General features: G+C 31.8%; 3 protein-coding genes across 4 annotated transcripts; all 3 read left to right on the top strand.

Moving 5' to 3' along the window:
- The first annotated feature begins 437 nt into the window (after nucleotides 1-437).
- On the top strand, nucleotides 438-33,022 carry slif (cationic amino acid transporter slimfast). Of its 2 annotated transcripts, none has more exons than XM_075304034.1 (6): nucleotides 438-589; nucleotides 28,441-28,846; nucleotides 28,974-29,234; nucleotides 29,311-29,585; nucleotides 29,656-29,893; nucleotides 31,640-33,022. In XM_075304034.1, the coding sequence occupies exons 2-6, from the start codon at nucleotides 28,492-28,494 to the stop codon at nucleotides 32,299-32,301; spliced, it is 1,791 nt and encodes a 596-aa protein (XP_075160149.1). In that variant the 5' UTR covers nucleotides 438-589; nucleotides 28,441-28,491; the 3' UTR covers nucleotides 32,302-33,022. The 2 variants fall into 2 exon arrangements, with proteins under 2 accessions (XP_075160149.1, XP_075160148.1); XM_075304033.1 differs by lacking the exon at nucleotides 438-589 and adding an exon at nucleotides 16,703-16,859.
- Nucleotides 33,023-46,485: 13,463 nt separating this feature from the next.
- LOC142235272 (uncharacterized) lies at nucleotides 46,486-54,454 on the top strand. The gene is made up of 6 exons (XM_075306524.1): nucleotides 46,486-46,495; nucleotides 46,776-46,892; nucleotides 47,167-47,913; nucleotides 47,994-48,013; nucleotides 53,313-53,321; nucleotides 53,382-54,454. The coding sequence occupies exons 1-6, from the start codon at nucleotides 46,486-46,488 to the stop codon at nucleotides 54,312-54,314; spliced, it is 1,836 nt and encodes a 611-aa protein (XP_075162639.1). The 3' UTR covers nucleotides 54,315-54,454.
- A 3,773-nt stretch (nucleotides 54,455-58,227) lies between these two features.
- LOC142233954 (G-protein coupled receptor Mth2-like) lies at nucleotides 58,228-69,161 on the top strand. The gene is made up of 7 exons (XM_075305016.1): nucleotides 58,228-58,728; nucleotides 64,695-64,854; nucleotides 64,919-65,104; nucleotides 65,872-66,102; nucleotides 66,194-66,486; nucleotides 68,809-68,851; nucleotides 68,924-69,161. The coding sequence occupies exons 1-7, from the start codon at nucleotides 58,237-58,239 to the stop codon at nucleotides 68,971-68,973; spliced, it is 1,455 nt and encodes a 484-aa protein (XP_075161131.1). The 5' UTR covers nucleotides 58,228-58,236; the 3' UTR covers nucleotides 68,974-69,161.
- The last annotated feature ends 2,928 nt before the right edge of the window (nucleotides 69,162-72,089 follow it).

Here is a 72,089-nt window from a genome sequence, read left to right on the forward strand (position 1 = left end):
TAGAATTTTTATCTGTAAACACAATTTTAAAAAATTGTCTTCAGATAAAATTTCATAGAAATTTTGTCGTTGAAGAAAATTTTATAGCCATTTTCTGGCCAGAGTTTCCTCGTTTTTCTCATCAGAGAAATTTTTATTTTAAATTTAAATCTTAAGATAACGTTTTATAAAATTTTGATATTTTTTATAAATTTTTAAACAATTTTTGTTTTTAGATGAAATTTCGATAGAGAAAATGTTGCCCAATAAGCCTGAATAAATATCAGAATTATATGTAGTGAAAATTTTGTCACATCAAACTCAAGATCAATGTGCTTGATAAACTCATATGTCCAAATGCAACTCTGAATAGATTCGGAGATAATTAACAGTTAGTTTTATTTTTTTCCTTATTTGTTTACTTTCCGAAATTCGTCGTCAATTACCTGTATTGTTATTATCTGGCAATTGTTAATATTTTATACAAAATATGTTTGTTTAATGTTTGTTATTGGACTATTCGTAGACATCGTCTGGGGTAAACACCAAGTTATGAGAATAAGAACTAAAATTAAAATTTATTAAACATTTTATGGTTGTATGTTAAAGTGTAAGTACCGATAGAATAATATACAGACACTAGTGGATAATACATAAAAATTATTTATATTGTTTATTGTATTGTAGTTCATTTTAATGCTGTAATTACATATGTGAGATTTTGAGTTTTAAATAATTAAAAAATATATATTTTGCAACAACGAGAACAACAAATTTACCCATATTTGACATTAGTTACCATGTAGACATTTCACTAGCTGCCCCCTTTCTGTTGAATAACTATTTGATAAGATTACAAACTTTGATCTAATCTTTAAATGACCAATACTGCTTCCACTATTATTACGTACGTGTGGTCAATTGTAAAAAAAATCATATATTCTCTATCAATCTTTTTTTATTGTCATCTAATATTAAATTATAATAGAAAAAGTTCGAATGTTTATAACATTATTGGTAGCGCTCCCAAAAAGTAATGGTGGTCCAAAAAAGAGACGTTTGAAAGGGTTCAGACAATGAAGGCTCGAATTCAAAGAAATCCCCTCCATAGTGGTAAACAAATGTCTCAAGATCTGAAAATATCCGATAAAGCATTCAACGAACTCTAGGTAAAGCCTTAGAAAAATCCAAAAAAGCGCACAAACTAATGGCGATTTCGATTGGAAAAAAAAGGTGCAACATTCTCGAAATTTATTGCCAAATATAAAGGACACTGTCATAGATTTTGGATCCTGTATCCCTCATAATATTATGAATTAACAATAACTTTGGAATGACACTATAATTAGAGCGAAAATACAATGAGGGAAAAAGTAGTGTAACACCAGGGCAACATATTTTTTGCGAAACGAAAACGCCCTAAGACTCGAGAGGGCAACACATTGGTGAACTTGTAGAAACCTAATGATTTTCCAATAACCGAGCAAACGTACGAGAATTTGAGCTACTCACAGTAAGTGAGAATGCCATATTGAAAAAAAAAAATAATTTTTACAATAATTCCTAAAAATAAATTTTTGACAAAAAAAATTTCTATAGAAATACAATTTTGACAAAATTTTCTATAGAAATAAATTTTGACAAAAAATTTTCTATAGAAATAAAATTTTGACAAACAATTTTCTATAGAAATAAAATTTTGACAAAATTTTCTATAAAAATAAAATTTTGACAGAATTTTCTATAAAAATAAAATTTGGACAAAATTTTCTATAGAAATAAAATATTGACAGAATTTTCTATAGAAATAAAATTTTGCCAACATTTTCTATAGAAATAAAATTGTGACAAAAAAATTCCTTTAGAAATAAATTTTTTGACAAAAACAAATTCTATAGAAATAAAATTTTGACAAAATTTTCTACAGAAATAAAATTTTGACAAAAAAAATTATATGGAAATAAAATTTTGACAAAATTTTCTATACAAATAAAATTTTGACAAAATTGTCTATAGAAATAAAATATTGACAAAATTTTCTATAGAAATAAAATTTTGACAAAATTTTCTATAGAAATAAAATTTTGACAATAATTCCTACAGAAATAAATTTTTGACAAAAAAAATTCTATAGATATAAAATTTTGACAAAATTTTCTATAGAAATAAAATTTTGACAAAAAATTTTCTATAGAAATAAAATTTTGACAAAAAATTTTCTATAGAAATAAAATTTTGACAAAATTTTCTATGGAACTAAAATTTTGACAAAAAAAACTTTATAGAAATAAAATTGTGACAAAAAATTTCTATGGAAATAAAATTTTGACAAGATTTTCTATAGAAATAAAATTTTGGAAAATTTTCTATAGAAATAAAATTTTGCCAACATTTTATATAGAAATAAAATTTTGACACAATAAGTAAAATTTTTAGAAAAATTTCTATAGAAATAAAATTTGGAGAAAATTTTCTATAGAATAAAATTTTGACAAACAATTTTCTATACAAATAACATTTTGACAAAATTTTCTATAAAAATAGCATTTTGAAATCATTTTCTATAGAAATAAAATTTTGACAAAATTTTCTATAGAACTAAAATTGTGACAAAAAAAAAAATTATAGAAATAAAATTGTGACAAAAAAATTTCTATGGAAATAAAATTTTGACAAAATTTTCTATAGAAATAAAATTTTGGCAAACATTTTCTATACAAATAACATTTTGACAATATTTTCTATAGAAATAAAATTTTGACAAAAATGTTCTATAGAAATAAAATTTTGAAAAAAAATTCTATAGAAATAAAATTTTGACAAAATCTTCTAAAGAAATAAAATTTTGACAAAATTTTCTATACAAATAAAATTTTGACAAAATTTTCTATAGAAATAAAATTTTGACAAAATTTGCTATAGAACTAAAATTTTGACAAAATTTTCTATAGAAATAAAATTTTGACAACATTTTCAGTAGAAATAAAATTTTGACAAATTTTTCTATAGAAATAAAATTTTGACAAAAATTTTCTATAGAAATAAAATTTTGATAAAAAAATTTTCTATAGAAATAAAATTTTGACAAAATTTTCTATAGAAATAAAATTTTGACATATTTTTCTATAGAAATAAAATTTTGACAAAATTTTCTATAGAAATAAAGTTTTGACAACATTTGCTATAGAAATAAAATTTTGAAAAAATAAAGTTAAATTGGCTTTAGTGAAATAGAGAGTTCACTTTTTTGGAGTGTAGTTTTCTGGTAATATTTTCTTAAAATTTTAGTAGATTATTTTTGGTAGATTAATTTACAATAACTATGTAATATTGAATTAATGGAATTGGTGTTAAATGTATAACAATAGTTCCAGTATTTAGAGTGTTTATGGGAAATATATTAAGAATATCTGACATTTAGTGATGTGGACAAATTTTATTAGCAATATTCTGTTAACAAATTAATTAGACCTTATTCACAAATGTTAATAACCAGAGATTATATGACAACTATCAATTGTAGCTACTAAATAGTGGCTACTTCGTTTTATTCGTAAGGGCGATTGACACCATTATTGTATTGTTTAATTACACTAGTTTACACTCAAAATGTACACTTGATGAAAATCAACTTTTCTTATGTATTTTGAGCTGCTAAATTCGAAAAAAAATGTTTAAAATTTTTTTATGGAACAGTTTTTGAGATATCCCGTTATTTTAGATTTTTCTTTTTCCCCTAAACACAATATATCTTGAGTTAGAAATGTTGTTGGTACTTAAATGAAAGGTAATAAGATGACGAATAATCGTGTGCAATTGGATCTGCGATAAGTTAAAAAAATGGCAAAGTTATAAGCAATTGAATGATGTGAAATCATTCAAATAACATATGAGCCACTCACCCACACAAAAATGCATGTCCGATTGAATTTTGTGTGGGTGATTGGATCATATTTGCATGATTTGCCATCGGATCTGTTCACTCAATTGCTTATAACTTTGCCATTTTTCGGTCGTTTTTGGACTGCCAAAAATTGTTTTTCGAATTCAGCAGCTCAAAATACATAAGAAAAGTTGATTTTCATCAAGTGTACATGATTTTTTTTGTAAACTAGTGTTATTATTGCTTTGCTTAACAGTACACTGAAGGATGCAACAATTTTGAGAAAAATTACCTAATATAAATATTCAGCCTATTTGAATAGGTACATTTTTTCTTACAGTGTAGGCATAGGTTGTCATATATTTGGTGCGTTCTGAATTTACTTGTTTATTTAATAAATATAACGAAACAACTTATTTATTGAAATTGTTTCGTTATTACTGTAGATTCGTTTATTTTGTTTGTTTTTCTTAAAACATTTTTATTGCATTTCTGACTAGACAGAATTAGACTCCGCTTACATATCAATTAGTTTTGGCCTTAGCTAAGATCAATGACTTGGCTTCTAAAACACAAAACCACAACAACAAAAAACACTAAAAACTTGATAAGGCTTATAATATTAAACTCTAACAGAAATCGAATTAATATTAATTAAAGCTGTGTTTGACCATCTAAAAATAGAAATTCACATCGGACTATTGCTGATCACGTGTACTATTGACCAAGTTAACAGGCAAGCTATGCAATGGTGAAAATGAATAATGAATTCATTAAACTATGCACACAGACACACATTAGTGATTGTTTATAAACAAAATATGTACATTAAAAACCACTATAAAACGTCATATATCTTTTTAATTACAAGGGTTACTTTAATTGATCGTCTCGTATTTATCAAATAAAATAAGGGGGTTTCCAAAACAATTATATCGCTTTTTCGCTTTTTAACATAAACGTTTACAAGATTTGTCCCATTAGCAGCCGCAAAAAAAATATTTTGTTTAATTTTATAAATATTTTATACAAAAAAAAAAAATAATCTTATAATTCTAAACGATATTAGTGTTGTCAAATAGCATTTATGGACTACAAAAAATATGAATGCGAATTTCCATAAAATACACTCAATAAATGCACTTAGTTCCAAAGACTCCCACCGAGTCCCACTTCTTTAAAATGAAGACATTTTTTAGGGAGCTATCTAGCTTTAAATCTAGGCTCTATAAAACTAAAATTAGGGTAATATATATATATATATATATATATATATATATATATATATATATATATATATATATATATATATATATATATATATATAAAGGGTGATTCTTTTGAGGTTAGGATTTTCATGCATTAGTATTTGACAGATCACGTGGGATTTCAGACATGGTGTCAAAGAGAAAGATGCTCAGTATGCTTTGACATTTCATCATGAATAGACTTACTAACGAGCAACGCTTGCAAATCATTGAATTTTATTACCAAAATCAGTGGCAGAAAATCCGCTTTTTTATCGACAAATTTTGTTCAGCGATGAGGCTCATTTCTGGTTGAATGGCTACGTAAATAAGCAAAATTGCCGCATTTGGAGTGAAGAGCAACCAGAAGCCGTTCAAGAACTGCCCATGCATCCCGAAAAATGCACTGTTTGGTGTGGTTTGTACGCTGGTGGAATCATTGGCCCGTATTTTTTCAAAGATGCTGTTGGACGCAACGTTACGGTGAATGGCGATCGCTATCGTTCGATGCTAACAAACTTTTTGTTGCCAAAAATGGAAGAACTGAACTTGGTTGACATGTGGTTTCAACAAGATGGCGCTACATGCCACACAGCTCGCGATTCTATGGCCATTTTGAGGGAAAACTTCGGAGAACAATTCATCTCAAGAAATGGACCGGTAAGTTGGCCACCAAGATCATGCGATTTGACGCCTTTAGACTATTTTTTGTGGGGCTACGTCAAGTCTAAAGTCTACAGAAATAAGCCAGCAACTATTCCAGCTTTGGAAGACAACATTTCCGAAGAAATTCGGGCTATTCCTGCCGAAATGCTCGAAAAAGTTGCCCAAAATTGGACTTTCCGAATGGACCACCTAAGACGCAGCCGCGGTCAACATTTAAATGAAATTATCTTCAAAAAGTAAATGTCATGGACCAATCTAACGTTTCAAATAAAGAACCGATGAGATTTTGCAAATTTTATGCGTTTTTTTTTTAAAAAGTTATCAAGCTCTTAACAAATCACCCTTTATATATATATATATATATATATATATATATATATATATATATATATATATATATATATATATATATATATATATATATATATATATATATATATATATATATATATATATATATATATATATATATATATATATATATATATATATATATATATATATATATATATATATATATATATATATATATATATATATATATATATATATATATATATATATATATATATATATATATATATATATATATATATATATATATATATATATATATATATATATATATATATATATATATATATATATATATATATATATATATATATATATACGTAATATATTAACGAAGATATTGCCACACAAATAAACAAAAATCTGTTTAAAAATGTTTTCTTAATTTCAATAAAATCGTTTAATCAAAGATGTAACAGGTATATACGGCCCTCTTATGTACTTATGTACCCTCCACCATGGATTGCGTAGAAACTTCTACGAAAGAGTGTCATCCACAAATTTCAACTCACTCGGATGAAATTTGCTCCTCCAAGAGGCTCCAAAACCAAATCTCGGGATCGGTTTATATGGGGGCTATAAATAATTATGGACTGATATGGACCACTTTTGGCATGGTTGTTAAATATCATATACAACCACCACGTACCACATTTCAACGAGATCGGATGAATTTTGCTTTTCCAAAAGGCACCGGAGGTCAAATCTGGGGATCGGTTTATATGGGAGCTATATATAATTATGGACTGATAGGAACCAATTCCTGCATGGTTGTTGAATACCATATACTAACATCAAGTACCAAATTTCAACCGAATGGGAAGAATTTTGCTCTTCCAAGGTGCTCCGTAGGTCAAATGGGGCCTATATATAATTATTGACCGATATCGACCAATTTTTGCATGGGTGTTTGAGGCCATATATTAACATCACGTACCAAATTTCAACTGAATCAGATGAATTTTGGTCTTCCAAGAGGCTCCGGAGGTCAAATCGGGTGATCGGTTAATATGGGGGCTATATATAATTATGGACCGATATGGACCAATTTTTGCATGGTCATTAGAGACCATATACTAACATCATGTACCAAATTTCAGCCGGATCGGATGAAATTTGTTTCTCTTAGAGGCTCTGCAAGCCAAATCGGGGGATCGGTTTATATAGGGGCTATATATAATTATGGACCGATGTAGACCAATTTTTGTATGGTTGTTAGACACCATGTACTTCTCTTAGAGGCTCCGCAAGCCAAATCGGGGGATCGGTTTATATGGGGGCTATATGTAATTATGGACCGATGTGAACCAATTTTTGCATGGTTGTTAGAGACCATATACTAACACCATGTACCAAATTTCAGCCTGATCGGATGAAATTTGCTTCTCTTAGAGGCTCCACAAGCCAAATTGGGGGATCGGTTTATATGGGGGCTATATGTAATTATGGACCGATGTGAACCAATTTTTGCATGGTTGTTAGAGAACATATACTAACACAATGTACCAAATTTCAGCCGGATCGGATGAAATTTGCTTCTTTTAGAAGACTCGCAAGCCAAATTTGGGGGTCCGTTTATATGGGGGCTATACGTAAAAGTGGACCGATATGGCCAATTTGCAATACCATCCGACCTACATCAATAACAACTACTTGTGCCAAGTTTCAAGTCGATAGCTTGTTTCCTTTGGAAGTTAGCGTGATTTCAACAGACGGACGGACGGACGGACATGCTCAGATCGACTCAGAATTTCAAAATATGTCTTGGCCTATAGTCGAATAATTTTTTTTCTTTAATCCAGAGAGTTACTGATCTCATTTAATTTAAAGTTTATTTCTTTAAATCAAATTTATTTTTTCTTTATTTTAAGGAAAATTTGTCTTACTTCAAAGACATACGATTTTAGCAGAAGGACGCAAATTTCAAAGATTCCTATCCTAGATTTAATAATTTAAGCAAATATGCGGCTTCGTTAAAATAAATAATTTTTTAGAGAGCTATTTTAGCTTTAAATCTAGGCTCTATAAAATTAAAATTAGGATAAATCAGTTTAAACTTTTTTTCTCTCTATAAAATTAAATTTAGGATAATGATCGCATTTATCGCTTTTTTTTCGTAATATGTTAGCGAAGTTATTCCCACACAAATAAACAAAAATGAGTTTAAAATTTTTTCTTAATTTGAATAAAATCTTTTAATCAAATATGCAAAATCCTCAAAAATTCAGTTTTATCTTTTATCCAGAGAGATATTGATCTCATTTAATTTAAAGATTTTTTCTTTAAATCAAATATGTTTTTCTTTATTTGAAGGAAAATTTGTCTTACTTCAACGACATACGATTTTAGCAGAAGGACGCAAATTTCAAAGATTCGCAACCTGGATTTAATAAAATAACTTTTTTAAGCAAAGATTATGACCTTTGTTTTTAATTAAAATTTCTTTTTTTAAGAAATTTGTTCTTAATTTTTCTAATCTTCATAATATTTCATATTAGGTCAATAGTTTTTTTTTAGTGAACAAAGTTCCCTTTTTAATTAAAGAATTTTGATATCACAAGATGAAAAAAGAGAAAAAACGAATAAATTCAATTACCTAATAATAGGGAAGCAATACTCAAATTTATTGTGAGAATTGTGTCTTAAATACACACTTTTATCTACTTCTTTGTCTAGGAATAAATACAATCATTTGTGTAAAAGCAAAATCTTTGGAACTGAACCAGCTTTTGTTTTCACTGAATGTAGGGTATACAAATCAATTCATAGACCATGATTACGGTTGAAATATATCTAATACAAGACTGAACGAAATTTTTTTTTTATTTGCAACCTATATGGGTGCAATATCTTATCTCTCATATTTCGCAAGAAGTCCGACATGACTTAGGCGGGATTTCCCTCCCCAACCTTGCTTAGTTAACCATAAAAGACAATTATCAGAAGAAAATCAAATGTTGATAATGCCTAATATCAGGATTCCAAAGTCAAAGTACCTACTTCACATGTCTATTATCAAATGTAGTTGTTAACCGATGGAAAGATGACAAGAAGAATTTCTATTGGTGTAAAATCCACTGAATCATTGTCGTCACTTCAATTTGTTTGGATTGTTATAGAAATATAGGAATTATTCTGGGACTAAATTGGAATTAGAACACGGTTGCCACATTTGGTAAAATTCTACCAAAAATGTTACATTTTTTACTGTTTGGTAGATTTTTACAAATTTTCTATAGAAATAAAATTTTGACAAATTTTTGTATAAAAAAATTGACAATATTTTCTATAGAAAAAAAAAATACAAAAACGTTTGAAAGACAATGCAATTGGAAATAAACAATAATAATAATAAAAAACACTTCACCTAGAATTTATTTCTTATTAGCTAGAAAAAGTGGCATTTATCGCCAAGTATAATTTCGAAATATACAATTCTTGAAGTATGTTAGCGATATGGCTTCTTCAATTCGATTATTTGTCAATAGGGGTGATAACCGAGATATCTGTATTCCAAAATGACATTATGTCGTATATTAGGTGATAATTTATTAAATAACTAATGTAGTAGATAGTACACTGAAAAAACAAACGCATGCCCCGTTCCAAAGATTTTGTCCTTACCCTAATGATTTTGGTATTGATTCCGAGCCAAAGAAGCGGAGAATTCAAGTAAGGATACTTTTAACCCTTTCACTGCCGAACTAAACCTAATGTTAAAAACTTTCATTTTTCCTCTGTTTCTACTTGTATATAATTTAATTCTTGAATTGTGACCAACTGGTTATACGAAACTAAACGCTATTTGGTCTGTAATATCTGTTGAAGTGTTGGAAAAAAATCAAAAAAAGAATCTGAAATAATATAGCCTATAGTTATACCCTTCACCACTACTGTGGTACAGGGTATAATAAGTTTGTGCATTTGTATGTAACGCCAAGAAGGAAAAGTCTGAGACCCATCGTTTAGTATACCGATCGTCTTAGAATTAAATTCTGAGTCGATTTAGCGATGTCCGTCTGTCTGTCTGTCTGTTGATGTACTTTTGTGTGCAAAGTACAGCTCGCAGTTTTAGTCCGATTGTCCTAAAATTTGGTATAGGGCCCTGTTTCGGCTCAAAGACGATCCCTATTGATTTTGGAAAAAATCGATTCAGATTTAGATATAGCTGCCATATATATTTTTCACCGATCTGGTCATAATTGGCGTGTATATCAACCGATCTTCCTCAAATTCCGTACATCTGAATATTTTATGAGTCTCGAAAAACTTGAAAAATATCAGCCAAATCGGTTCAGATTTAGATATAGCTCCCATATATAGCTTTCGCCCGATTTACACTCATTTGCCCACAGAGGCCAATTTTTTGCTCCGATTTAGTTGAAATTTTGCACAGGGAGTAGAATTAGCATTGTAGCTATGCGTGTCAAATTTGGTTGAAATCGGTTCAGATTTAGATATAGCTCCCATATATAGCTTTCGCCCGATTTACACTCAAATGACCACAGAGGCCAATTTTTTGCTCCGATTTAGTTGAAATTTTGCACAGGGAGTATAATTAGCATTGTAGCTATGCGTGCCAAATTTGGTTGAAATCGGTTCAGATTTAGATATAGCTCCCATATATAACTTTCGCCCGATTTACACTCATATGACCACAGAGGCCAATTTTTTGCTCCGATTTAGTTGAAATTTTGCACAGGGAGTAGAATTAGCATTGTAGCTATACGTGCCAAATTTGGCTGAAATCGGTTAAGATTTAGATATATCTCCCATATATAGCTTTCGCCCGATTTACACTCATACGACCACAGAGGCCACTTTTTAACTCCGATTTAGTTGAAATTTTGCACAGGGAGTAGAATTAGCATTGTAGCTATGCGTGCCAAATTTGGTTGAAATCGGTTCAGATTTAGATATATCTCCCATATATAGCTTTCGCCCGATTTACACTCATATGACCACAGAGGCCAAGTTTTAACTCCGATTTAGTTGAAATTTTGCACAGGGAGTAGAATTAGCATTGTAGCTATGTGTGCCAAATTTGGTTGACATCGGTTCAGATTTAGATTTAGCTCCCATATATATGTTTTTCTGATTTCGACAAAAATGGTCAAAATACCAACATTTTCCTTGTAAAATCGCCACTCCTTAGTCGAAAAGTTGTAGAAATGACTCTAATTTTCCTATACTTCTAACACATATATATCGAGCGATAAATCATAAATAAACTTTTTCGAAGTTTCCTTAAAATTGCTTCAGATTTAAACGTTTCCCATATTTTTCTACTAACATTGCGTTCCACCCTAGTGCATTAGCCAACTTAAATTTAGAGTCTATAGATTTTGTAGAAGTCTATCAAATTCTTCCAGATCGAGTGATATTTAAATATATGTATTTGGGACAAACCTTTATATATAGCCCCCAACACATTTGACGGATGTGATATGGTATCGAAAATTTAGATCCACAAAGTGGTGCAGGGTATAATATAGTCGGCCCAGCCCGACTTTAGACTTTCCTTACTTGTTTTTATATGAATATCAATTTACAAGAGACGTACAGTAGAAAAATTGTCTCAAAATTGTGAATTTTTCGTTTATTGACAAGAAATGTTAATAAAATACATTTTAGGGCCCAGCAATATGGAAAATATTTATAACTTATTTAGATAAGAGCCTCTTCTTTAAAATATCATCGAGAAATAAATCGAAACTAAGTGGGGAGTTAGAGTTTGGAGTCGTTTTCGAATGTCCTCTGTGGTGGACATCGGTAATGAGAGGGTTAAGACACAATTCTCTTTTAATTTTAGGTTTTACGTACTTGATTCTAGGAAGCAAATTTTAATTTTTCGTTTTTTCAAGTTGTGTTCTTCATATGCTATCAAATTTCGTTGCAAACATGTTAATGACAACATAAATTTTCAAATTCAGACTTGACTTCCAGTAGAAATGATGCTATGTTTCAAGTAAAAAACGCCTTTAAAAGAAAGTGTTGAAAAATATGTCCTATTTTTGAACACTTTTTTGCTTTGTAGTCGAGATACAAAAAGGCAACAAATTTAAAGACAATTTCATTAATTTTAAAGAATTTTTCTGATTTATTAAATCCAATGTTATGACACCCATTTTTAGGTCGAATCACTAATTATAAGGACAAAACGACTTTATTGAAAAGTTTATCGGCTTTTGGAGAAGGAAAAAACTTTATATCAGAGAAATGCGTCTTCTATGCTAAGCAAAATTCGCATTCGTAGTTTAAGGACATGAAACCTTTGGCCTCAGGACAATATTTTTTTTTTCAGTATATAGGTGATCTAATATTTACACTCTGCGCCAATATCTGGCCAGTATATAAAATTTTGGATTTGTTAGATATATGATTATGGGCTAACACATTTCGGTTATTATCGTAATAGAATATAAATGTATTTCATTAAAGTATTGGCTAGGTCGTTCAATAAGGGTTATTAATATAAATGGACCAACATGGCCTATTTCGTATAATATGAGTCGTCTTCTTAGAATAAAAATTAATTATGAGAAGAGTTAAAAATTGCAATAAATCTGAGTTGTTCTTTTCAGCTATAAAAGTTATATACCTAAGGTGGTTCGGGTCAAGGTCCTTAAAATTCGCCGGCCAAATAAAAATGTATTCTGGTTGCCAGTAAATAGGCTAGACTAGACTAGAGAAAAAACTATTTTTAATAATAAAAAAAAAAACAATTTATAGTGTAGGGTATCATATAGCCTACACGATCCAACTTTGTCTCTTACCGATTTGTTTTATCTTTATCACGATAAACAACCTTTACAACTTTTACTTTCTTTTGGGAAACAAGTATGTTTTCATGGCCAATTGAGATATAAATAATTCAACATTGAGGTTGGGCTGGTACAACATTTATTATCCTTTATCTCCATGATAAAATTATATGCGATACTTTATTCCCCATATGTATTTATTGTTCTTGTTGTTCACCTCGAAGTTGTAATAAGTGAAAACGTGCCGAGAGTAGAGCTAGAGCCCTACTAGATATATGTGAAAAAAGGGAATATCGGTCGGTGACTCTGATTCTGATTTTTAGAAGATAAATAGCTAAGCGCCCTAATAGAACAGATTTCTTTTCTCAGGATGGAAATTTTAGACAAAGTTTTATTTTGTTTAATTTTAGTTAAAAAAGAAATCATTTTAATTATATAGAACATTTTGTCAAAATTTTAATTCTATAGAAAATTTTGTCAAAATTTTATTTGTATAGAAAATTTTATTTGTATAGAAAATTTTGTCAAAATTTTATTTCTATAGAAAATTTTGTCAAAATTGTATTTTTATGGAAAATTTTGTCAAAATTTTATTTCTATGGAGCATTTTGTCAAAATTATATTTCTATATAACATTTAGTAAACATTTTATTTCTATAGAAAATTTTGTCAAAATTTTATTGTTGGCAAAATTTTATTTCTATAGAAAATTTTGTCAAAATTTTATTTCTAGAGAAAATTTTGTCAAAATTTTATTTCTATAGAAAATTTTGTCAAAATTTTATTTCTATAGAAAATTTTGTCAAAATTTTATTGTTGGCAAAATTTTATTTCTATAGCAAATTTTGTCAAAATTTTATTTCTATAGAAAATTTTGTCAAAATTTTATTTCTGTACAAAATTTTGTCAAAATTTTATTTCTATACAAAATTTTGTCAAATTTTATTTCTATAGAAAATTTTATTTCTATAGAAAATTTTGTCAACATTTTATTTCTATGGAAAATTTTGTCAAAATTTTTTTTTCTATTAAAAAATTGCGAAGGGCAATATTTTGCAAAATCTACCAATGCAAAAATACCAATATTAAGAATTCTACCAATCTACCAAACAATAAAAAATTTACCATTTTTGATAGAATTCTACCAGCGGTGGCAACCGTGATCTACACTGAAAAAAATATTGACCCAATATGGAAGATTATGCAACTTAAATTTTAGGACTCAAAATTCAAAAAATTTTTTCATTAAATTTAGGACACAAATTTTGAAATTTTGCGATTCTCTGCTGAAGTTGTAGATCTTTGAAGTAAGGCAAATTTTCCTTAAAATAAAGAAAAACATTTTTAATTTAAAGAAATCGTCTTTAACTCAAGTGACATATTGAATTTTTAAATGTAAGATAAAAACGCTTCAAATGTAGGCTAAGACTTATTTTAAGGATTTGTGTCTTTGGTTTAAAGTTTTTTTAGCATTAAGAAAACTGTTTTTACTTTGAAGTACCTGGCATAATTTGGATTTTGAAATTGAAATTTGTTTGTACATTTTGTTTGTACATATACATAAATACCTATATTGATATATCGCAAAAAGAGAATACTGATATATCGATGAATGATATCTGTATCCAATTTTATTGATCCTAGATTTAATGCCAGGGAGGTCCGGAAAAAATATTTTTACTTTAAACAAGCCTCATCTTTGGCTCGGAATCAATGCCAAAATCCTTAAGGGTAGGTCAAAATCTTTGGATCCAAGTAAACTTTTTTTGAGTGTAGATGCCCCGAAATGTTCAAAATACACGATCTCGTATTGGCATAAAGCCGATTGAAGGTGCTCGATATAGGATAGTTGAGATAATACACTCAAAAAAGGTTTACCTGAATCTAAGCCTTTTAAACTTCCCTTAATGGTTTTCGTATTGATTTAAAGCCGAATATGCAGCCTATTTAAAATAAAGTCATGTTTTGTTGAACTTAAAATTTAGGTTGCATAATCTTTCATCAATATTTTCTTCTTACTTGTCTTGTATTTTGAAGTAATTTTTCCCTTCAATTTGCAAAAATGTCTATAGCGCCATACGAATTTCAAAGTGGACGTATTTTAGATAAAATGTATAAATTTTGGGAAATTCTGAACCATTTTGTGGAAAATTGGAATTTAATAAAATTTTATGCTTCATAAAGAGAAGGCGAAATTTTAATTAGAAACAAATAATTTAACCTAAAATGAAATTTATTTAGTCTTAGCTTCCCCTTTTTAGATCGTTACAGTTTTTCGAAAATTGCTAGTCTTTAAGGATTGTAATCCATAGACTTAAATGAATAAATAAATAAATAAATTTTTGTCCTCTCGTAGGCTTAATATTTATCGAATCACACTCAAAAAAAGTTTACTTGGATTCAAAGATTTTGACCTTCCTTTAAGAATTTTGGTATTGATACCGAACCAAAGATGCCACATCCTTAAAATAAAGACGGTTTTTATAAAGCTATATGGCTTTAAATCTAGGCTCTATAAATTTAAAATTAGTCATGTATCGAAATTAATAAATGTCAGTCTAAAAATTCAAAGAACAAGCAAATGTGGTTTCTTAAGGTAAAAAAAAAATTTAAACCAAGGATGCAAGATCCCCAAAATAAGTCTTAGCCTATACTAGAAGTTTTTTTATTTTTAATTTTAATTAAAGGATTCAATATTTTAGTTAATTTAAAGATTATTTCATTAAAGCAAAAATTGTTTTCTTTATTTTAAAGGAAAGTAACCTTACTTCAAAGGCATATGACTTTAGTAAATTTCGTGTCCTAAGTTTAATGAAAAATATTTTTATTTTTCTTTGAGTTTGGATAATCTTTTATATTAAGTCAATATTTTTTTTCATTGCACCCTTGTATAGTAAAATTGTTGCACTTTATTAAATCAATTTTGGGAAATGAGGGAGTCATCTCTCTTCTGGATTTTGCAAATAATTGTTATACAAATCAATTAGCAAAAATATGTCAAAATAAAGTTCAATTAACCTGATTTCCCATATTTAAAAAAAAGAAACATATAAATGTACATATATACATATTTACCAAAACAGGCTTTGGAAGATTTCACTTTGTCCTATATCCGGTATTCCTTATTTCCGATGAGATGTAATATGAATGAATTCATATTACTGCACTTAGCTTTATGTTACTATATTGGTACTCTCTGCTTCTTTCTTTCTCTCGCTCTCTCACTCTCCCCTTTGAAGCTATGTAATTTATAAACTTTTTATCGATTATTCATCGAAATGATGGTTTCTTTGTGAGTAAAGTAAGTGTGTCTTCTAACCACAAATCTCTCAATGTTTGTTTCATTTACGCGTACGATTATGCGAATAAAACCTTTAGGGTCGTTGGGTAATTATATCGTTAATCAGTTTAAACCGTCTCGACGTGATATAGCCCAGCAAAGATATATGACCGCTCTGGTAGCTCATAAACGTGTGTGAGTTTTCGAGTAGACTATGACGTTCAACAACAAATGCAACTGGCTTGTCTTGGCCATATAAAAAACAAAAAAAGTTTATAAAACCACTTGTGAGAGAGAAAAAAAAAAAAACAAATACTGAACTCGCTGAAACAAACGACCGAGTTTGTTTGGCGATATTGCCTTATTGTCGTCGTTGTTAACATTTGCGGTGAGAGTCTATGACATTGGTATTAGTGATGGCTGATTCTATTCGAGGGTGTTAGTTAATCAGTTAAGAAATAATCGAGAAGCATTGGTAAATTGTTGTGTTTGAGTGTTTTCTCGTGCCTCTAGCTGGCTTTTTCCTTTTCTGAGCTTTATTTTCATCAAGAAGATTTGGTAAACGTTCAGAACGAGTTTCGATCGTTGCGCGAGCGGTCGTATTGAAAAATTCCATTAAAAACGCTCCGTTTCAAAAATAAACGTTTTTCGATTGTTCAAGTATATGTAAAGTGGGCTTCAAAAAGGTGAATTTTTTTAACAAATAAAAAAAAAAAATAAATAAATTTGCATAAACCTTTTTTGTGTAGTGTTAAAGTGGATGAAACATTGATACTGGTTTTCTGGAAAAAAAAAAATAAAAATAAAGACGGAATTTTGAAAATTTAAAATTTGTATTATTGAAAAAACATAAAATTACGACTTAATTTATTCCAGTTGGCAAATTTTGTTTACCAATTCTTGCAAATAATATTATTGGGAAACATATTAAACCCGGGAATTTATTTTTTACATGGGGTCGATAAACCTGAAGTGTGTTAATATTTGAAATGACTTGTAGTCATTTCATGAGATTTTCCATTTTATAAAGACACATTGAGAGAAGAGTTTTCTTTTCTAAGGAGCGAAATTTTAGACAAATAAAGATTTCTTTTGACGCTAAAAAAATGTTTTTTTTTATGATTGGACACAATTGTTGAATCGATAAATTCGGATTTAATTGTACTTAAATACAATATTTTATAAGAACCTGGAACTTCATATTTCTTTCTATGGAAATATCCTTTTATGGATAAATAACCAGCATAAAAATATATATTGTGGTTGGGTATATCTACATAATGATCGTCTAATATAATTATTTCAATCATGTTAAATATAATGTTACCGCAAATAAGAAAGTGCTTACGTCAGTCGAATTCGACTATACATCCAAAGAAATTTGTTAGTAGACACCGCGTAAAATCGGCTGAAATAGCAAAAATATGCAGTAAAAGGAAAGTAACCCACGGGACATGGATCAAGCCAAGGACCGGTACATGACTAGTCCCTTTTGTATATGGACAATCCCAGTTCTGATCAAAATGCTTGGAAGGCACCATTCACTATAACATGGATAAATTTACACTGTAGGCCACCACTTGTACTTATTCAGAAGGACACTTCCTGGGAAAACTTAGTACGACTTAATATACAGAAAGAAGAGTTATCTTTTCTCAAGGGAAGAAATTTACGACAGAATTTTCTTTTGACGTTAAAAAAATTCCTTATAAGCAACTAAAAAAGTTTTGAGAAATAGTTGTATCGATTGTCATAAATTCTCTTTTATTTACACTTAAAGAAAATACTTTATAGGAATGGAGAATTTCGCTTTGTTATAATTTCGATCCAGGAGAAAATATTTTTTCTTTAGGTGTAGTCTGGTACAAAATCTTAGGACCCTGTTTCATTTTGAGCATCTAAATATATTGAACAATAGATTATTCTGATAATTTTATTTTAGTAAATGTGTAGATTCAATAATATTTTAATATCAAGAGAGTACACAGAAAAAAAGTAAAGTGTTTAATGCTGATCGCATTTAGGATTTTCAAGGATATTAGAAGAAAGGAAAATAAAAAAAAATACTTTTTGGTCTATGAAAATACTTTGGGTATCATTCCAAAACCCTACAAATTGGACGAATTATTATCTGTTAGACCCGGAATACAAACACAGAACAGCAGTCACCGACAGCTCATTGCAGGAGATTTTTTCTATGAGTGACCCTGGAAAAAAGAAAATGTTGCCAATCAAAAAACTACCAAACAAAAAAAATCTTTTTTGCAAAATTTTATTTCCATAGAAAATTTTGTCAAAAATTTTAATTCTATAGAATATTTTGTCAAAATTTGATTTCTATAGAAAAAAATTTCAAAATTTTATTTTTATAGAAAATTTTGTCAAAATTTTATTTCTATAGAAAATTTTGTCAAAATTTTATTTCTATCGAAAATTTTGTCAAAATTTATTTTTATAGAAAATTTTGTCAACATTTTATTTCTATAGAAAATTTTGTCAAATTTTTTTTCTATAGAAATAAAATTTTGGGAATACTTTTGGTATCATTCCAAAACCCTACAAATTTTACGAATTATTATCCGTTAGACCTGAAATACAAACACACAACGGCAGACACCGACAGCTCTTTTTATGGTTGACCTGCACCACGGTTGCCACTCGAGCCAAAAAATAATCTACCAAAATTTAAAGAAAATTGTGCCAAAAAACTACCAAACTAAAAAATCTTATTTTGCAATTTGTCAAAATTTTATTTTTATACAAAAACTGTTCAAAATTTTATTACTATAGAAAATTTTAACAAAATTTTATTTCTATACAAAATCTTTTCAAAATTTAATTCCATATAAAATTTTGTCGAAATGTAATTTATATAGAAAATTTTTCAAAATTAGGAAAATAGAAAAATGTTTCAAAATTTTATTTTTGTACGAATATTTTGTTAACATTTACTGCCTGTTCATGAAACACAAAATCGACTCGAGACGAATCGTTCGTCTAGTTTGAAACTAAAATAACTTTAGATACATTTGCTAGAAAATCCTGAAATTTGTCATGAACTCATTATTTATGATTTACTATCGAACACCGAAACAATTAGGATTGCACAGACTCTGGTTTTCGGGATATCAATATGGGATCTTTGACGAATCGTTCGTGTCGAGGCGAACGAAAATTCCACGAACTTAATGTCTATAGAAAATTTTGTCAAAATTTTATTTTTTTTTACGAAAATTTTGTCAAAATTTTATTTTTGTAGAAAATGTTGTCAACATTTTATTCTATAGAAAATTTTGTCAACATTTTTTTTTCTATAGAAAATTTTGTCAAAATTTTATTTCTATAGAAAATTTTTTCAAAATTTTATTTGTATAGAAAATTTTGTCAAAATTTTATTTCTATAGAAAATTTTGTCAAAATTTTGTTTCTATAGAATATTTTGTCAAAATTTTATTTCTATAGAAAATTTTGTCAAAATTTTATTTCTATAGAAAATTTTGTCAAAATTTTATTTCTATAGAAAATGTTGTCAAAATTTTATTTCTATAGAAAATTTTGTCAAAATTGTATTTCTATAGAAAATTTTGTCAAATTTTATTTCTATAGAAAATTTCTGTAGTACCTCTTTAGTTGGAGGGGAATATTTTGCAAAATCTATCAAAACATAAAGAATTCTACCAATTTACCAAACAGTAAAAAAATCTACCATTTTTGGTACAATTCTACCAACTGTGGTAACCGTGCCCTGGATGTCTATCCGACTTTCCATCAATTTGATGTGATGAGGATTAGAGGTGTGCACGTGACACGAAATTGTCGTGACTCACGAAAATTTTCGTGACTCACGCGTGAGTCGTGAGTCACGCTCATGGCAACGGCGTGAGTGTGCGTGAGCGTGATTAACAAACCAAAATGTCGTGCGTGAGCGTGAGTCACGAAAATATTATCTTCGTGAGTGTGCGTGAGTAAAGATTTACGCTCACGAAAATAATCCCGCTCACCAACGTTTTATGTTTAAGAGTTAAATTCATTTACAATTTTAGTAACTCCTGGGATGTTAAGAGTGTAATAACGCTCTCGATTTTAATAATGCTCATGTTTTCAGACACGTCGCTAAGGTAAATTACTCAAAAAATTGTTCGTGAGTCACGATATTTTTCGTGAGTCACGGTATTTTTCGTGAGCCACGGTATTTTTCGTGAGTCACGACATTTTCGTGCGTGAGTGTGCGTGAGTACAAATTTTCTTTTCGTGAGTGTGCGTGAGCGTGAGTCCTACCCAACAATATCGTGCGTGAGTGTGCGTGAGTAAGATTTTTCCGTCGTGAGTGTGCGTGAGCGTGAGTAAAATATTACTCACGTGCACACCTCTAATGAGGATGTCATGTTTCGATTCGATTTTTATGAAATTTGGTATAGAGCGTTTTTTAGGACGAAAACTATTGAATTAGAAAAAACTAATACTTACAACAATCTCGGAAATTATGTATTTGATTTCGGCAACCATATAATATGTTTGGCGAGAATACAACATTTTTGCGACAAAAATACTATAGTTTTAATTTCCTATTATACAATTTTGCATATGTTTGAGGTGATCATATTCGATCTCTAGGTGTAATGGTTAGCATATCCGTCTTCCATACAAAGGGTCAAATGGGGCTTCATATGGTTGACACTAGATATGATTATTGCTAGCACAATAGTTTCTCGCTAATTAAATGGTTGCACTAACCATTTGTAGGGTGAAAAAAAAAATAAATTATGTTCCGGTAGTATTGAAAATGTGACCAAGGTCCCATTACACATTGTAGCCCAAATAAACATGTGGACTAGACGACGAACACTTGAGTATATTATGGGATTCCCGAATGTCATATCTTTCGATTACAGGTAAATTTAATGGCCAATAAAGTTATATTTTAAAGGGTTTACCGCGTAGTAAAGAGATTCCTTATCATATCGTAGTCATAAGATTTCTCGTGCGATTTACAACTCCAAAAATAAAAAAACAACAAACTTTAATACCTTACTCGGTGGTGCTGCTTGAGAAAAGTTCAACGTAAATTATTCAAGTGACTGAAATGGTAACACACTCACACACATACATACATATAAATAAATAATTACGTTGTCTTAACGCAATCACAAAAACAAATTAACTGAATGTTGATATATTGCTCTGAGTGTTTCATGTGCGATTTAAAATATTTAATGAGCTGAGAATAAATAACAATGAAATTATTTGCATTACATACAATCCAACGAAACTTACAAATAATTCAAAATTTATATTTAGAGATACCATTTATAAAATATTATAAAACAAAATGGTGTATTCAATTAATATAAATAATAACAACAACAATAATATCTAATGAAACAATGGAAAAACACGTTCGAAGCTTCAAGTGTAATTCAGTGAAAAGCCGTTGAATGTAATACCACATCGATAAAAGTGATATTGAAATTGTGAATTTTAATGAGAGACCATTAAGAAAAGTAAAATAGATTTATAAACAAAAAAAAAAAAAAAAAAACAATATGGACACAAAAACCAGTCATTGAAACAAACATGTGATTTTAAACAACATCTATGGCCATTAAGAATTATATGTGGTACTCGATATTGTTGAAGTACATTTTTATACTCTCCACCATAGGATGGGGTTATATTAACTTTGTCACTCCGTTTGTAACACATCGAAATATTGCTCTAAGACCCCATACAGTATATATATTCTGGTTCGTGGTGAAATTCTGAGTCGATCTGAGCATGTCCGTCTGTCCGTCCGTCTGTTGAAATCACGCTAACTTCCGAACGAAGCAAGCTATCGACTTGAAACTTGGCACAAGTAGTTGTTATTGATGTAGGTCGGATGGTATTGCAAATGGGCCATAACGCTCCACGGTATATGGTCTCTAACAACCATGCAAAAATTGGTCCACATCGGTCCATAATTATATATAGCCCCATATAAACCGATCCCCCGATTTGGCTTGCGGAGCCTCTAAGAGAAGCAAATTTCATCCGATCCGGCTGAAATTTGGTACATGGTGTTAGTATATGGTCTCTAATGATCATGCAAAAATTGGTCCACATCAGTCCATAATTACATATAGCCCCCATATAAACCGATCACCAGATTTGACCTCCGGAGCATCTTGGAAGACCAAAATTCATCTTATTCCACTGAAATTTGGTACGTGATGTTAGTATATTGTATCCAACAACCATGCATGAATTGGTTCATTTCAGTCCATAATTATATATAGCCCCCATATAAACCGATCCCCAGATTTGATCTCTGGTGCCTTTTGGAGAAGCAAAATTCATCCGATCTGGTTGAAATTTGGTACGTGGTGGTAGTATATGATATTTAACAACCATGCCAAAAGTGGTCCATGTCAGTCCATAATCATATATAGCCCCCATGTAAACCGATTCCGAGATTTGGTTTTGGAGCCTCTTGGAGGAGCAAATTTCATCCGAGTCATTTGAAATTTTGTACATTGTGCTAATATATGGCCGTTAACAACCATACCTAACTAGGTCCATATCGGTCTATAGTTATATATAGCCCTCAGATAAATCGATCCCCAATCACACAAAAATTGGTCCATATCAAGTTCATAATTCTATATAGCTCCGATATAAGTGCAAAAGTCCATATCGATTCGTAATTATTTGTAGACTTACCTATACATAACTTTTTTGTCTAATATATACCACGTATGGAATAACTCACAATTTAGAAAACGATGTTAAGAAGTTTTAAGATACCCACAACCCAAGTAATTAGATTGTGGATGACAGTCTTTCGTAGAAGTTTCTACGCAATCCATGCACGCAAAGAAAAACAACGTTTGGAAAACGTTTACCGAAAACGTTTTTCTTTTGTTAGAGTTTTTTGAATTGCTTCGAAAATTTTAAACTTTTATCACCAAAAAAATTCGTTTGTTACAAAATTTTTATTTTTTCAATAAAAAAAAGTTATTTTTGAAACAACAACACAGTCCATTTCGTTTATATCAAACACTGTTCTTTTCTGACTTTAAGTCTTTAATAAGACACATTTTACAGTTCAAAATTTAATATACTACAATGTAATGTTGAACATTTTTTCGGAATCTTCCGAACATATCTGGAATATATGTAAAAAAAAAACAAAAAAAAAATTGGTCGAAGCAGGGATCGAACCCACGACCCTTGGCATGCAAGTCGGACGTAGCAACTACTGCTCCACGGTGCCAAACTAAATGTTTGTTTCTGTTAAATAAACTTTGTTTATTCGGTTCGTGGGCGCCGCAAGCTATGCTATATAAATATAACTTATATGGATATTTATCTATTGATGACCATAATAGGTATATAGCTCAGTGGTTAGTGTGTTGGCTTACAAAGTGCATGGTCCGCGGTTCGATTCTCCGTCCAGGCGAAAGGTAAAAAAATTTTTAAAATTTATAAAATCGTATAATTTCTTCTACATTGTTGGTATTACAGGAAAATGTGTTAAGAACTAAAAAACCTCGACGATGTGAGGGAAAATGCAAGTAGCAAGAAAACAATGTTTTTTTTTTGAGTTTGTCTTTATGAAATTGTTTTTATATCCTGGAAAAGAATAAACGTTTATCACAAAAAGTATATACTTTTCTTTCAAATACACTTCTTTACAGCGAAAAGCAAATGAGAAACGAACTTAGTTTGTCTAAAATTTCGTTTGGGAGGAAAGTATTATTTTTTTGCGTGTGGTGGAGGGTACATAAGATTCGGCCTGGCCGAACTTATGGCCGTATATACTTGTTTTATTATGCATGTGCAGGAATGTATCAACATTCCCATATGAACTAACATACAAGCAATAAAATATTAAAACCTCTATTGATATATAAAAGTTAAAAATACAAAATAAAAAAAGTGATTGATAAAAAACATTCATGTTATTGATTTCAATATTGTGGCTATTATCGATAATTTAATAAATTCCAATGAGAAGTTGAAAAAAGAAATTGTGAAAAAGTAGAAATTAATTAATTTATGATTAAGGTATTCCTAATATGAAGTGCATATAATGAACAAAAAAAGGCAAAGTCAAAGTCTATCATGGCCGATTTTATGATAACTTAAACTAAATCTAATCCTATTTTAAGAATATTTTTCTATAGGAAGAAAATATAGAAATAAAATTTTTATATAGAAATAAAATTTTGCGATAACTATTTATAGAAATAAAATTTTAACAAAATTTTCCATAGAAATAAAATTTTGGCAAAATTTTCTATAGAAATAAAATTTTGGCTAAATTTTCTATAGAACTAAAATTTTAACTAAATTTTATATAGAAATTAAATTTTGACAAAATTTTCTAATGAACTAAAATTTTAATAAATTTTCTGCAGAAATAAAATTTTGACAGAATTTTCTGTAGAAATAAAATTTTGACAAAAATTTCTATAGAAATAAATAAAAATCAAGTTTTGGAAAAATTTTCTATCAAAGTAAAATTTTGGAAAATTTTATAAATTCTGAGCCATAATGAAAATCCAAGTCGATCTTGCGATGTCCGTCCGTCTAGTGATGTCGAACTTCTAACTTCTGACCGAAACAAGCTATGTTAAATTTTCCATAGAAATAAAATTTTTACAAATTTTCAATGGCTCTATTAACCTTAATCTATATCTGTCCATAAAGCTCGAAAAATAATTGTATAATTAGAAATAAAATTTTGACAAAATTTTCTATAGAAATAAAATTTTGACAAAATTTTCTATAGAAATAACATTTTGACAAAATTTCCCATAGAAATAAAATTTTGACAAAATTTACATTCTTTTTAGAAATTCGGTACAATACACGCACAATTGAGAAAATCGAGGTGCGTAACCCTGACATGAGTTGGCATGACTAATAATTAAATATACCAACATTTCTCTACGTACAGAAAATATAATTGACGTAAAGAAAATATAATTGACAAAATTAATAAAGTTATAGCTTAAAACACCTTTTGTGCACTCTGGATATTGAATATATATTGGTGCCGCTGTTTTGTATTTATTCGCGGAATTTATCTGTCATATCAACAAATATGCTATTAAAAATACTTAACAATAAGAACGCAGATTAAAACTGACGTAGTTTCAATCAAGTCGAATGGCTCATACCTTGTTATACATACATTGAAAAAAAAAATATATATATTGACTTGATAATAAAAAAGAAAACTGTATAATCCATATTTTATAATACAAATCTTTAACCCACATTCTCAAAACCAATAATGTAAACTTTAAACCTACTTTTACCATCCAAATTACTTCGATAAATTGTAAGTGAATTGTTTTGTATATGGATATTATTGTTTAACATAAGGAGTAAAATAATCAGATGTAAAGATTAAGTATATACGGCTGAAAGTTCGGCCAGGCTGAATCGTATGTACCCTCCGCTATGCATTGCGTATAAAGTTATACTAAAGACTGTTATCCACATTCGAATTACTCGGGTTGTGGTAACATTTGCCGATGGAAAGGTATCTTAAAACTTTTGAACATTGTCTTCTAAATTGTAAGATAGTCCATGTGGAGTCTATGTTAGATAAAAAGAAAGACGGTGATCGCTTTATATAGTGGAGTAAAATAAGTAGATGACGGAGCATGGTAATTAGATGACCAAATTTCAACGGGATCAGATGAAATTTGTTCCTCCATAAGGCTCCGTAAGTCAAATCTGGGGATTGGCTTATATGGGGGCTATATATAATTATGGACTGATATGGGTCCATTTTTGCATGGTTGTTAGAGGACATCTACACGCTCTTAAAAAAATAGTTTCTGTAACATATAAGAGAGAAGTTCACCACTGTGGTATCACAATGGACTAAATAGTCTAAGTGAGCCTGATACATCGGGCTGCCACATAACCTAACCTAACCTAATATATACCCCAAAACACATTTTGCTTTAAGCATATATATATTCTGGATTGGTCCAAACAAAATATTATTTGTATTGTTCAAATATATTATGTTTCATCTTAGACATACACGGGTAGAAACAATTTTAATGAAATTTTCTTTGTCTATAATTTTTTAACAATTTTTGCGAATTGGCATACTATAGTCCAATAGGCCATTAAAAACTATGAAGAAATACGTTTTTACTTTTTCGCTAGCGTCAAAAAAGTTCACCCACCAACAGCGATGAAGTTTAGAATATGAATATGAAAACAATAAACATTTCTGTCAAACTTTATTTTAGTTTTAATGGAAATTAAAGCTTCTTCGACGCGTTGTCGAGTATAGCCACCTTTATTGTTAATAATTTGACTTCGTGATTCATTGCATTGCAATATGTCTTATAAGAAAAGTGTAATAGTGGTTTAAAAAAATTTCAAAATCTGGGAGAAACAATTTTTTTGTATTGATTTAGAAAATGCGTTTGGTGGGTGAAGTTTTTTTCTTAAAATGATGCAAGATAATGCTTTTCATTAATAAAACATCATGGCGCAGCTCGTGGTACTATGCCAAAAAATTGGTTATAGCCCTATTGTGTACCCAGCAAAAAAAGCGTCGCCAAAAAAGTAATGAAAATGTTCTTTTTGGATCCGGAAGTTGTGCAAAATTGACGCAGAAGCGATGAATTTAACATGGGCTTGTCATAGGACGGAAGTTCTCCATTTCAACAGCCGATGCACTGAATTTGCATCACTTCTTTAGGTGTGATCCGAATTCAATGTTTTGGATGTAAATTAAAAAATTTTGTGATATTTTGTCAAATAAATAATTTTTATAATTTTTTTTTAATTTTTAATGGATTCTAACGCTTGTCGGAAACGTTAGACCTCAAATATTTTCAAAAATTCACAATTTTCTCAGATTGGATTTATCATTTTTTCGACAAAATTTAAATGATTTTTACCATTTTATGAAGTCTTACTCCGTTTTTAACCTATTTGAAACAAAAAAAGTTAAAATTACCCATTAACCCCCATTTTCATGAAACTCCGTTAGTGCTACGTTAGCTAACGAACTTTTAAGCTGTACTGTGGAGATATCTGTCATGTTGCCTATTTATTCCATACGTCAGTTAGGATCTTAACTGTTGAAAAATTTTCATTTAAAGTTAACCGGAGAGAAGATATTTGCAGTTAATTTTCTGTTAACTGGCAGTTAAAGCCCAACGGAACTACATGAAAATGGCCGTAAAAGTATGAAAAAACCAAGTTATAAAAAATTGAAGTAAAAGAACTTCCTGGGTAGTTAAAATAAAGAACATTATTGGGAGTTCATCTTCTGGAAGTGCTTTTAAAGTTCTGCCTTTGGAAGAACTTCCAAATTTTTTTGCTAGGTATATATATATTTTTAAGGTACCAATTGGTTACTTCAATTCTTTTACTTGCAGCTTACTCTTTAGGTTTCTCTATTTAAACACATATATGTTTATAAGCTATTTCTAAATTGTTATATGTTTGAATCCAAACATATTATATTTACAAACATGTTATGTCCCAAACATAATATGTTCTAACATATTAACATATATGTCGCAAACATGCTGTTATGCTATTTTATATGCTTGCACTTAAAAATAATGTGTTAAAAAATGTGAGTTCCAAACATATAATTTTTACACCCAAACTTATGAAAAACAATCTTTTTCGTCTATGTATTAACATCACATAGCAAATTTCAAGTTAGCGTGATTCCAACAGATGGACGTATCGAGAGACATCACCAGATTGACTCAGAATTTCACCACGAATCAGAAATAATCTCCAATCTGAAAACAATTTATAATCCTCTAATTAATTACAAAATATATATATATTTTTTTAATTTTATCATAAATAGCCCAATTTTATGACTATTATAATAGCCAATAAATCAAATTTACCAAAAAAAACTAATGTCACTTTTCGTTATCCCACTGACAAGGATAATTATTAAGGACAATTATCATTGAAGTAATGAATACCTTCGCTTAATTTTCATAAAATTTCTTTGTATATAATTACAAACGTCTGCAACAGTAGTCGATCGTAAATAAGTAATGTTTACTATGGGTATTAGAGAGGGTTTAAAATAATTTAATTTAATTTGAAATGGTTTAGAGGATATTAGCTTCTACAGATGATAAGGTTGTTGAGGTGTATAATATGAATGGATGATTTTAAATTTAAATGGCACAAATGAAAATTGCCTCTCCCACATAGCCTTTATCTCACGGAACTAACTCAAGTCATTTTCCATCTGTTTCTAATTTTCAGATATATTGAACGAAACACATAAAGTCCCTAGTTCCAATACAAACATTAACCATGTCAAAAATTTGGAATGCTTTGACCAGGCGGAAAACCGATGACGTAAATGAAGGTGAATCGCAATTGGCCCGTGTATTAACACTGGTCGATTTGACAGCCTTGGGTGTGGGTAGTACCTTAGGTTTGGGTGTTTACGTACTGGCTGGTTCAGTAGCTTATAATATTGCTGGCCCTGCTGTAACCATTTCCTTTCTGATTGCTGCTGTGGCATCAGCTTTTGCTGGCATTTGCTATGCGGAATTTGCAGCTCGAGTACCGAAAGCTGGTAGTGCTTATGTCTACAGTTATGTGACCATTGGAGAATTTGTAGCTTTCACAATAGGTTGGAATTTAATCTTGGAATATGTGATAGGTAAGTGACATAATGGGGTACCATACACGTAAAAAACTAATATTGGGTAGTTGAAAAAATCTTTCCGGTTTTTTGCCCATAGTTGTGTTTGGAGAAAGACATTAAATTAAATTTTTTTTGTCTGTAGGAACTGCCTCGGTGGCTCGAGGTCTAAGTGGTTATTTTGATACATTAATCGATCAAAATATGTCCAAGGCCTTGAAGGAAGCTATGCCCATCAATGTTGATTTCTTAGGTGATTATCCGGATTTCTTGGGATTTGGCATGGTATTGCTGTTGACATGTATCCTGGCCTTTGGTGTGAAGGAATCAAGTTTTTTGAACAACATTTTCACTAGTGTTAATATTATCACCATACTCATTGTTTTGGTTGCTGGAGCCATGAATGGTAATCTATTTAATGGAGATATATGCTCGTCGCAATAGATAGTTTTTCACGGATTCTTTTATACACATTTTTCCAGCTGACCCCTCTAATTGGTCTATACCCGAATCGGAAGTTACCGAAGGTCATGGCAAAGGTGGTTTTATGCCATTTGGTTTTGCTGGCGTTATGGCTGGAGCAGCCAAATGTTTCTATGGTTTTGTGGGTTTTGATTGTATTGCCACCACGGGAGAGGAAGCCATCAATCCAAAGCGCAATATCCCCTTGGCCATTGTAATTTCTTTGATCATTATATTCTTATCGTATTTTGGTGTATCAACTGTTTTGACCATGATGTTACCGTATTATGAGCAGGTATTTCCAGCGCTCATCTTTACTAGAAGATTCGCGATAATATATTTGTGTAATTAATTTTTACTTTTAGAATCCCGATGCCCCCTTCCCCATTGCATTTGAGGCTGTTGGTTGGAATACCGTTAAATGGATTGTTACCATTGGTGCAATATTTGCTTTGTGTACAAGTCTTTTGGGTGCCATGTTTCCTTTGCCTCGTGTTCTTTATGCCATGGGTAATGATGGTATTATCTTCAAGAAACTCTCCAAAGTGAACGGCTATACAAAGACCCCATTGGTGGCCACTATATTATCGGGTATATTGGCATGTAAGTGTAAATCTGTTTATATATTCGGTTCAGATAGGGCAAATATGAGTCACTGAGAAAAATATTGTCTTGAGGCCTAAGATTTGATGTCCTTAAAAAACGAATGCGAATTTTGCTTGTTTCCTTGTCCAAAAGTCCAATGAAGTCTTTTTTGTCCTTATAATTAAGTGATTTTATTTTAAAATGTGTACATCTACATGGATGAACATTTTGTTCGACTAAGATCAACTTGGCTTTAATAATTTTGAAAAATTCTTCAGAATTAATGAAATTGTCTTTAAATTTGTTGTTTTTAGGATCTTGTATACAAAGCAGAAAAGCGTTCAAAAATAGGTCATGTCTTTCAACAATTTATTTTAAAAACGATATTTACTTGAAACAAAGCATTATTTCTACACTCAAAAAAGTTTACTTGGATCCAAAGGTTTTGACCTTACCTTAAGGATCTTGGTATTGATTCCGAACCAAAGTTCAGCTTCTTTAAAATAAAACATGTTTTAGGGACCTATCTATCTTTAAATATAGAAACAATAAAATTAAAACTAGCATACAGATCTCATGTATCGAATTTTCATTCTCTTTTTGCGATATAGTAATAAAGCCATCCACGTTCCAAATTATAACAGATACTTCAAAGTAAAAATAGTTTTCTCAATTCCAAAAAAAAAAAAAATTATCCAAAGACATAAAATCCTCAAAATAAACCTTAGCCAATATTTGAAGCGTTTTTATCTTAAATCTATAGATTCAATATTTCAGTTAATTTAAGGATGATTTATTTCAATCAAAAATGCGTTTCTTTACATTAAAGAAAATCTGCCTTAGTTCAAAGACATACGATTTAACGGAGGAATGCAAATTTCGAAAATTTGTGTCCTAAATTTAATGAAATTTTTTTGTTTTCTAGAAACGATTATAAACTTTTTTCAAATTAAAATTTCTTTATTTTAAAGAAATTTACCCTTAATATTGTATAAATTTCGTGCCCTACAATTTAGGTTGCGTAATCTTTAATATCACGTAAATATTTTCTTGTAGTGTACTTGAAGTCGAGTCTGAGTTTAGAAATTTAAGTTTTTGTTAACACGTCTTTTAAGGACTTTGATAGCACATGAAGAAAAAATGCGGAAAAAACGAATAGATTAAATTTTGGTTTCTAGTATCAAATATGCAAAACTCAACATTTAGAAAATAACTCTCCGCTTCGTTGGCTCGGAATCAATACCAAAATCATTCATGAAAGACAAAATCGTAGGAACTGGGCATTGGTTTATTCAGTGTTATTTATAAAACAGCTGATCTTATACAAAATATATCCTCCGATTAAACTTTAATTGAATGTTCAGGAAACGCCGTTAATATGTTAAATTAATTTAAACGAAAGAAAATTTAAATATAAAATAAATTGGAGTAAATCAGCTTAAATTAAAAAATCTCTAATAATACTGGATAAATCTATCACTTTGACTTGTAGGGTTAAATTTTGTTAGAGAAACATTTCTTCTAATCACAGTAGCATTTTATATTTGTTGCGATTAGATTGTATAATCGTATGAAATAATTGCAGTGTAAATCAAATAATAAGAATTATTTTGCCATAAATTATCTTAATAGCACAAAAACCGTCCCTTCTTAATAAACCATGATAATTCTATGCTAATATATAAAATATAATCTTGGTTATTGACTATATATTTTTTCCGGTATAAAATCTCTTATCTTGTCTATCTATATTTTTTATTCCAGCTCTTATGGCCTTGCTTTTCAACTTGGATCAGTTGATAGATATGATGTCAATTGGTACACTACTGGCCTATAGTATTGTAGCCATTTGTGTTTTGGTTTTACGCTATCAAGACGAAGACATGCATGAGAGGGAGGTTACCATTCGTTTGCCCACTGTAATTAAACAATTCTTCAATGGTAATTCGTATCGTGTGCCAAATGTTCTCAGCTCGGCCATAACCAAAATCGGAGTGGTTCTCTTTGGTGTTGTTTGTATATTGTGGTGCAGCATGGACAAGGTCTTCGAATTTGGCTCCAATGACAGCATAATAGCTTTGAGTGTTATAGGGGCTGTGTTAATTTTCATTATCATCATTATTGGCTTTCAGCCGGTATCCACAATAGAGTTAACATTTAAAGTTCCGTTGGTGCCATTCATTCCCTGCCTCAGTGTCTTTGCCAATTTATATTTAATGTTTCAATTGGACTTGGGCACTTGGATAAGATTCCTGATATGGGTGTTCATTGGCTATGTCATTTATTTCGTGTATGGCATTCGTAATTCGACACAAATCACTCGTAATAAGAATCATGCGGCAGCAGCCCTTGATATGCAGAGAACCAATGAAGCCTTTGAGCCCGACTGGAAGGTGGAACAGGGTAAACGTAATGATAAAATGTAAGAGATCGTTTAGAGCATGACCCACAAGCATTAAAATCAGTCATCGAGCATCGAGATTATGCGAAAGAAACCGTAGGGTGAGAGTAAAAGAAAAATTTGCTCTCTGATGATTGATGACTCTGAACTGAAATGTGAATTGTCATGGTGGATATTAGTCTTCCTTCATTTACAGAGAGGAAGAGAATTTTGAGAAGTTGAAAGATCTTAATAAGAAGCTTTGAAAACTTTATGCTCTCTCTTTCTCTCTCTCTCTCTTCATAACACTATCTCTTGCTGAGTCTGTATACTAGTTAAGAGTATTTATTTAGTTAGATTTTTATTATTTTCGTTATTCTTTGCAAAAACAAACAAAAAACAACTTTACAATACTTTACGTATTAATTATTAAGAACTGAGAAATGACATTCCGCCAGCTGTCAAGTGTACGTATGTGAGGTGAATTAATGGCTTACCAACCAAACAATATTCCATCTGTCAGCGAAGGAGAGTTTTGTATTTAATACAATTTATACAAATGTGTGTCATGTCCAATAGTGACAGTTATGGCACACCAGAATTTTATTACGAATAGACATAATTAAAATTAATTAATATAAAATAATAATGTCATTAATGTTGCAACAAACAGATTTGCCATAATTTCTTTAAAAAATGTATTAAATGTTAACGTTTGATGTTCCATAGAAGATGAAATGTTAAGCCATAGATATTTTAATTTAAAATATAGGAATCTAAACATAAAAAAGGATTTTCATCTAAACGAAATTCCTAAAGAATGTTCTTATATGTTATGCCATAAAATGATCTGGGTTAATGAATACCTTACGTTTGTATTAAAATTTACTTCTCAGTATAAAAAAAATTGACTTGGAGAAAATATCATAACACTGCTTATAATAGATTTGTTAATTAAAAAATAGCCTAGAGAATATCATAAACAATTTTTTCAATTTTGTAAAAACATTTTTATTGAATTCCAAATGTGAAGCTTCAGCTGGTCATTAATATGTCATTATTGTAAAGTTCAAATTTACTGCACTATTTTTTAATTCCTTCTTAATTCCAAGCATTTCCATGTCTATATATTTGTTTTTTATTTTTGTTGTTGTTAAAATTGTACCTTTTTCCTGTATTATATTAGACCTTGTTTATTTGTAGGATTAATACACATTCCCTTATTTTACCATTGTGATATTTGTATTGTACATTTTATTCATTGGATTTAGATTTAAGAACAGACAGAAAGAGAAACTATAGAGCATTTTAATGTGTGAATCATTGTTCTTTTTTAATAGTTTTAAGTAAATAACTATTATGTGTAAAATATATGTATATTTAATTATAGTTATACGAGCTTTTAGTAAATTTTTTTAGCCATACTATTAAAATAATGTTTACGAATTTAATATTTAATCTAAAAGATTCAATAAAAATGAAACACAAACTAAAAATAAAACAAGTATATACGGCCGTAAGTTCGGCCAGGCCGAATCTTATGTACCCTCCACCATGGATTGCGTAGAAACTTCTACGAAAGACTGTCATCCACAATCGAATTACTTGGGTTGTGGTATCTTAAAACTTCTTAACATCGTTTTTTTGAATTGTGAGTTAGTCCATACGTGGTATATATTAGACAAAAAAGTTATGTATAGGTAAGTCTACAAATAATTACGAATCGATATGGACTTTTGCACCGTACGTAGAGAGCCAGAATTGAAATATGGGGGTCGCTTATATCGGGGCTATATAGAATTATGAACTTGATATGGACCAATTTTTGTGTGATTGTGGATCGATTTATCTGAAGGCTATATATAATTATAGACCGATATGGACCTAGTTAGGCATGGTTGTTAACGGCCATATACTAGCACAATGTACCAAATTTCAACTCACTCGGATGAAATTTGCTCCTCCAAGAGGCTACAAAACCAAATCTCGGTTTATATGGGGGCTATGTATGATTATGGACGGATATGGACCACTTTTGGCATGGTTGTTAAATATCATATACTACCACCACGTACCAAATTTCAACCAGATCGGATGAATTTTGCTTCTCCACAAGGCACCGGAGGTCAAATCTGGGGATCGGTTTATATGGGGGCTATATATAATTATGGACTGAAATGAACCAATTCATGCATGGTTGTTGGATACCATATACTAACATCACGTATCAAATTTCAACCGAATGGGAAGAATTTTGCTCTTCCAAGGGGCTCCGGAAATCAAATCTGTGGATCGGTTTATATGGGGCGTATATATAATTATGCACCGATATCGACCAATTTTTGCATGGGAGTTTGAGGCCATATATTAACACCACGTACCAAATTTCAACTGAATCAGATGAATTTTGGTCTTCAAAGAGGCTCCGGAGGTCAAATCTGGTGATCGGTTTATATGGGGGCTATATATAATTATGGACCGATGCGGACCCATTTTTGCATGGTTGTTAGAGACCATATACTAACACCATGTACCAAATTTCAGCCGTATCGGATGAAATTTGCTTCTCTTAGAGGCCTCGCAAGCCAAATTTGGGGGTCCGTTTATATGGGGACTATACGTAAAAGTGGACCTATATGGCCTATTTGCAGTACCATCCGACCTACATCAATAACAACACTTGTGCCAAGTTTCAAGTCGATAGCTTGTTCCGTTCGGAAGTTAGCGTGATTTCAACAGACGGACGGACGGACCGACATGCTCAGATCGACTCCGAATTTCACCACAACCCAGAATATATATACTTTATGGGGTCTTAGAGCAATATTTCGATGTATTACAAACGGAATGACAAAGTTATGGTGGAGGGTATACAAATATGTTTCATTTGAAGAATTGTAGCACAATATCTTTTTATATCCTAAAATAAAGTTGGATGTGATTTTCAGCGGAAGATATTGATACTGAGCTATTTAAACAAAGTCAAGATTTTGACTAAACTCGGGGAATTTAGGATTGGTTTATAATATCATAACCTCTAACACTTCTCTTCCTGCGAAAAGTTCAGCACATATGCTAAAAAACGTTAAATATGACCAAAAAGTAGTGAGATTTTTTTTTTTGATCTGAAAGTGGTACAACATTGGTGCAGTAGCGATAAATTTAACATGGGCTTATTATAGGAATTAAGTGTTTTGGATGTGAATTAAAAAAATGTTATGTAATCTTTTATCAAATAAATAATTTTTATAGTGTTTTTTATGATTTCAATGGATTCTAACCTCAAATATTTTCAAACATTCTTATTTTTTCTAGAATGTATTTTGAATTATTTTGGACAAAATTTTAATAATTTGTACCATTCTATTAATTCTTACTCTTTTATAAAGCTATTTGAAACAAAAAAAAATACTTATTAAAAATGTGAAAAAGCTAGTTATAAAACATTCAATTAAAAGAACTTCCTGTGTAGTTAAAATAAAGATCATCTTTGGGAGGACATTTTTGGAAGTAATTTAAAAGTTGTACCTTTAAAACAACTTCCAATTTTTTTGCTGGGAAGAGGCTTGATTCTATGGGTCAAATAAACATTTTCGCACTACTTTGTGTTACCAAAAGTGGACAATTTTCTTGAGACGTTTGTTATATTATCACATTTAACTAAACCTCTCATAAGTGGACACCTTTCCAATGTGGACATCATTTAGTTGACCTTGAATATAACAAATTTCCAATCAAAAAACCAATAAATGACAACCTAAAATAAAAGGCTATCGATGTCTCATATGGAAGCAGGACGGGTTCTACCAACAATTTTACAGCATTCATTTCATCCTTCATTCAAATCCTTCATTGTTTTTTAGGTCAACCCATGTGGCTGGAAAATCTCTTCTTAATAAATGTGGGAATATTTAAAATTCTTAACATATGTGGTGAATTCTTCTCAGGGCAAGAAGTTTTAGGGTCTGCAATATTCCATTGGCCATGGGGAATCCAATGTCCTTTTTAGGTTTGTCCGCGATTTGAGTTTTCATGAAAGCTTCTATAGTGGGTTATAAAGGAAACCATTTTTTTAGATACACATGGAGGTTGACCACTAACCACCGAGATGGATTTACAATACTGTGCAAAAAATTAGCACATAAATCACAATTTATAATCGAAGAAAGAATTTGCCAGTTGTGTCACTATAATACATCTCAAACTCATGACTTTCGGACTCGGCTATAAAAGGGAGATCCCTTGTCATTGAGCCAATGATACAATAGATCAGCATTCAGTAATAAGAGAGAAGTTAATGACCGTATCATAATGGACTGAATAGGTCTGCCGTTACACCTAACGAAATCTAACCTTTGATATATTTCGGAATGCAATAGAAATCACATTGCAAGTTGCTCCCGAACTTAAGGCTTTAAATATTTGTTGTCATTATCTTATCTTAGGGCACTCATAGTTTATAAAATGACATGAGTTTCATGTTTCCTTTGATGACATTGTGTCAAGGTTTTATGTGTTTGCATGTAAGATACAATTGATTGTGAAGATATCAGTGCTACTGTCGTGATTGACGAATATTACAAGAGTTATGTTGATGACTATGTTGACGATGAACCTCTTACTGGAAGATATTGACAGACGATATTCCATCTCGTAGAAGAGTATGACCCTCAAGATACTGTTATAATAATAAAGGATTGCGTCTCATTATGTTAAAAGCTTTCTATTGTACAGTGCAATCCAAAAGAAGGTTTTGCAAAGACTATGGCTTGGCTATGGCTTGGCTATGGCTTTGCTATGGCTTGGCTATGGCTTGGCTATGGCTTGGCTATGGCTTGGCTATGGCTTGGCTATGGTTTGGCTATGGCTTGGCTATGGCTTGGCTATGGCTTGGCTATGGCTTGGCTATGGCTTGGCTATGGCTTGGCTATGGCTTGGCTATGGCTTGGCTATGGCTTGGCTATGGCTTGGCTATGGCTTGGCTATGGCTTGGCTATGGCTTGGCTATGGCTTTGCTATGGCTTGGCTATGCAAATATCATGGAACGTACTGTAAAGAGCCAGTTGCTTCGCTTTATTATTAAGTACCACCTATTCATAATGATATGCTTCTATTGTTGCCTCTACAAACCCCACCATCCATTGATACATCATCCTTACCATGTAGCATTAACAACACCCATATGAATCGTATGAAAATGAATTGATTGTGAAAAAAGTACACACCTACGTCCTATATCTAGCCGTTGTATAGGTAGATGTAGCATACAAGCACAACAAAGTCATTTAAAAACTCATTTCCGCTTCAATGGTCAGACAATTGCTGGTGAAAATATGCAAATGTTTGTACAAATTTCCAATGACAGACATGCTAGCATTGCAGAAATTGTGTAGCAAGCAACATTGATGCTGCTTCAATGAACCAATGTGCATTCACAATTCATTGATGATGTATTTGTGCAATTAACTTAAAATATAGTTGGTAATAAAAAGGATCGATCATCGATGAGGCCATGCATACAAATTAAATAGAGTGTTAATATTCGAAAGTGATACGATTGAGAAATTATTAATGGATATATATTAAAAATATGATTATTTATGGGGTTTCAGATCTATATTTCGTCAGAGTCTAGAATGTACTTGGAAATTAAAAAAAAAAAAAAACAAAAAAACAAAAATGAAAATTTCAATAAAATTAAGTTAATGCAGGTTTTCATTAATATTACGAAACGTGTTCCTAAATCCAATGAAACTATTCGTTATTAGTAAGAAATTGTTCGTTAGTTACGATAAAATTCATTTATGAACATTTTTTGTTAGCAAAATTTTTATGTACAATTTCCTTTATATTAGGAGGAGAAATCAAGACCTATGAGACATATCTGAAATTTAAATTTTTGGGAAAAGTTAGCTTGCATTTGGATACCGCCAATATAGTTGTTTGATAGATAAGTTTTCTTATTTCAATAATTCTTTGAACTAAGATAATTGTATATTTTTACGTCTATCGACAACAACATTTGATCTATTGGGTCGTCCTTCTTTAGCTAGAGAGAGAGAGAGCTAGAGTATAACAGTTACTTACATAAAAAAAATTGGACACAACCTCATATAACTACTCTTTACGTTTGCTTGTCGCATTATTGGTTTTTTGAATTCGGATTTTTTTTTGGAAATTTCATTAAGAATTTTTCCTTATGTTTGCCTGCTAATATGTCTCATTATTGGTTTTTGGAAATTGGAATTTTTTTGGAGATTTTATTTAGAAAATTTCCACTGCAAATCCCTTATTATTAAATTTGGAAATTATTTTTATATTTAATTTCAAATCAAAACCGCAACCACAGCTGCTTATTAGTGTTGAAAAGGTTTGTCAACCACAATTTAATAGTTTTGCTAATATTCTAAAAACAATGGCGCTGAATCTTCTCATTCTCTGAACAATCAATTATTACAATAATCTGTTTGTTGTAAATGCTTGTGCGTTACAAATTTATGGCTGTATTTTCAATGGTGTAAAACCCACAAAAAAAAAAAAAAAACAACAATGCTAAAATAAACCAAACATCATTCATTACATACAATCATCGTCAATGAAAAAAAATGAAATAAATCATAGAGCTAACACAATCGTATATAATAAATGAATTTCATTCTTTTTTGAATAGTTGCTGGGTGAGAGAGATTTAAAATTTATTTAATTAAATAATAACAGACACCCAGTCTAGTCGTTTTTCAGGGAAGGCAATTTTCCATGGTATACTTTTAGGCTGTTCATTGGTTATCTGTACAATCATACCGACACCTTTGGCAATGATGGCAATAGATGATTCAATTTAAAAAGGGTTAAGTTAAAAAACATAAAGTTTTTAAAGAGCTAATTTTAAATAAATATGAAAACGTTGAAGTCGAGCTAAGTTCACTGCATGATATCCTACACCAACGAGATAGACACTAGTGTTGTAAATTTTGATTACTTTTGACTACTCGTTACTACTCGTTACTTTTGAATTGAGTACTCGTTACTACTAGTTACTTTTATAAAAAAAAATTAAAAAAGACATTGTGGGCTCTTTTTAATAATATCTTCCTCTTTTTTAAATTTAAAAACAGTATATAAAAGCAAATTACATTATCCACTTTTATTCTAGTGTTATAAAATGTGGTGTTGTAGATATATGGGTCTCGTTAGAAAAAGATGTTCACCAATCATTCAAATTTTTAGAGCCAATTTCGTATTCACTATTTGGTATTTTTTCGTCAGGGTATATCTAAATGGCATTGTGTATTACTGATGCTTGCAATTTGCAAACTTTTTAAATCAACCATTTCCACCATTGACAGTGGAAGAAAATATTTAGCGATCATTTTTATCGTGAGACCCAATGTTGAAATTTTCCAAGGGTTTTTGAATAAGCTTGGGTACCTTCTCTGAAAACAATTGGATTGAACCAGCTGAAGTCAACGACATTATTATTCATACTATTCGCATGAGACGTGATCCATGTGATGCTTTAAATTATAGCTCCCACCTACACCCAATGCAAATTTTTTCAAATGCAAACGTTTTTAAGAAATCGGATAAATTTTTCACTTTGTTCAAAGGTGAAGCCATATATCCTTTTCGTGTTATTTTAACTGATAAAACGATTTTCGAAAACTTCAATTAATATGTTTCAAGAAGTCAAACCGCCAACTTACTTACCGTCATGCGCTTTACAGATTATCAGTTATTCCGGACGGAATGTCGGTGTTTGTAAAGAATCTTAAGCGGACCTTAGACGGTCGGATAAACACTTCGACAGAGGTTCGTCTATTTGTTGTGTGTTCGTTCAAGTTTTGACCTTACACTGCACGAACAAATGTGATGACAACATGAAAAAATAAGAAGAAGCATAAACAAACAATAAAGTTGTACGAAGATTTATGGGTGAAACCATTTTTTACTGAAAAAATGGAAGAAAATAATAAAAAAATCCTGGTATATGTGTCAAAACAATGATTCCTGAAGTAATCCACATTTAATATATTACAAATTACTTGATGAATTTAAAATACTTGTCGCCTGGTTTCCCATTGATTGGAAGTGGAATTTTTCCACGTTTTTGCCACAATACTGGTTTAGATTTATATATTTCCTTAATTTTCAACCAGAATTGGCAATCCATCATTAATTTCATTACAGAAATGCCTGTTTTTAATGTAAAAATAAATTTGTCTTTGATAATGTTTGTCGAACATCCCCTTACACTCAATGATTTGTACCACCCAACCAGAAAAAATCAAAGTTGTTTTGATTTTATGCCAACACGTCCCCGCGACAGCCGAACACGACCTTATACAATCGGATTTGTCGCCGCAACGTGTTGTGTCGCAGGGTTTATCCGACCGTATAAGGTGCCCTTTACAGTGTGTCTGATCGACACGACTTGTCGGCGATGACTAAATAATCGGTAAATGTGTTATCGATCCCATAAACATGCAGCAGTATCGATTATGCCTTCGGACTTAACTTATAATGTGCACAATATATGGGATATGATATATGGGAGCCACCGTGGTGCAATGGTTAGCATGCCCGCCTTGCATACACAAGGTCGTGGGTTCGATTCCAGCTTCGACCGAACACCAAAAAGTTTTTCAGCGGTGGATTATCCCACCTCAGTAATGCTGGTGACATTTCTGAGGGTTTCAAAGCTTCTCTAAGTGGTTTCACTATAATGTGGAACGCCGTTCGGACTCGGCTATAAAAAGGATGTCCCTTGTCATTGAGCTTAACATGGAATCGGGCAGCACTCAGTGATAAGAGAGAAGTTCACCAATGTGGTATCACAATGGACTGAATAGTCTAAGTGAGCCTGATACATCGGGCTGTCACCTAACCTAACCTAACCTAACCTATGGGATATGTTCGACACGAGCACTGTCGTCCGGAATAACTGATAGTCTGTAAAGCGCATCAGAAGAAAAAAAACTGGCATTGAAGATATTGAGTACTCTTTTACTAGTAACGAGTACTCAACAAATTAGTCAGTAACGAGTACTTGTAATCAAATACTCGTTACTTTCCCAACACTAATAGACACATGCTGTCTTTGGCAATAATGGTAAGGGTGGGTCCCTGAGTCGATCTAGCCATGTCCGTCTGTCTGTGAACACATTTTTGTGATCAAAGTCTAGGTCGCAGTTTTAGTCCAATCGACTTAAAATTTGTCAGATGTTTCTGTTTTGGATCAGAATAGAACCCTATTGATTTTGGAAGAAATCGGTGCAGATTTAGATATAGCTCCCATCTTTCGCCCGATATAGACTTATATGGCCCCAGAAGCCAGAGTTTTACCCCAATTTGGTTGATATTTTGCACTAGCAATACAATTGGTAGTGTAGTCAAGTGCTAAATTTTATCGGTTCAGATTTAGATATAGCTCCCATATATATCTTTCGCCCGATTTAGACTCATGTAACCACAGAGACCAAAGTTTTACCCTGATTTACTTGAAACTTTGCACAGGGAGTAGATTTAAGTTTCTGGATATGTGTACCAATATTGGTTGAAATCGGTTCAAATTTAGGTATAGCTCCCATATATCTTTCGCCCGATTTTCCGTCATATGACCACAGAGGTCAAAGTTGTAGTCCGATTTACGTGAAATTTTGCACAGGAAATAGAATTAACATAGTAACTATGCATGTCAAATTTGGAAATCGGTTCAGATTTCGATATACCTTCCATATATCTGATTTTCTGATTTGAGGAAAAATGGCCAAAATACCCAAATTTTTCATAAAAAAATCGCCACTGCTAAGTCGAAAACTTGTAAAAATTGCTCCATATTGCATACACTTCTAATACATATCTATCGACCGATAAATCATAAATACACCTTTGCGAAGTTGGCTCAAAATGGGTTTAGATTTAAATGTTTCCCATATTTTACTTTTCTATAAGAATATCTTATCCTACACTATCACTATTCTTTTATTAGCTTTTTTATGGTTTTTTCAATGAATTCCAATTCAATGGAGAATACTATTAATTACACTGCAACAGCAATGGCGAAATTAGTGTTTCAAAAGCAAATAGCAAACAAAAACTGCATCTACTATCGATAAAACCAACGACCATTGAACGAGCTCAAATTATAGAGACACTTATGCACAGGTGAATTATTATGCAAACTTTCGATGAACGATGTGTGCAAATATGTGTATGCTCAACTCTAGAATATTTGAGAAGAACAGAGTGTGAAGGGTAGGGAGATGGCATAACAAGTTATTAAGTTAATTGATTGAAAATTGTGTAGATATTGCAGAAATAGTCGATACACTAATTCGTAATTAATAATCGGTAAAAATGTTTACAGATTTGACGAGGACGACTATTGTCGAAAGGCATGTTGCATTTGTTTTTGTTTACCCAACTCCCAAAAGTATGCCATAAAATCCAAAGCCAATGGAAACATATTAATGAACACCATATTAATGAACCAGTATCTTGCTATAATGAGAGAAAAACAAATCCATCCCATTTGGGGGCTATGATATGGATGTGTGTGTATTATTTATTCTATGAAGGATAGGATATCATGAACAAAACATCCTTTAGCAGCATATTTTCTCAATAATCACAAAAATATATATTTGTGCGTTCAATAATTTGAAAGGCTGTTTCAAACATTAATATTTTCAAATGATGTCGTTGCTCGATAGGAACGTTTTATTTGGGTTAGAACTTTTTAGCATACATAACGTTTGGAAAAGGTGTACCGAAAATTATTTTCTTTTGTTGGAGTTTTTTTGAATTTAATCGGACTTGCACCTCAAAAAATTTGTTACAAAATTTTTAGTTTTGCAATAAAAACAAATAATTTTTGATCGAAAAACACATTCCATTTCGTTTATATCACGAACTGTTCCTTTCTGACTTTAAATCTTTTATATATTTCTTCCATATTAAAAATTTACTATAGCAGTATATAAAGTCAAACATCTTTTCGGGATCTTCCGAACATTTTTGGAATATATGTAAAAACAAATTTTTGGTGTTGGGTCGAAGCAGGGGTTGAACCCACGACCCTTTGTATGCAAGGCGGGCATGCAAACTATTGCTCCACGGTGGTTAATTAAAGGTATGTTTTTGTCAAATAAAGTTTCTTTACATAGGCTTGTGGGCGCCGTAAACTATGCTTTATAAATATAAATGTTTTGTGTTGCTTGTACGTTGATGTCTATTGCCATAATTGCCTGTTGATGACAAAACAGTTACGTAGCCCAGTGGATAGTGTATTGGCTTACAAACTGTATGGTCCCCGTTTCGATGCTCCCTCTAGGCGAAAGGTAAAATAATAAGAATTTATAAAATCAAAAAATTTCTTCTAAATTGTTTGTATTACAAAAAAGGTGCTAAGAACTAAAACCCTCGTGAAAGTGAGAAAGAAAGAAAAGAATTTTTGTATTGGTAGTCTTTATGAAATTGTTTAAGAGGAAAGAATTATTTTTGTTTGCGTTTGGGAGCCACCGTGGTGACAGTTAAATTCTTCATTTTCGACTGATCAAAAAAGATTTATCAGTGGTGGCTGAACCCTACATGTAGTTTTTTTTTAAGATTTAGCGGCTTGTAGGGACGTACGGTAACAATGTAGAGACTTTTTCACTCAATACAATTTTTAATAATTTTTCCATTTTGGTAGCTCTAGAGGAGGAAATAAGAAGCCGAATTTTATTTCTATAGAAAATCTTGTTCAAATTTTATTGCTATAGAAAATTTTGTCAAAATTTTATTTCTATAGAAAATTTTGTCAAAATTTTACTTCTATAGAAAATTTTTGTTAAAATTTTATTTCTATAGAAAATCTTGTTCAAATTTTAGTGCTATAGAAAATTTTGTCAAAATTTTATTTCTATAGAAAATTTTGTCAAAATTTTATCTCTATAGAAAATCTTGTTAAAATTTTATTGCTATAGAAATTTTGTCAAAATTTTATTTCTATTGAAAATTTTGTCAAAATGTTATTTCTATAGAAAGTTTTGTCAAAATTGTCATTTCTATAGAAAATTTTGTCAAAATGTTATTTGTATAGAAAATTTTGTCAAAATGTTATTTGTATAGAAAATTTTGTCAAAATTTTATTTCTATAGAAAATTTAGTCAAAATATTAATTTCTGTAGAAAATTTGGTCAAAATGTTATTTCTATAGAACATTTTGTCAACATTTTATATCTATAAAAAAATTTTATCAAAATTTTATATCTATAAAAAAAATTGTTAAAATTTTATTCATATAGAAAATTTTGTTAAAATTTTATTTCTATAGAAAATTTGCTAAAATTTTACTTCTATAGAAAATTTTGTCAAAATGTTATTTCTATAGAAAATTTTGTCAAAATGTTATTTCTATAGAAAATTTTGTCAAAATTTTATTTATATAAAAAATTTTCCCTGACAACACTGTCTCACTCTTTCATTAATGTTTGTGACATTTTGAGCTTGTCTTGAAAGATTTATCAGTGGTGGCTGAACCCCCGTGTTGCCAGAAGTAGTGGGAATTCCCTACATGTAGGTTTTTTTACGATTTAGCGTCTTGTAGGGACGTAGGGGCACACTGTAGGGACATTTTCACTCAACACAATTTTTAATAATTTTTACATTTTGGTACCTCTGTGTGGTTAAACTTTGAAGAAAATCTTACCAGAAATCTACCAAACAAATATTTCTATAAAAAATTTTGTCAAAATCGTATTTCTATAGAAAATCTTGTTCAAATGTTATTGCTATAGAAAATTTTATAAAAATTGTATTTCTATAGAAAATTTTGTCAAAATTTTACTTCTATAGACAATTTTTGTCAAAATTTTATTTCAAAATTTTATTTATATATAAAATTTGTCAAAATTTTTTTTATATAGAAAATTTTGGCATAATCTTATTTATATAGAAAATTTTCCCTGCAACACTGCCTAACCCTTTCAGTAACGTTTGTGACATTTTGGGCTTCTCTTGAAAGGCCGTTCGGACACGGCTGTAAACAGAGCAGGTCAGCCAGTGATCCCACACTGGAACCACGACCTCTTTAGCATGACTTCGAGGTGGTTCTTTTTCTTCATCCGTCAGCCTTGGTCTACTTCCCAGTCCTATTTTTCCCCCAATAGTTCGCCGTTCGTATTTTTTTTAATTCATCTTTTCTCTTTGAATTTTCTCTATGGCAATGAAATTCGTTAACCAGTCCTCCGTCTCAGTTCTCTCATCCGACAATGAAGTAGATATTGCTGCTCTTGCATCGTTCATGGAAACGAATCTCGAGAGTGTGTATCTCTTCATTGTTACAGAGGTCAGAAATGTATGTCCTCCTCTCCTATAATTTGTGGACATAATTACCAAAATTCCCATGGTTGGTAAGTCAATCTAAATCTTCTACACTATAGCATGCTAAATTTCATCATAAAATCCAACATATCCGGTAAAGAAAATTTTGGTCAAAATTTTATTTCTATAGAAAATTTTGTCAAAATTTTATTTGTATAGAACATTTTGTCAAAATTTTATTTCTATAGAAAATTTTGTCAAAATTTTATTTCTATAGAAAATTTTGTCAAAATTATTAGTTCTATCTAAATCTTCTACACTATAGCATGCTAAATTTCATCATAAAATCCAACATATCCGCTAAAGAAAATTTTTGTCAAAATTTTATTTCTATAGAAAATTTGGTCAAAATTTTATTTCTATAGAAAATTTGGTCAAAATTTTATGTCTATAGAAAATTTTGACAAAATTTTATTTCTATAGAAAATTTGGTCAAAATTTTATTTCTATAGAAAATTTTGTCAAAATTATATTTCTATAGAAAATTTTGTCAAAAATTTATTTCTATAGAAAATTGTGTCAAGATTTTATAAAATTATGTTAGTGAATTTGAGTTTTTTTGTTTCGGGGACTTTTTGCCTTGTACGATATTGAAATGTTCACCCGGAAATGTTCATCCATTGAATTCATCAAAGTCACTGAACTCTTTGGGAGACGGGCTGCAACAAATCATCAATTTATATAATTATGCAATTGAAATGCGGTTTATTGTGTTACTCGAAAATCTCTTCAAATTGCAAAATTTTCCAATTATCGAAGGCATGATGAACTTAATCTGCTTAAACGTTCAAATAGACCGATTTTAAATTTATAATGAATTTTATATTTAAACATAAACTCAAGAACCTTAACATGGTTGGTAAATATGTTGGATAGTAAGTGAAGCAGAATTGTTTCAAGTGCCCAAATAAAATTTTTAAATCATTTTTAGCAAACAAAAAACAAAAAAAGGCTACTTCAACTAGAATAGATGAAAAAATCAACAAGAATGTTGTTTGCGGGATTATCTAACTCTGGCTTTTTGATTATCAACAGCTTTCAGTACCCCAAGTTTATTATGGTCTTTCTAGTAGGGTTTTTGTGGCATAACAAGATGATGGAATGATCCCATTCAAAGTTGGTTATTAAAACACTTTAGAATTTTTTTGGTTTAAGTGTTTGGTTATCCACTTAATGTATTATTCCTACTTTTGAGAGTGGTCATGGAAAGAAATTTCCAAATGGTTATACACCCACTTATACAGACACATGAGTTGGTTCTAGTTCATTCAAGTATGTTCTGCTATATATGAAGACCACCACAAAATATTAAATTGGGCTATAAATACCGAGGAAAAATTCAAATTTAACCATCATTGGCCTACCAGCCAATCTGGAGAGAAAAGTCAACAAAATAGAAATTCCTTCAATTTGATTTTGTTTGTCCTAACTTCGTGCTAAGATGGTGAGTCTTGTTCAAGTGAATATTTTGAGATAATTAAAAGGACATTTTTTTTTTCATAGAAAATTTTCGTAGGATTTTTGGTTATGAGCTTAGCTCTTTTAGCCTCAGGCCAATCAAATGCCATTGATGGAGCTGTGGATGAGCCCTCTCAGGAATATTTACCTCCCGCCGAAGAAGCCGAAAGTGCTAAATTAGCTGAAGATGGTTATCGTTATAAGACTGTACGCAAATTGAAATATCGGGCACGTCATCGTCGTGATGTTTCCCAGGAATATCTACCGCCAGTCAATGAACCTACCCAGGAATATTTACCACCTTCAGAGGAGAAGGCCGAAACCAAGTTAGCTGAAGATGGCTATCGTTATAAGACCGTTCACAAATTGAAATTGCGTACCCGCCATCGTCGTGATGTGTCCCAGGAATATTTGCCCCCAGTTAATGAACCCAGTCAAGAATATTTACCTCCTGGCGAAGAAAAGGCCGATGATGGCTATCGTTATAAGACCGTACGTACATTGAAATATCGTTCCCGTCATCGTCGTGATGTTAGCGAAATTGAGAAGCCCTCCAATGAGTATTTACCCCCAGTTGAAGTTGAATTGGCTCCTGATCTAAAAACCGTCTTGGGTGATGATGGCTATCGTTATAAGACTGTGCGTCGTTTGAAATATCGTCGCCATAGACGTGAAGCTATCGATGCTGAATCCTCAGCAGTTGATAATACCGCTTCCTCCTATTTGCCCCCTGCTGAAGAGATGCCGGCTGAGGATATGCCTGAAGCTAAAAGTGCTGAATTGGCTCAAGATGGTTATCGTTATAAGACTGTACGCAGAATCAAATATCGTTATCGTCAATAGAGAAAAAATGGCTAAATGTTAATCGGACTATGACAATTTGGATATGTGAATAATGTTGTGTGATCAATTTAGAATTAAGAGGAAATAATAGTGTAAGTGACAAATAAAGCATTGGAATGTAAAATCGTTCAAAACCCAAGAGTGGTTTGAATATAAGGGGGAATACTTTTTCAGCAGCACCGTTTTTAGAAGGACCCTAGTATAACTTCATAATTTGGCAATAAAATTGAGCCAACGAAATAATTTCATAAATACAAAAAATATTTTCGTTATTGTAATGAGTTTTTTCTTAACTAACGCAAAGTTTCATAATATTTATGAATACTTTCCTAGTCCTCAGGAAAATTTTTCGTTATATCAATGAAAAAAATTTGCGGTTGTTAGTTTTACCCATACCTGCTTCGACCGAACACTAAAAAGTTTTTCAGCGGTGGATTATCCCACCTCAGTAATGCTGGTGACATTTCTGAGGGTTTCAAAGCTTCTCTAAGTGGTTTCACTGCAATGTGGAACGCCGTTCGGACTCGGCTATAAAAAGGAGGTCCCTAGTCATTGAGCTTAACATGGAATCGGGCAGCTCTCAGTGATAAGAGAGAAGTTTCACCACTGTGGTATCACAATGGACTGAATAGTCTAAGTGAGCCTGATACATGAGTATTATGTGTCTTTGGCAAATATGCTCAGGGTGGGCTCCTGAGTCGATATAGCCATGTCCGTCTGTCTGTGAACACAATTTTGTGATCAAAGTCCAGGTCCAGGTTTTAGTCCAATTGACATCAAATTTGGAAAAAGTTTCTGTTTCGGATCAGAATATAACCCTATTGATTTTGGAAGAAATCGGTTCAGATTTAGATATAGATCCCATATATATCTTTCGCCCGATATGGACTTATATGGCCCCAGAAGCCAAAGTTTTACCCCAATTTGGTTGAAATTTTGCACAAGGAGAACTATTAGTACTATAGTCAAGTATGCCAAATTTTATTGAAATCGGTTCAGATATAGATATAGTTTCCATATATATGTTTTTCCGATTTTTGAAAAAATGGCCAAAATACCCACATTTTCTTTCAAAAATCGCCACTGCTAAGTCGAAAACTTATAAAAATTACTCCAATTTGCCTACACTTATAATTCATAACTATCGACCGATAAACCATAAATACACTTTTGCGAAGTTGGCTCAAAATTTGTTCAGATTTAAATGTTTCCATATTTGTACCCTGCGCCAAACTGTGGACCAGGGTATTATAAGTTAGTGCATATGTTTGCAACACCCAGAAGGAGACGAGATAGACACATGGTATCCTTGGCAATAATGCTCAGGGTGGGTTTCTGAGTCGATCTAGCCATGTCCGTCTGTCCGTCCGTCTGTCTGTGAACACATTTTTGTGATCAAAGTCTAGGTCGCAGTTTAAGTCCAATCGTCTTCACATTTGGCACATGTTCCTAATTTGGGTCAGAATAGAACCCTATTGATTTTGGAAGAAATCGGTTCAGATTTAGATATAGCTCCCATATATATCTTTCGCCCGATATGGACTTATATGGCCCCAGAAGCCAGAGTTTTACCCTGATTTGCTTGAAATTTTGCACCAGGAGAACAATTAGTACTATAGTCAAGTGTGCCAAATTTGATTGAAATCGGTTCAGATTGAGATATAGCTCCCATATCTATCTTTAACCCGATATGGACTTCTATCGCCCCAGAAGTTAGAGTTTTAGCCCAATTTGGTTGAAATTTTGCTCTAGGAGTACAATTAGTAACATATTGTAGTCTAGTGTGCTAAATTTTATTGAAATCGGTTCAGATTTAGATATAGCTCCCATATATATCTTTCGCCTGATTTTCCGTCATATGACCACAGAGATCAAAGTTGGAGTCCGATTTATGTGACATTTTGCACAGGGAGTAGAATTATAATACTAAGTATGCATGTCAAATTTGGTTGAAATCGGTTCAGATTTCTATATAGCTTCCATATATATGTTTTTCCGATTTGGGCAAAAGTGACAAAATACCCACATTTTCCTTATAAAATCGCCACTGCTAAGTCGAAAACTTGTAAAAGTGACTCCAATTTTCCTTTATTTCTAATACATATCTATCGACCGATAAATCATAAATACACTTTTGCGAAGTTGCCTCAAAATTGGTTCTGATTAAAATGTTTCCCATATTTTTATACCCTGCGCCACACTGTGGAACAGGGTATTATAAGTTAGTGCATATGTTTGTAACACCCAGAAGGAGACGATATAGACACATGGTGTCTTTGGCAATAATGCTCAGGGTGGGTCCCTGAGTCGTTATAACCATGTCCGTCTGTCTGTCCGTCCGTCCGTCCGTCCGTCCATCTGTCTGTGAACACATTTTTGTGATCAAAGTCTAGGTCGCAATTTAAGTCCAATCGCCTTCAAATTTGGCACATGTTCCTAATTTGGGTCAGAATAGAACCCTATTGATTTTGGAAGAAATCGGTTCAGATTTAGATATAGCTCCCATATATATCTTTCGCCCGATATGGACTTATATGGCCCCAGAAGCCAGAGTTTTACCCTGATTTGCATGAAATTTTGCACCAGGAGAACAATTAGTCTATAGTCAAGTGTGCAACATTTGATTGAGATCGGTTCAGATTTAGATATAGCTCCCATATATATCTTTCGCCCGATATGGATTATAAATATTGTTCAGATGGAGTCAGATTTAAATGTATGTATTTGGGGCAAATACCGTTATATATAGCACCCAACACATTTAACGGATTTGATATAGTATCGAAAATGTGGATCTACAAAGTGGTGTAAGGAAAGTCTAAAGTCGGCCCCGCCCGACTTTAGACTTTCCTTACTTAATTTTTACTAACATTGTGTTTCACCCCAGGGCATTAGCCGACTTAAATTATAGTCTATAAATTTTGTAGAACTCTTATAAATTTTATCCAGATCGGCTAATTTGTACTCCTCTCAAATTATTTTATGCGATTCTATATCTATCATTTATTAAAAACAAGCAAAATTTATCATAACCAGTATACGAATTTGTTAAATCTAGAGATCATGTTGAAGAGTTCATAATGTTCTAGTGACGATAGCAATATCTGATTTTACGCACAGTCTTATAACGATAGCCATCTTGAGCCAATTCGGCCTCTGGCATGTCGGTGACATCATCAACTAACTCTTCGGTGGGTGGTAAGTACACGGCCGCGGTGTAATCAGCTGGAGTTTCAGTAGTTTCAGTAGGAGCATCAGTAGTTTCTCGTCTATGGCGGCGGTATTTTAGACGAGGAACTGTCCTATAGCGATAGCCGGCTTCGGCGACTTTAGTATCCTCATTCTCTTCTGAAGGGGGTAAATATTCCTGATTAGGAGTATCGACTGGGGCCAAGTATTCTTGGGACACCTCATGACGATGACGGGCACGATATTTCAGCGCACGTACACTTTTATAACAATAACCATCATCGGCTAGTTTTGTATCGGCTTCTTTGTCTTCAGATGGGGGCAAATACTCTTGATTGGGGGCATCGACTGGGGGCAAATATTCTTGGGGCACGTCACGACGATGACGGACACGATATTTCAATTTCCGTATACTTTTATAACGATAACCATCTTCAGCTAAATTGGTTGATACTCCGTCTTCAGTTGGAGGTAAATATTCCTGTGGAGGTTCTTCACTGAGATACTTACCATTCTATGAATAAATTGGCAAATAGTAATCTACTCTTCCTTCTCTGTTCGCTTGTACCACAGTGATTGTTCATTTGTTGTACAGTAGACTATTTATAGTGAAATTATTTTCATACACAATAGAGATATGTTAATATGATGAGTGATTTATCTTTGGATACAATTGTATCCACTAGAGGTCTGCACAATTTCATTTGTAAATGAAGAGTACACGTGTACTTGCTACATGAGTACATCTATTTGAGAGAGTCGCAAAACAATTGGTACACATTTTGATGAACACCAAAAGCCACGAGTAACTTCTTGTTGCTACTCTGATATCTTCACTACCAACAAACACATATTCCTCTTTCTCTCTTATTGAAGTGTACTCAGAGTGATCACGTCGAGTATGTTGCGAGAACAAAACTTCATAGAGTACTCCATGTACCACGTGCAGTTGCAGAAATACAAAAGACAGTTACTCTCCATAATATATGTTTTCGGTTTGTTATAAAGAACGGCAAACGTTAAGGTAAGTGTGTGACATACATAAATATATGATATATGTGACATACATACATATCTATGATTAAGAACAATGGATAGTTTTGCTTCGTACATAACTGAGAAATACTTGTGGTACAACGTGAAGTGAAGAGAATCCATGTTGTACTTTTTCTCCAGTACTTGCATTTTTATTGTTCCTTTTTTTCGGAACACATATTGTTTCGGATAAGTACTTGGTGGTATTTGACAAGCAAGTGTTCTCTTCACTTCACTACTTGCGCTCTGAGAGAAAGACATTGTATGTACTATATTCGACAGCGAATTGCATACATGTAGTGAAAAGTTATTCGATGCAGACCTCTAGTATCCACTATGGGCTCACAAACTTGCAAACTTAGAGGAAACAACCTCAGCTTTCACACAAAGAAAAAATTATGTTGATATCTTTATCCGTTCAAAAGTTGCAGAATTATTTCCAAAAAAGCGATTAGGAACCACTGTGCATCAGCTCGTGGTCGCCCAAAACTATGCTATATAAATATAACTGTTTGACTGCTTGCGTTGCTTGTGAGTTGATAGCTATAGCGATAATTGTCTGTTGAGGACAATAAGGGCTATGTAGCCCTGTGGATAGTGTGTCGGCTTACAAACTGTATGGTGCGTGGTTCGATTCTCCGTCCAGGCGAAAGGTAAAATTATTTGTATTACAGAAAAAGATGCTAAGAAGAAAAAAACTTGAGGTAGTGGGAAAGATGTGAGGGAAGCTGAAATTTGCCGAAAAAGAATTTTTGTTTTGAGTTAGTCTCACAGAAAATGACTCCAAATGGCAAGAGGGCCACTTGTTTAATCTCAAATTTTGCAAGAGTGTAGCGTAATTGTAGCTAACATGGCAACCTTAGATGAATGAGAATGCCAAAGAGACCATATTCAGTTGAAGTACTTCAGAAGTGATTTCAAGTGATTATCTATTTATGGTACGAATATAATTCGCATTCCTATTATGATTGGATACTGGAAACGATATTGAAAATTTATGAAAGAGCAATCGCAAGCAACCGCACAATTAAGGTGATGTCCAGCTATTTTGGCTATAAATACTCTGGGTAATCTTGAAAAGAACATCATTCTTCTAAAAACAAACCAAAGCAAATAGCAATAAACAAAATAGATATTGTTTCAATTTGATTTTGTTTGGACTACTAGCTCAACATGGTAAGTAACCATTGAAACTCATAGGAATACTCCGTTTTAAAAAAGCGACACTATCCACAGAAAATATTCCTCACATTCTTGGCTTTGGGGCTAGCTGTTTTGGTCACTGGCAGATCAAATGCCATTGATGGTGCTGTGGATGAGCCCTCCCAAGAATATTTACCTCCCGCCGAAGAAGCTGAGAGTGCTAAATTAGCTGAAGATGGTTATAGTTATAAGACTGTACGCAAATTGAAATATCGGGCCCGTCATCGTCGTGATGTTTCCCAGGAATATCTACCGCCAGTCAATGAACCTACCCAGGAATATTTACCACCTTCAGAGGAGAAGGCCGAAACCAAGTTAGCTGAAGATGGCTATCGTTATAAGACCGTTCACAAATTGAAATTGCGTACCCGCCATCGTCGTGATGTTTCCCAGGAATATCTACCGCCAGTCAATGAACCTACCCAGGAATATTTACCACCTTCAGAGGAGAAGGCCGAAACCAAGTTAGCTGAAGATGGCTATCGTTATAAGACCGTTCACAAATTGAAATTGCGTACCCGCCATCGTCGTGATGTATCCCAGGAATATTTGCCCCCAGTTAATGAACCCAGTCAAGAATATTTACCTCCTGGCGAGGAAAAGGCCGATGATGGCTATCGTTATAAGACCGTACGTACATTGAAATATCGTTCCCGTCATCGTCGTGATGTTAGCGAAATTGAGAAGCCCTCCAATGAGTATTTACCCCCAGTTGAAGTTGAATTGGCTCCTGATTTAAAAACCGTCTTGGCTGATGATGGCTATCGTTATAAGACTGTGCATCGTTTGAAATATCGTCGCCATAGACGTGAAGCTACCGATGCTGAATCTTTAGCTGTTGATAATACCGCTTCCTCGTACTTGCCACCTGCTGAGGATATGCCTGAAGCTAAAAGTGCTGAATTGGCTCAAGATGGTTATCGTTATAAGACTGTACGCAGAATCAGATATCGTTATCGTCAATAGAGATTGACCTCAATGGTTGGATTAGAAGGAATCTCTTAGACTTAGGCAACTTGGATGTGATGAAATCATTTGTAGCCCATTGGCTGCAATATATGTGGTAAATAAAGCATGGGAAGCTAATATTTTCCAAAAAAAATATATATATTTTAGGAATTTCCAATGGTGGGAGGGAGGAAAATAACACAAACAAGCTCCAAAACCAACTCTCGGGATCGGTTTATATGGGGGCTATATATGATTATGGACTGATATGGAGCACTTCTGGCATGGTTGTTAAATATCATATACTAGCACCACGTACCAAATTTCAACCAGATCGGATGAATTTTGCTTCCCCAAAAGGCACCGGAGGTCAAATCTGGTGATCGGTTTATATCGGGGCTATATATAATTATGCACCGATGTGGACCAATTTTTGCATGGTCATTAGAGACCATATACTTACACCATGTACCAAATTTCAGCCGGATCGGATGAATTTTAATCTTCCAAGGGGCTCCGGAGGTGAAATCTGGGCATCGGTTTATATGGGGGCTATATAAATATGGACTGATATGAACCACTTCCTGCATAGTTGTTGGATACCATATACTAACATCACGTACCAAATTTCAACCGAATCAAATGAATTTTACTCTTCCAAGGGGCTCCGGAGGTCAAATCTGGGGATCGGTTTATATGGGGGCTATATATAATTATGGACCGATTTCGACCAATTTTTCATGGGTGTTTGAGGTCATATAGTAACACCACGTACCAAATTACAACCGAATCGGATGAATTTTATTCTTCCAAGGGGCTCCGGAGGTCAAATCTGGGCATCGGTTTATATGGGGGCTATATATAATTATGGACCGATTTCGACAAATTTTTTTTGGGTGTTTGAGGCCATATAGTAACACCACGTTCCAAATTTCAACTGAATCAGATGAATTTTGGTCTTCCAAGAGGCTCCGGAGGTCAAATCTGGTGATCGGTTTATATGGGGGCATTATATAATTATGCACCGATAGGGCCCATTTGCAATACCATCCGACCTACATCAATAACAACTACTTCTACTTCAAGTCGATAGCTTGTTTCGTTCGGAAGTTAGCGTGATTTCAACAGACGGTCGGACGGACTGACATGCTCAGATCGACTCAGATTTTCACCACGACCCAGAATATATATATTTTATGGGGTCTTAGAGCAATATTTCGATGTGTTACAAACGGAATGACAAAGTTAATATACCCCCATCCTATGGTGGAGGGTATAAAAATCTGTTGGAGTAGGTTTGGTAACACCAAGGCGCCGACACCTCTTAATGTATGGTATATGAGCCCCAACAATATGCAACTAAATCATGAAAATTGAGCCCAAAAGTAAATTGGATCTCATTTTCAATTTTGATGTAAAAGACCGCGTAAAATGGACTTCAACTGATGGAGAAAATATAAAGTTTTGAGAAAAAAATTAAATATGTGTTACTGAGTACGGATCTCGAGATTTTTGGACGTTGTCCACAGCAGAAACTTCGGACGAAGGCCTTACTCTTATGTCACTTTGGAACCGTATTAGCCCACTGTGGACTCTGTCTATAGGAGAAAGTATCAAACCTCAGTCGAAAGCCAACCGTACAAGAAACAATGAAACGATGCTATTCGAAACACCTAAAGGGCGCATAGTTGCCACCATTGCCAAATCCTACAAAGCGAAAATTGACCCCACTTGAGAATGAAGTACAATTCCAAACAGGAAATTGGGGTTAATTTTCGTTTGAAATATTGAGGTTTATTTCCATGATGCAAACAGGCTCCAAAAATAATATGATTTTATTCACCAATAAAATAGAAAAATTGTGTGGCATCATCCTTCATTTGGTTTTTGGGGCTAATTTTCATGGGACCCATATTCATAATGCCAGAAGGTTTCGTAGTAAAAGTTTAATGCCGAACATTTTTGAAATATGTGTATGTAAATATAGGTAAATGGTTTGTTTTCTTCAAATAAAGTTTATTTACATCGGTCTGTGTGTGCACAACAATATGGTCTATAAAAATAAGTATTTCCCTGTATGCGTTGCTTGTTTGCGTTAATGGATATATCAATAATTGGTTGATGACAATAAAAGCTACATTCTGGTCGAAAGGTAAAATTTGAAAAATTTATAAAATCGAATAATTTCTCCTACATTGTTTGTGTTACAGAAAAAGTGTTTAGAACTAAATAATCCAAGAGGATTTGAAAGATTGAGAAAGAGTGTTTTAAAATCTTATAAAAGAGCCAATGTTTATCATAAAAATTCTATTTTTTGTTCCGAGCTAACTTCCTTACAGCAATAAGCAAATGGTCAACGATGATCGTTTGGGATTACAGTTACCACAGTCGGTAGAATTCTACCAAAAATGGTAGATTTTTTATTGTTTGGTATATTGGCAGAATTTTTGATGTTTTTGTAGATTTTACAAACTATTCATCTCGAAAATTTTGATAAAATTTTCTATAGAATTTTCGATGGAAATAAAATTTTGACAAAATTTTCGATTTCGATAGAAATAAAATTTTGACAACATTTTTTATGGAAATAAAATTTTCTATAGGAATAAAATATAGAAATAAAATTTTGACAAAATTTTCTATACAAATAAAATTTTGAAAAAAAAATCTATAGAAATAAAATGTTGACAATATTTTCTATAGAAATAAAATGTTGACAATAATTTCTGTAGAAAAAAATTTTTACAATTAAAATTTTGCCAAAATTTTCTATAGAAATAAAATTTTGCAAAATGTTGGTTAGAAATAAAATTTTGACAAAATTTTCTATAGAAATAAAGTTTTGACAAAAATTTCTTAGAAATAAAATTTTGACAATTCTTTTATAGAAATGAAATTTTGACAAAATTTTCTATAGAAATACAATTGTAACAAAAATTTCTATAGCAATAAAATTTTGACAAAATTATCTATAGCAATAAGATTTTGACCAAATTTTCGATAGAAATAAAAATTGACACAATTTTATATAGAAATAAAATTTTGGCAAAATTTTCTATGGACATAAAATTTTGACAAAATTTTCTATAAAAATTAAATTTTGACAAAAAATTCTTAGAAATAAAATGTTTACAGAAATGAAATTTTTGATCAACAACTTCAAAATGAGATTTTTCAATTTAATTTTTACAATTAAAATTTTGCCAAAATTTTCTATAGAAATAAACTTTTGCAAAATGTAGGTTAGAAATAAAATTTTGACAAAATTTTCTATAGAAATAAAGTTTTGATAAAAATTTCTTAGAAATAAAATTTTGACAATTCTTTTATAGAAATGAAATTTTGACAAAATTTTCTATAGAAATACAATTGTGACAAAAATTTCTATAGCAATAAAATTTTGACAAAATTATCTATAGAAATAAAATTTTGCCAAAATTTTCGATAGAAATAAAAATTGACACAATTTTATATAGAAATAAAATTTTGGCAAAATTTTCTATGGACATAAAATTTTGACAAAATTTTCTATAAAAATTAAATTTTGACATAAAATTCTTAGAAATAAAATGTTTATAGAAATGAAAATTTTAATCAACAACTTCAAAATGAGATTTTTCAATTTGGTAGATTTTTAGTAGAAGTTTCTTGAAATTGTGGTAGATTGTTTTTGGCTCGATTGGCAACCGTGTTTGTGAATCGAGAATTATTTTTTTCGTGTGGAAGGACGGACAACCGACCAATGCAGGTTCCATATTTTGCAGGCAGATGGACTTCAACATATAATCTTAGCATTTAACCCGGATATTTCAATGTGTCACAAACCTAATACCAGATTTATTACAGCATTCAAAACCACAAAACGTATTAATATTTATAGTTCTACAATTCTCTCGCATTTATTCTTAATTCTTCCATCAGTCAACTTTAATCCGTCACAATGAATCGAATGGTATTTCTTGCCTTCACGCTTATATCGGTTCTAATAGTGAGCAATATTAATTCGAGTGAAAATAAACTTAGCACGAATTGTTCGTATGAATACTCAGTGGATTTAACGACTGTCACACCGCTAAAGAATGGCTCATATATGTATCAGCAAATAGAAATCCCTTCAAAATTTGTACATGAATTTCCGGCAAGACTTTCGGAAAATGATTCCTACATTGAGTCCACATTGAAGAAGGAAATTCGTGGTTGTATCTGTTCTGTAATGAAATGTTTATATATGTGCAGTTCGAATTTCACAGATCTTTATTCGAATGAAGTCGATACGCTCTACACTAAAAATATAACTTTCAATAATGGCACCATATTTAAGACCCATTTAAGACGCGACTACTATCCAATTGTCAAAAGACCATGCGATAGAAATAATTTATATCCCTTGAGTCAAGAAATAACAACATCTGATATGTGGACCTTATTTGAGGTAATGATGAGTCAAATGAAAAAAAAAAGAAACAAAAACAAATTAAAGCAAAAAAAATAAGACGAAGATTTCAGCTGGACCGAATTTTAAGTGCGTTACACGAGATATTAAAAGCTGGAATCTGTGCTCAATATTGAAGAAAGTTCTAGAAAAATTGCGCGAGCAAAATGTGAATAAGGATAAGTATACTTTAAGTACTAAATCTATAATACCCGTAAAAAAGAAAGTCCTTACCGATACGGACTCATCTGATTCAGTTGAAATTTGGTACGTGGTGTTAATATATGGCCTCAAACACCCATCCAGAAATTGGTCGAAATCGGTCCATAATTATATATAGCCCCCATATAAACCTATCCCCACATTTGACCTCCGGAGCCCCTTGGAAGAGCAACATTTCGGTTGAAATTTGGTACGTGATGTTAGTATATGCACGCAAAAAAATAATTCTTTCCTCCCAAACGAAATTTTAGACAAACAAAGTTCGTTTCTCATTTGCTTTTCGCTGTAAGGAAGTGTATTTGGAAGAAATGTATATACTTTTTGTGATTAACGTTTATTCTTTTCCAGGATTTCTTAAAGAAAAACTAAAAAAAAAAACATTGTTTTCTTGCTAATTGCATTTTCCCTCACATCTTTCTCACATCCACGAGGTTTTTTAGTTCTTAACACCTTTTCCTGTAATACCAACAATGTAGAAGAAATTATACGATTTTAGAAATTTTTAAAATTTTTTTACCTTTCGCTTGGACGGAGAATCGAACCGCGGACCATGCACTTTGTAAGCCAACACACTAACAACTGAGCTATGTACCTGTTATGGTCATCAATAGATAAATATCCATATAAGTTATATTTATATAGCATAGCTTGCGGCGCCCACGAACTGAAAAAACAAAGTTTATTTAACAGAAACAAACATTTAGTTTGGCACCGTGGAGCAGTGGTTGCTACGTCCGACTTGCATGCCAAGGGTCGTGGGTTCGATCCCTGCTTCGACCAAAGTTTTTTTTGTTTTTTTTTTTTACATATATTCCAGATATGTTCGGAAGATTCCGAAAAAATGTTCATTATTACATTGTAGTATATTAAATTTTGAACTGTACTGTGAACTGTGTCTTATTAAAGACTAAAAGTCAGAAAAGAACAGTGTTTGATATAAACGAAATGGACTGCGTTGTTGTTTCAAAAATAACTTTTTTTTATTGAAAGAATAAAAATTTTGTAACAAACGAATTTTTTTGGTGATAAAAGTTTAAAATTTTCGAAGCAATTCAAAAAACTCTAACAAAAGAAAAACCGTTTTCGGTACACGTTTTCCAAGCGTTTTTTTTTTCTTTGCGTGTGGTATCCAACAACCATAACCAAAAGTGAACCATATCAGTCCATAATCACATATAGCCCCCATATAAACCGATCCCGAGATTTGGTTTTGGATCCTCTTGGAGGAGCAAATTTCATCCGAGTCTGTTGAAATTTGGTACATTGTGCTAGAATATGGCCGTTAATAACCATGCCTAACTAGGTCCATATCTGTCTATAGTTATATATATCCCTCAGATAAATGTTATTGTTGTTTTTGATTTCAGCTTCAAACCATGCATTGACTAAACTACAAGTGTAGCTTAATCAACAGAGGAAAATAATGTTTGTCAAATTTATTTGGACAAAGTCCTACACGCAAAGAAAAAAAACGTTTGGAAAACGTGTACCGAAAACGTTTTTCTTTTGTTAGAGTTTTTTGAATTGCTTCGAAAAGTATACACTGTTATCACTAAATAAATTCGTTTGTTACAAAATTTTTATTTTTTCAATAAAAAAAGTTATTTTTGAACCATCAACACAGTCCATTTCGTTTATATCAAACACTGTTCTTTTCTAAATTTAGGTCTTTAATGAGATACATTTTACAGTTTATAGTAAAAATTTAATATAGTAGAATGTAATGTTGAACATTTTTTCGGAATCTTCCGACCATATCTGGAATATATGTAAAAAAAAAAAAACTTTGGTCGAAGCAGGGATCGAACCCACGACCCTTGGCATGCAAGTCGGACGTAGCAACCACTGCTCCAAGGTGCCCAACTAAATGTATTTTTCTGTTAAATAAATATTGTTTAATCGGCTCGTGGGCGCCGCAAGCTATGCTATATAAATATAACTTATATGGGTAATTGTCTATTGATGACAATAACGGCTAAATGGCTCAGTGGATAGTGTGTTGGCTTACAAATTGCATGGTCCGCGGTTCGATTCTCCGTCCAGGCGAAACGTAAAAAAAAAATTTTAAAATTATAAAATCGTATAATTTCTTCTACATTGTTTGTGTTACAGAAAAAGGTGCTAAGAACTAAAAAACTTCGTGGAAGTGAGAACGATGTGAGGGAAAATGCAATTAGCTAGAAAAAAAAATTTTTTTGAGTTAGTCTTTATGAAATTTTTTTTACATCCTGGAAAAGAAGAAACGTTTATCACAAAAAGTATATAGTTTTCTTCCAAATACACTTCCTTTCAACGAAAAGCAAATGAGAAACGAACTTTGTTTGTCTAAAATTTCGTTTGGGAGGAAAGAATTATTTTTTTGCGTGTATAGACTGCAAGATGGTTGGAGCGAACGTTCCGGAATTACCACATCTATAGAATTTTTTCTCCAAATTTTAATTTTTTTACAGAAAATTTTCTCCATTTTTATCCTATAGAAATTTTTCTCAAAAGTTTATTTCTTTAGAAAGTTTTCTCCAAATTTTATTTGTATAGAATCTTTTCCCCAAATTTTATTTTTATAGGAAACAGTTGGAGAATATTTTGCCGAAGAATATTTAGCAAAATCTACCAAAACATTAATAATTCTACCAATGTACCAATTGTGGCAACCGTGATCATTGAATATCGGGCTGCCTTTCATTGAATACCATTTGCCAGACATTTGATGGAATCTCTCACCTCTCTTGGTGTCTGTCGTACTACCTTTTTGCATTTCTTATGTTTGAAAACATGAGCATGATTAAAATCGAGACCGTTTTTTAACTTTTAACATCTCAGGTGTCACTAAAATTGTAAATAAATTCAACTCGTAAGCGTTTTATGTCCCTGGGCGGGATTATTTTCGTCAGCGTATTTTTCCAAAATTTGTTACTTACTAACCATTGCAGCCACCGCTGCCACCTAACCTAACCTAACCTACTTACGCACACTCACGAAGAAATTATTTTCGTGACTCACACTCACGCACGAAATTTATTTTATTAATCACGCTCACGCACACTCACACCGTTTCCATCAGCGTGAGTCACGACAATTTCGTGTCACGTGCACACCTCTAGTACGTATTGCAATCTTAGGAATACCGTACTTTATATACATTTCCCAAGGACTTCATCTATTTTTACAATCGTCAAATATTGATTTTTATCTAAAGAATGTTTATTTCGACCCATTATTTTTAATACACAGACCATCCCGTAATTACAACTAAACTCAGTGAATTCGAATTTTTCTTTTTCGTAAAATCGAACATAAATATTGTTCATTCGTTCGCTATTTAGAATACTTAATGTTAGGAATTTGGACGTTCGTTAAATTGAATTTTCGCTAAATAGGTTAGCGAAATCAGTATATAGGTTCTATACTGATCCAAAACTATATACTTGTGTCAAATTCGACTAGACTAAAACAGTGACCTAGACTTTGATTACAAAAATTTGTTCACAGGCAGATGGACGGACATGTCTCTCGTCTCCTTTTGGGTTTCGGAAACATATGTATACACTAACTCATAATATCCTGTTCCACAGAGTGGTTCAGGGTATAACAAGTACACGCAAAGAAGGAATATGATAACCTCTAACATGATTGCGACAAACATGTAACATATTCATTATCCAAGCGTAACATTTTGCTCTTGAAAAAAGGAACACTGAACGGATTTCGGAAAGATCCCCACAAAAACCACCAAATTTATGGAAATTCCCCGCCAAATCCCCAACTCAAAAATTTGGTTGGGGCAAAATCTCCAATACTGGCAACACTGCTCCAATGGATTATATGGCCTGTTTGCAATACCAACGGACTTACATCAATAACAACAACTTGTACCAAGATTCAAGTCGATAGTTTTCTTCGTTCGGAAGTTAGCGTGATTTCGAGAGACGAGCGGTCATCGCTATATTGACTCAGAATTTCACCTCGGCCCATAATGTATATAAGTTCACCACTGTGCTATCACAATGAACTGAATAGTCCAAGTGAGTCTGTGATGTCTATATATACCCAGCAAAAAAAGCGTCGCCAAAAAAGTAATGAAAATGTTCTTTTTGGATCCGGAAGTGGTGCAAATTTGACGCAGAAGCGATGAATTTAACATGGGCTTGTCATAGGACGGAAGTCCTCCATTTCAACAGCCGTTGCCCTGAATTTGCATCACTTCTTTAGGTGTGATCCGAATTCAATGTTTTGGATGTAAATTAAAAAATTCTGTGATATTTTGTCAAATAAATAATTTTTATAATTTTTAATCGATTCTAACGCTTGTCGGAAACGTTTGATCTCAAATATATTCAAAAATTCACAATTTTTTCAGATTGGATTTAGCATTTTTTTTCGACAAAATTTAAATGATTTGTACAATTTTATGAATTCTTACTCTGTTTTTAACCTATTTGAAACAACAAAAAAAAAAATAAAAATTACCCATTAAAAGTATGAAAAAAACAAGTTATAAAATTTTGAATTAAAAGAACTTCCTGGGTAGTTAAAATAAAGATCATCATTGGGAGTGCATCTTCTGGAAGTGCTTTTAAAGTTGTACGTTTGGAAGAACTTCCAAATTTTTTTGCTGGGTACTTCATAGGGTCTGAGAACAATATATTGTAGTGGAGCGTAAAAAAAATGTTTTTTCAAGTACCAGCAAATAAATTGGCTCAGAAGCAACGGAGTACACGCAAAGAAAAAACGTTTGGAAAACGTGTACCGAAAAAGTCTTTCTTTTGTTAGAGTATTTTGAATTGCTTCGAAAATGTTAAACTTTTATCACCAAAAAAATTCGTTTGTTACAAAATTTTTATTTTTTCAATAAAAAAAGTTATTTTTGAAAATTTAATATACTACAATGTAATGTTGAACATTTTTTCGGAATCTTCCGAATATATGTACAAAAAAAACAAAAAACTTTGGTCGAAGCAGGGATCGAACCCACGACCCTTTGTATGCAAGTCGGACGTAGCAGCCACTGCTCCACGGTGCCAAACTAAATGTTTGTTTCTGTTAAATAAACTTTGTTTATTCGGTTCGTGGGCGCCGCAAGCTATGCTATATAAATGTAACTTATATGGATATTTATCTATTGATGACCATAACAGGTACATAGCTCAGTGGTTAGTGTGTTGGCTTACAAAGTGCATGATCCGCGGTTCGATTCTCCGTCCAGGCGAATGGTAAAAAAATTTAAAAAATTTATAAAATCGTATAATTTCGTCTACATTGTTGATATTACAGGAAAAGGTGTTAAGATCTAAAAAAACCTGGATGTGAGAAAGATGTGAGGGAAAATGCAATTAGCAAGAAAACAATGTTTTTTTTTGTGAGTTTGTCTTTATGAAATTGTTTGTACATCCTGGAAAGAATAAACGTTTATCACAAAAAGTATATACTTTTCTTTCAAATACACTTCCTTACAGCGAAAAGCAAATGAAAAACGAACTTTGTTTGTCTAAAATTTCGTTTGGGAGGAAAGAATTATTTTTTGCGTGTATGCATGGGTTCGTCATAGAAAATACCCAGCAAAACATTAGTATGTTCTTCGTACATCTCAAAGTACATATCAAAATATATGAACTTAACTTTCACTTCTGGGAACCCATGGTATGCAAGGCTGGCATGTTAACCATTACATCACGGTTGCTCGCAGTTGTTTTTATAGCGAAAATGTTTAATTTGCCATATTAATAAGTTTTTTCTTTGTTTTGCAGAATGGAACTCTCTTGCGACACGACGATCGCGAATACATCAGTCAAGATAAATATTGTTTTGATGCTTACTTTCCACAAGAAGACAGTTTTCCCATTTTAGTCAATCCACATAATTGTGGTTCTGACAAGCTGACTGAAAGTGACATATATAATGGCTACGGTATAGTGGACTCAAATATATTTTTCAATGGAAAATGTTCACACGTTCTTTATATACATTTTAGGAATCTTGTGCTCTGTACCCTTTTTTTTGGCCACAATTGGAATTATTATCGTGGCAAATAGAGATTTAGATGTATATAAAAAATGTCTGATATCATATCTAAGTGCTCTAACAATTTCCTATTTGCTGTTGAGCTATATGATATTGTCGACGACACAGTTCACGGAAATACCTTGCAGGATTCTTGGTAAGATGTCCAAAATGGAAATAGTTAGATAACCAAAATTAGAAATAGATTAAGAGATTGACAAAAGTGTTCCTTGTGAGTCTCGAAACTCACATCAATCGTCGCCACTTATGAAAATCGAGAGTATACAGAATCACACTTGAACCTTCCGAAAAAAGTTTTATGATAGCCGGCCTATATGTTTGTACAAATTTATTTCGGCAAAGGCCGGCTATCATAAACGTTTTTTCGGAAGGTTCAAGTGTGGTTCACTTTGGGTTTAGTGATTAGCTTAATTTTAATGAAATTTTCTTTGTGTGTTCCCATGATAAACCCCATTGACCCCATGGAATCTAACTATTTTTGTATTTTTATTTTTAATGCAATTGTTTTCCACTTAAAATTTTAATTGAATTTAAAAACAAAAAATATTCAATATTCGAAATGGGTCATTATAATTGAGTCATTGAATGAAATTCATAAATATTCATAAATTTTTTTATTATTATAACAAATGTTCATTGTTTTAATGAAAATTTTCGTTGTTCAAATGAAAATGTTTCGTCATGTAAATAAAAAAATTTCATTGGCTTAATTTTAATGAAATTTTCTTTGTGTGTTCCCATGATAAACCCCATTGCTCCCATGGAATCTAACTATTTTTGTATTATTATTTATTTATTACTTAATTTATTATAATTATAAATTATAATCAACTTATTTATACGGGCACTAGTAACTAGAAGCTATCGGCCTAATTTTTGTATATATGATATTTTCTATTCAAGGTTTTACTATCTATTACACAACAATCAGCTACTTGATATGGACTTCCATAATCAGCCACGAAATCTGGAAAGTGAATACAAAGTTAACACCTGCTAGCTCCTTTCGAAGGTACTCACTTATTGGTTGGATGCTACCTCTTCTTATGACGATTCTTACTGCCTTAGCACAATTTTGTATAAGCAATGAATTCTTCACACCGGGAATCAATGATGAAGCTTGTTTATTTGACAGTGGGTATTTGATGCTATTCAATGCAATTGCCATCCTTCCCTCCCCCACAATGTTAGAGTGTTGATTAATTTCATTGGTTTTTACTTCCAGCTACTCGTTGGTCAGCCCTTATTTATATGTATATACCCAGTATACTGGTATTGATCTTCAGTGTTTACAAATATATCAGAACACTGATTCACTTGAATGCTGTACAGAAGGAATGCGCCAAATACATAGTCCACAAAAGCAATCGCGTTGACTTTTTTCGTGATTTCCGTGTATTCTTGTTTATGTGCCTGTCATGGTTGCTTGACACAGCGGCATTCTTTTGGGGTGTAACAAAGACTGAGAAGGATTCAGATTCTCCAATTTATATTACAGATATTCTGAATGGATTACAGGTAACGTTTTATAGTTCATATTGCATGTTCCTAAAGTCAGCACACCTGTGATGATATGAGTTCATACTAACATAATAGATTTTTATACCCTCGACCATGTGATGGGACGTATATTAACTTAGCCATTCATTCATTTGTAACGCATCGAACTAACTATATATATATATATATATATATATATATATATATATATATATATATATATATATATATATATATATATATATATATATATATATATATATATATATATATATATATATATATATATATATATATATATATATATATATATATATATATATATATATATATATATATATATATATATATATATATGTATGGGAAAACAGGTTGGCTGATAAGTCCCCGGTCTGACATATAGATAGCGTCGCTAGTATTAAATGCATATTATTTTTATATAGTACCAACCATCAAATGATTCGTGCCAAAATTTTACGTCTGTAAGCCAATTTGTTAGTGAGATATTGCGTCTTTTGTGAAGCAACTTTTGTTATTGTAAAAAAAATGAAAAAAAAAATACGGTGGAAGCAAAAACTTGGCTTCATAATGAGTTTTCGGACTCTGCCCCAGGGAAATAAACAATAATTGATTGGTATGCAAAATTCAAGCGTGGTGAAATGAGCACGGAGGACGGTGAACGCAGTGGACGCCCCAATGAGGTGGTTGCCGACGAAAACATCAAAAAAATCCACAAAATGATTTTGAATGACCGTAAAATGAAGTTGATCGAGATAGCAGAGGCCTTAAAGATATCAAAGAAACGAGTTGGTCATATCATTCATCAATATTTGGATATGCGGAAGCTCTGTGCAAAATGGGTGCCGCGCGAGCTCACATTTGACCAAAAACAACAACGTGTTGATGATTCTGAGCGGTGTTTTCAGCTGTTAACTCGTAATACACCCGAGTTTTTCCGTCGATATGTGACAATGGATGAAACATGGCTCCGTCACTACACTCCTGAGTCCAATCGACAGTCGGCTGAGTGGACAGCGACCGGTGAACCGTCTCCAAAGCGTGGAAAGACTCAAAAGTCCGCTGGCAAAGTAATGGCCTCTGTTTTTTTGGGATGCGCATGGAATAATTTTTATCGATTATCTTGAGAAGGGAAAACCCGATCAGCAGTGACTATTATATGGCGTTATTGGAGCGTTTGAAGGTCGAAATCGCGGCAAAACGGCCCCATATGAAGAAGAAAAAAGTGTTGTTCCACCAAGACAACGCACCGTGCCACAAGTCATTGAGAACGATGGCAAAAATTCATGAATTGGGCTTCGAATTGCTTCCCCACCCATCGTATTCTCCAGATCTGGCCCCCAGCGACTTTTTCTTGTTCTCAGACCTCAAAAGGATGCTCGCAGGGAAACAATTTGGCTGCAATGAAGAGGTGATCGCCGAAACTGAGGCCTATTTTGAGGCAAAACCAAAGGAGTACTACCAAAATGGTATCAAAAAATTGGAAGGTCGTTATAATCGTTGTATCGCTTTTGAAGGGAACTATGTTGAATAATAAAAACGAATTTTGACAAAAAATATGTTGTTCTTTGTTAGACTGGGGTCTTATCAGCCAACCTGTTAATATTCTAATTTGTCTTTTTAAAAAAATGTAAGTGGTTGTCTACTTCTGGGATACTTTCTGCTAGAAATATTGACGATTCTTTGGAGTATTCTCCATACGTATTTTCCATTTTTATCATTTCGGACGTATTTTGATGTTGGAAATAAGTAGCCATATAGACACCAAGTCAAACGCATCATACATGATGAGGCTATAAAGGCAGATTTAAATATTTGTTATTTAATGATATGCATAATTGTACTAACTAATTTTTTTTCATAACAAACCTGCGTTTGGCACATCAATTTTATCAAAAACCTGTCTAATGCCAGCCAGGAAAAATATAAATGAATAACATTTGATAGAAATTTTCTTCAACTTGATTACTGATTTCATGAAATGAATGAAAGATTTTCATCAAAATGATGACCAAAAATTGATGTAAGTTTCTTCATTGAGTTGATGACGGTGTTTTTCAACTGAAAACAGAAAACATCAAATTGAATACCGATTTCATAAAAACAATGTAATTTCTACAACAATTTGATGAAGATTGTTTAATGATTTTGTTTCATTAATTTGATGATGTACTTTTCTTTCAGTGTAGAATTTTTATTTGACCTCGTATATAAGAATCAAAAAACTTCCGCAGATATAGGGAAATGTTAACAAACTCCCGCTTTTTTGTGTTTGCGTGTTAGTAAACCATAACATTAAAATATATTACTTTTATTTTCCAGGGTATCTTCATGTTTTTTATCTATGGAAGTCATTTTTTCAAAAGTATGTATCTAGAGATTCATTTTTCTAAACCATCTCATTAATGTCTGTGGTAATGTTTTTGGTTTTTTTCAGGGAATGCACGATGGAAGCGAGTATCAAAAGATTGCTCCACCTCATCCTGAAAACTAGACAAATAACACTGGGAACAATGTAGATATTATAACATGTTAAAAATGTTTTTTTTTATTTAATGTAATTCATATTTTGAACTTGCCAACAATGACCAGTCTAATCAGAGACTTAACTTCATAACAAATAATTTTTTTTTAAATAAATTCAGATGCAAATTCTTTTGATTGCTTGTAAACAATATGATGAGTTGTTAATGAAACAAAAATCTCTTAGTTATTACAACTAATGCCGTTATACGAGGGCAGTTCGGAAAGTTCTTAGCCTAGCACAAAAAGAGCGGTATAAACAGAAAAACGTTAAGTGTTTTGGAAACTTCCATCTCTGTTATGAACACATGTTAAATTTTGTTTCGATCTGGCAAACAGGTGTTCAAAAAAGACGCATCCGCAATTTTTTTTACAATGGAAAAATTAGAAATGCGTGCTGTCATTAAATATTTACATAAAAAAGGTTTATCGGGCCAAGAAATTCATAATGATATGGTGAATGTATTAGGTGAAAGTGCTCCTTCATATGCAACAGTAAAAAATTGGGTTGCTGAATTTAAACGTAGTCGTACAAGCATTGAGAATGGACCATAGTAGTGGACGTCCAAAAACAGCAACAACAACAGAAATTGTAGCCAAAGTGCATGATATGGTATTAAATGATTGACGAATAAAAGTGCGTGAAATTGCTAATATCATGGGCATCTCAAATGATCGAGTCCATTTAATTTTGCATCAAGAACTGCAGATGCAGACTGCCCCAAAGAAGGCAAAACAATTCAATCGGCTGGTAAGATTATGGCAACGGTTTTTTGGGACTTCAAAGGTATTTTATTGATTGACTATCTGCAAAAGGGTAAAGCAATAAATTCAGACTACTATTGCAACCTTTTGCATCAATTAAATGTACAAATTCGAGAAAAACGTCCTGACTTATAACACAAAAAAATAATTTTTCATCAAGACAACGCACCAGCGCACAAGAAAGTTTTAAAAATGGCTAAAATCAACGAATTAAAGTACGAGTTGCTTGACCAGCCACCTTATTCTCCTGATTTAGCTCCCATTGACTTTTACTTGTTCCCAAATCTAAAAAAATTCCTTGCTGGCAAGCGGTTTACCTCAAATGAAGATGCAATTACAGTTATAAACCACTACTTTTTTGAACACCTGTTTCTTTATGAAGGAGTTGCCAGATCGAAATAAAATTAAATATAATCATAACAGAGATGGATGTTTCCAAAACACTTAATTTTTTTTTTCTGTTTATACCGCGCTTTTTGTGCTAGGCTAAGAACTTTCCGAACTGCCCTCGTACACAACTGAAGCTAGCTTATTTCGATATCCCTTTTGGCTGTTGAACCCAGCAGATAGAAATTAGATAGAAATTTCATTATTATAAGTCGTGTTATTAAATCGGAACTATAAAGTAATTTTACAATTGCATTAAGAAATGACTAATTCAATTTCTGCTCAGCCTACACATGCAGATTAGCAATAATAAGATATTTCCATGTTTCTCTTATTGACCGCTTACGGACAATACCAAGTGAATTTTAATACGCTCAAATTCAAGATTCATTTACTTCAATTAATTGCTTTACGATAATTTCCTCCAATCGTCTTGTTATCATAATCTCTTCTTTAGGCAGCTTCATGATTTGCCGGCAATGAAAAATATTCAAGTATTTGAATCTGGAAATTAAAAAGCAATATTGAGATGGACAATATCTATGCCAGGTGGACAGATACTAATTGAGTTGTCATATTACTTATATACCCTGATAAAAATATTGTGGTTAATTCCAAGAATTTTTGCTCTACAAATGCAGAGGCAATTTTTTGTAGGCAGATACAACAAAGACAATATTTGTCCTGTTGAGCCCTCTAATAATTACGTTCAGGTCTCATTGTTAAGGTGATCTATGGTTCTCGTTATATTTTGTTCATTTTTTGTTTTTTTTCATATTTTTGTTAATATTTTATTCAAAAGCAAAAATATCGCAAATAACATCAAATTTTAAAATCACTTTAGATTTGTTTGAATCGTTACCTACCATTAGCATGACTTATGATCGAAAAAGCAATCACACACTGGACTTAAGTCACTTTATTTCTGAATGCAATAGACCTAAATGCTTTTGTAAGCTTGTAAACTATAATAGGAACTGTCACTGGAATAAATCTTAAATCAGCTTTTTGACGAATGGTTTTAAAAATGATACCAGCTTGAAGTTGTTTGTAATACTTATCAGTCACTTCTGTACTCTCTCTAATCATATCGGCATGTTATTCACTATTTCATTTCTTTTGTCCCATGGCCATAAGTGACTTTGGAATCAGGGTTGCCATTTTGGTCCAAAAAAATTATTAACTTTTAAATTTAGTCCGATTGTCGGACCAAATGGAATTTGGTTGATTTTGGTCCATTTTCGTCAAATCGGTATTTTTGTTTTTTAAATTTTCTATAGAAATAAAATTTTCTGTAGAAAAAAAATTGACAAAAATTTATATAAAAATAAAATTTTTACAAAATTTTCTATAGAAATGAAATTTTGTCAAAAATTTCTATAGAAATAAAATTTTGCCAAAATGTTGTACAGAAATAAACTTAAAAAAAAAAACTGTATAAATACAACAATATGCAAAAATTTTGTATAGATACAAAATTATGCAAACATTTTGTATAGGAAGAACATTTTGACAACATTTTCTACTGAAATAAAATTATGACAAAATTTTCTATAGAAATAAAATTTTCACAAAATTTCCTAAAGAAATAAAATTTTGACAAAAATTTCTATAGAAGTAAAATTTTCTATAGAAAGGAAATTTTAACAGAATTTCCTATAGAAATGAAATTTTGACAAAATTTTCCAGAAAAATAAAATGTTGTCCAAATTTTCTATAGAAATAAAATTTTCACAAAATTTTCTATAGAAAGGAAATTTTAACAAAATTTCCTATAGAAATGAAATTTTGACAAAATTTTCTATAGAAGTAAAATTTTAACAACATTTTCTATAGAAATAGAATTTTGAATAAATTTTCTATAGAAATAGAATTTTGACAATTTTTTTAATAAAATGTTGACAAAATTTTCTATGGAAATAAAATAT

Source organism: Haematobia irritans, chromosome 4 (genome assembly GCF_050003625.1).
Source record: "Haematobia irritans isolate KBUSLIRL chromosome 4, ASM5000362v1, whole genome shotgun sequence".
Taxonomy (NCBI): Eukaryota; Metazoa; Arthropoda; class Insecta; order Diptera; family Muscidae; genus Haematobia; species Haematobia irritans.

Coding starts and splice junctions, on each gene's coding strand:
- LOC142233954 (XM_075305016.1), top strand. CDS start 58,237: ATGAATCGAATGGTATTTCTTGCCTTCACGCTTATATCGGTTCTAATA. Junction 64,855..64,918: donor TGACATATATAATGGCTACG/GTATAGTGGACT, acceptor TATACATTTTAG/GAATCTTGTGCTCTGTACCC. Junction 65,105..65,871: donor AATACCTTGCAGGATTCTTG/GTAAGATGTCCA, acceptor TTTCTATTCAAG/GTTTTACTATCTATTACACA.
- slif (XM_075304034.1), top strand. CDS start 28,492: ATGTCAAAAATTTGGAATGCTTTGACCAGGCGGAAAACCGATGACGTA. Junction 29,586..29,655: donor TGTTACCGTATTATGAGCAG/GTATTTCCAGCG, acceptor TTTTACTTTTAG/AATCCCGATGCCCCCTTCCC. Junction 29,894..31,639: donor ATTATCGGGTATATTGGCAT/GTAAGTGTAAAT, acceptor TTTTTATTCCAG/CTCTTATGGCCTTGCTTTTC.
- LOC142235272 (XM_075306524.1), top strand. Junction 46,893..47,166: donor GTTGGTTCTAGTTCATTCAA/GTATGTTCTGCT, acceptor TAGCTCTTTTAG/CCTCAGGCCAATCAAATGCC. Junction 47,914..47,993: donor CAGAATCAAATATCGTTATC/GTCAATAGAGAA, acceptor TGATCAATTTAG/AATTAAGAGGAAATAATAGT.